General features: G+C 40.5%; 1 long non-coding RNA gene across 1 annotated transcript; it reads left to right on the top strand.

Annotated features, from left to right (window-relative positions):
* Nucleotides 1-39840: 39840 nt before the first annotated feature.
* Nucleotides 39841-56679, top strand: LOC308200786. Its single transcript, XR_013955812.1, has 3 exons — nt 39841-40408; nt 51023-51130; nt 51566-56679. It is a non-coding gene; the product is annotated as an uncharacterized lncRNA (long non-coding RNA).
* The last annotated feature ends 15410 nt before the right edge of the window (nt 56680-72089 follow it).

The raw sequence follows: 72089 nt of genomic DNA, 5'->3' as shown, positions 1-72089 counted from the left end.
GTGGTATATTAATCTCTGTCTCAAACATGCAGATAATTTGTGAAAAAAATCAGTTTGTGGCTGAGATCTTCCAAAGTCAATAAGATACAAAAAATATTGCTGAGAAGCACAATGAAAGACTACAGTACTATATCTGCTATATCTATTGCTTCATTATTTTCTATATCTATTGCTTCAAACTCTGTTTGTCTTGACAGCAATTACAGTAATCAAGTTTAAGTAATTTAAAGTTCCCGTCTTTTAGTAACTGCTTTTTTTTTTTTTTTTTTAATCAGCAGATGAATTAAATCATACAGAGTATTTTGCCTAGGCTTTCACTATAAACAGGTGTTTTGAACTAAAATTAAAATATGTATTGACAACAAAAGAAATAGACTTCTGGGAAAGATGTTTATTCCCTATATATGAAGGAAAGCTGTGGAAACATCCATTGCTAGATGTTGCCACAGCACTACAGAAAGAGGCATACAGCATCATTTTGATCTGGGCAGGAGATGGCCTTCATGACTGATTGGATTTTTAATTTCTTACTTCTATCACTCCTTTCTCGACTGCCTATTAGAAGAATCCTTTCAAATATTTCTCCTGGAAAAAAATATCGCCAAGACAAATCAGCCTTGTGAAGAGTAATGGCTAGCCTAATCAGATTCTCCTTTGTGTTTCTTACAAGGGCCACAGGTTCCCAAGGATTATATGGCAACAGCAGAATAGCAGAACAATGGGCAAGTTTAAGATCAGATGCTTCCTCTATTGTTTCCAAAGCAAACAGTTCCAGGAAGCATGCTGTTCCCTGCATTAGAGCTCTGTGGAAAGACCTTATTACACTAAGTATACTACAGGAGATACAGAAGCAGATCAATATGTGGCTAAGTGTTTTAGTCTTACTTTTATTATGTTTGACAGCGATGACAACATTGTATGTATGTCCCATATAAGATGACTAATGTGTGTACATGTGTGAACCCCTGGCACAAACAAGTTTTCCCATAAACTTTTAGGGAACAGCAAATTCCCTGAGAGCAGATCAGGATACGGATTGAATCTTAAAAAAATAAAATAATAATAATAAAAAAAAGAATCAAACAAAACCCAAAGTACTTTCAAGTCTTATGGGAAGCTGCAATGGCACCAATGTCTGAAAACATCTTTCACAAGTGTTTTCAATCCAGAATGATTTCCAGGAAATACTTGTCTTGAGTTGTGCTACAAAATGTGTCATCAGGATGTTTCTGTGTTCCTGACCCAAAGTAGGGTGAAGAACACTGCAAGGCAACGTGAAAAACTAAGGAAATTAGACAAGAACTTTTTATGCGAGTAGATCATTTTCCCATGGGAGAAGATTCCCTCCAACACACCAGAAGTGAACCAACCAAACATAAGCCATTTTTCTGTAGATAGCTCAGTCTCTGTAGTAGGCCAGCAGCCAGATGAGGGGTTTTAAAGAAGAGTTATGGTAGTTATAAAGAGGGAAAAAATTTGCAAACACTGATAATAATACTCCTACACAGGAAGGTTTGAGCCAGTCACACTACTCCCCCCCTTTTCCAGTGAGATTCAGAGTTACATAGGAACAGGAGACTGTTTTGGCTGGGATTAGATAGCACAGATGGTACCAAAATGTGTAACACCTACCACAAGTTCTTTAGTTTCATATCATCTGCACAACAGTTCTTCTTGGCCTTTTAACAGTTCATTGAATGGAGGGAGAAGAGAAAAAGACATGGGACAATTGCTGGAAATGTGCAGCAAGTGCTGTTTTATTTTAACTTTTGGGGAATCCATATAGGAGCATGTAGATTAGTTCATATAAAATCTTGCATATATCTTCTGTGAGATGGTGTGAAACTTCTCTTGGCTCTTCTCTTTCAAGAATCCCCAAAACTTGGCAAGTAAATCTTACAACACATTTGAGAATTACATTCAGTAATCATTTTGCAGATACATACAACGAGCTACAGGAATTTTAACCAGTATTCCCAGAACCACCAGAAGAGTTTGTAGCATAGGTGGCTCTTATCTCCATGGAGCTTCTTAGGAATCCCATGGACTTTGTTTTTCTACCCTGACATATATAGCACCAGCCTTTGGTTTTCCTCTCTGACTTTGTAGGTCTTCTACATGATCTACAATAAAAAGCTCTCTTCCTGTCCTAATTTTTCAAATGCATGCTATTGCAGCAATTTATCTACGGCTTCTGATTCCAGGAATATTTTACTGCCGATTCTGGTGTCCTGCTTTATTCAATCTCTCTAGTTGTTACCTACCCCTACAAAAGATTCTCATTTTCTGTGATTTTAATAGGTTTTCCAGGGGTCCAGAAGAAAGAGAATAGAAAATATAACTCTTTCTTAGAGAAAGAAATACAAAAATTTCTAAACACAGGCACTGAGGTGCCAGTGTGATGGGCATACCAGAAATAATGAGACTTTCAGGTTGAGATTTTCTAGGTTGCCTATTTAATTGCAGTACGTACTCAACACTCCTAGATAGTTTTGAAAGATTCACTGTAATGTTATTTGATTTAACAATTAGGCTGAAAGCATGGAGCGTTCCCTGAGAACTAACTAGGAAGAGCTGATGGCCTAAATCCTCTGTCTTTTGAATACTGAAGCACACAATTTAAAAGCATTTGAGATTTTTTCCCTAACTAATGAGAGACCTTTAGCTATGCAGAGTAAAGGAAGGAACTGGGTCTCCAGATTAAATGGAGAACTCTCTGCCTTAGGACTTCTAAGATGGCTAATGCTCAGGGAAGGATTCCTCTCACCACATTTGCAGTGAGCTCCCTGTTGAGATACACAATGAGCAACACAAATGTCATTGCATTGACTTCAGTGTAGCTCACTGCAGAAGGACGTGGGCTGCTGGCTTGTTCTCATGCATACTTCTGAAGAACTTACATTTAGGATAACGATGAAACTTTAGTCAGAGGATTCAGTTTGAAAATGTACCTGTGCAAAAGAAATTCACAATTTTAAATGTGTCAGGAACGGAAAGCAGAACAGGGAGGCAGATGCAAGGTGTAATTCAAAGTCATTATACCACTTGCTGTAAATATTGTTTTCATAAAGCCAGCCTACTCATATTCTCAGATAACCCATCCTATTATTCTGGCAGCTACAGGACTCCTGAATCACACCTACTTGAACCTGAGGGATTAGAGGTTTTGCTCTTTAAATAGCATAGGTGCTGGGCTGGCCACATTTTTCAGACCTCTTTGGAGAAGCAGAATTGATTTTTTTTCCCCCCCTAAACAAAAAAATCATTCAAGGCCCAAAATAGACATAAGCGAGCCTCCTCCTTTTGTAATTGTGTTTTTGAAAATCAGACACGTAAAATCTTTTGTAGCTGTGGGCTTGAAACCTCTTTTGTGGAAACACTGGCGCACTGTAATTGGTTGAGTACTGCTATCCAGCCTGAGAGGGTGACCTTTCACACTCTGCCCTAAAAGAACACTATAGAAAGAGAGGTGGCGTAATCTGGGTTAAAGGCTTCTTACTAACATGTTGAGAGCTTGTTTCACACACACACAAACAGTTGCACGAAAGCCCCAGCCTGATGATAACTTAGCACTTTAGCATGGTGCTCTTGAGACAGCCCTCTTCTGAGAGAATAAAGAAGGGCCCCTTAGTTGAAATGCAGGACTGGAGCTCTTCATAACCACCGGGCAACTGTTACGAGGGAAAAAGAAACTTAAAAGAGACTGAGAACAAAAGGGGCTATCCTTGTTACAAGGCTATGGTTCTAGACCTGAAAAACTCCTCTCCCCTAATCTTTTTATTATTTTTCTCTGTATAGCCCCAGGTTTTGACAGTGAAATCTCTTGTCTTTCTGGGCAAGCATATTCAGTGCCCTTTAAAAAAATTCCTGTGGATCTGCTTTTTTTCATGAGCTCTTCAGGCATGGAGAAAGAGGAAGAAAGAAGGTGAACATTCCTTATTTGGTTAAGAAATGAAAAGAAGGATGGGATATTTCTAAAGCTGGGGAATTAGAGCCAAGATGTAGCTTAAACAGTATAAGGACTAAAAACTACCGTGCCATTATATTTAGCACATAGGAACAGGTGAAGATGTGCTTGCTTAGGTGGTGTGCAAACTTAAGACTTTTACATTTGAGTTCAGAAGGACTGAAGCCAACTATTCCAAGTCACCAGTGCAGGCAAAGGTCCTGGGTGCCTCCCGTGCAGTGAGATCCCTCAGCTTGCAGAGGCCCCCTGGGGCCAGCCACGTACTGCGGGCTAGTGGGTAATGGGGACACTTCTAGCACCTCAGTGGTCCCCTTGCCTCTCCTTCTTTTAATGCTTTCTTCATCACTGATGAATATTTGTAACAGTTTATATGTAATTAGAGACATACAGGGAAGGGCATTTAACCCTGTAAATTTGTCAAGTTTTATTATGATACCTGAGGTTATTATTGCCCCTGTTGTTTTGCTGTTTGCTTGCCGACAGTTTCCCAATTATACGCCTTCCTGTGGCACAACTATCTATTGCAGCTTATGTCTTTACCTTTTATTTTTCCATCTTTTTCCTCTTCTAGGTTTTCTGTTCCTTATGTCCTGGCTTTCTTTCTTACAAATTCCCACATATTCAGCACAGTCACTCTATTGTTCCAAATTATTCCTGTATTAATATTGTGTATATAGATTATGTCAATAAATTGTTACACACTCTCAGTGATATCAGTTAGAGAAAATAAAGGATATTTAGAAACTACTTTACTGCAGCTTCCTATCTAGTTATATCCCATATGATTTGCACAAGATAAAATGAGATAATAAATTTCTATATTTATCACAATATTATATTCTCTCATAAAGGATTTTCTTCTGATTAACAGTTAATAGGACCAGGGAGCACCAAAGCTGAAAGTCTAGTTTGACTATGGAACTTATGGACTATAATAATCCTCCTTAAGTTCCTGATGTTGCATGTTAGGAAGAGCAAAGTGCCTGAGCTCTTATTTTCTTTAACATTTCTGTTTTTTTTTTTTTTTTGTTCCCTGCAGCAGAATTAAGCTCTTTCAGCTGTGTCTACTTTTTTGATGCTGGTGACTCATGTCTCCAGTCTTCTTAATTTCCATTTTGATACTTTTTACTTAAAAATCTTTCAGAACCAGCAACTAAATTTACAACTGTCTCCTTCAGAGAGGAGCCACAGAGCTATAGTGAAGATTGCAACCACCAAATCATTTTACTTTATCTTGGAAGGCCCCAGTAGTTGTAATCCAGGCTGGTGGACCTGCTTGGAAGAGGACCAACAGGAGAACTGACTTCTCAGAGTCACAAAGTCTGATTCTAAACAAGGCAAATTCAACGGTGCTGAAGTTGAGTTTCTTGTGAGTTAAAACTTGACCTTTTTGCCTTTGGAGACTGAGGTTCAAGTTCCATTAATTTCCAGGCAAGAATATGTTTGATGAGTTCATCACAGCCTGTGGTGGGGATATTTTGTCCCAGCATGAAATTGCTGCACAATGCACTGTGATTGGCAGCTGCTTCCTGAGGACGGCCCATGGCTGGGGCAGGGAAGGTTGCAGCTGCTAGTGATGAAGAGCCATTGGCAGTCAGCGATGAGAACGTGCCCACAATGTCCCTGTGAACCACACGGAGCACTGGCTAGCCTTCCCCATCCTTCACTTTAGGGAGCACCCAATTCTTTGCCTCACACCTACATTTAGGGAAATAAATTTCTTCACTCCTGACAGATAAACTGTCTCACTTATAGGAGCAATTTAGTATCTGAAATGTATTTATAGATACTTCCAAACAAAATGTTTGACGGAGAGATGCACAGAGAAATGCAATCATTAAATATAAAAGAAGAAAAGGAAAGGGGAACTGCAAATTTCATTTCTAAACCCTTCCACCAGGAAAGGTTACAGAATTTAAGGAAATGAGCTGCAGCTGACATGCCTGACAAATAACTCTCATGGAATCTATAACGTGAGTTTATTTGTGCCATCTTTTACAGGAAGGGCTGTGCGTGAGTTCTGTAGCATTGCCACCGGGGTTGCTGAAACACCCGGCTGGTGATCAACATTTTGGATGCTCATGAATAACCGGAATATGAGCACCTTAAGCACAAATTCAACAAAGGTTTTTTCAAGTTCATCATCACATATGAGATTGCATCATTCATAGTGGCATTTATAGCCATCAGTACTATACAACCCATGGTAACAGATGACATTGCATGCTGAAAGAGGCCGTGAAAGGTCTTTCATACTGTTTCCTGCTCCTAATGACAGCTTTTACTGCCAGTTAGGACAGAATCCAAACACATGAAGTCATGATAGCTGTAGGTGTTGATTTGGATATGAAAAGTATAACCTAGCTTATGCAGCAGTGATTAACAGAGAATTTTTTTTCAATACGTGGACTGTTTGCACAATACTGGAGAAAACTACAAGTAAAGGGACAGAGAGAATGGGCATGAGATAGGATATTGCCCTGTTATCAACAATTTGATGTGCAGAAGTGTTTTGTGTTGAAGATGTGTTTAGACACCCACACACATAATCGTTTGGACATCATGCCCTTAGAGTCGATCCCAATTTACCATAGGAAAGTGTACATGTCTGTGGGACCTACAAATAATTTTCTAGGCTGGATGAAAGTGACATTTATCTCTTTTCCTATATGTGCTTTTGTTTGTGTGTCTATATTTCACATGTGTAATTTCACGTTTAGCCAAAACTTCCATGCCTATGGAAAACTCATCTATATTTTATACTTTTTGTTCATGAATTCATTCAGGAGTTTTATAAATAGTGATAATTTGAAAAAATAATACATCTGAAAGGCAGTAGCACTTTACCTATGAATGACCCTTTTCTCTTTTTATTTTCCCTTTTTTGGGTATGCTTTCCCAAACACTTTTACCAAACCATGGGCATTAACAGTACAAAAGTGAACATATACATATCCATGATATATGGTTACATCTTTTCCAGCCTGTTGCTAACTGGAGGCCTTTAACAGAGCTGAAACATGATCTCTGCAGGGCAAACCTCTTGGTCAGTGCTGGCTGGGTCCTGCATCGCCTGCGGGTCTGCTGCTCCCCAGCCCAGCCTGGTGTTGATGGCTCGTGGCTGGGCGGTCTCACATTCCTGCTCGGAGTATAATGAGTGTGTGTGTGCGTGCACGCGCGCGTGTGCAATAAGTAATATAGGGTAATCCCCTTCTGATGACAGAAGCTTCAAGTGGTTACAAGCAGCAGAGCTGCTTTCAGCTGCCTGAGGTAACTGTCTATAAGGTGCAAGGTAAAGAAATAATTAATTACCCTTACTGGGTAAAATGGGGGAAATGATATATGATAGTATGCTTTTATTGCAAGTGCTTCGATTCAACGAGAGGCAGGGTTTTTGCTGAAAGAAGTGTCAAGAAGTGGAAAGTTTTTCTGCCGTCAAAGGTTGAATTTAAGTAATTATCCAGGGCAATTTTACCCATATCAGATGTTCACAACTACAATGCATAAGGGGGAGGGAAGGAAGTGAAATATGGAAACAGAAAAAAAAACACAACAAAAAACAACAAACCATCCCCTAAATTGTGAACATGCACTCTTGCTGAGTAACCACATTCATAACGGAGTGGGAGTGATTTGCTCTGACAACACAAGACAGCTAATTTTGCTGAATTAACAGCACTACTATAAGTGGGTGGAAGGGAAGAGAAAAACATTGATTCGTTATGGACATTCTTGGGATTATTAATTACCAGGTATATAGAAGATGTGTGGTCTACAGTACAACAAAAAGTTTGGTTGTATGTTTCTGGTTTGTTGCTTAAACAACTAAATGTCTAGAACAAAACTCTTAAAGAACAGGAAACATATTTTAGAATTAAAGCAGGCTTACACTTGTCAGTTAAAGGAAACAAGCTAGAAGATCAATCTGGATTCCTTCTTCACTCTGAAGAAGTGGGCATTTCACTAAGGGTCTTTAAATTAATGTAAACTTTTTTTATTTCTCACTTTTCAAAAGACACGAGTCCGAGATCATTCTCCATTGCAAAGATTAATATTTTCAATGCAAACTTGGGAATATACCTGGAGAGCCCAGAGCTTCCAGCTGTTGTTTATGCTAATAGTTAGAAAATCCCAGTGCCATTCTTTTAAAAAAAATTAATAATAATAAAAAAGCCCTATTGAGTTAATTTTGTGGAATTATATTAATAAGCACAATTTGCACCGTGCACATTTACTTTGTGGTTTGTGGTGAGTTTGTAGAGGTTTTGTGAGCAAACCCAAATGTGGTGACAGCAAAACCTTTCCAAAGCACAGGCTTTTATGCTCTAAGCACAGAATTTCCTTTTGTGGTCGTGTGTGACGTGGTTTTTGGATAATAAATATCTGTAATAAGGTTTCCTTAGGTTCGCTCAAAGGGCCTATGCCTCTGTTTTTAATGGCCGCATTTGGAGGAGTTTCGGTTCCATATTTTTTTTTAAGAATTTGAGCACTTCTAACAGACAGCATTTAATTCCCCAGAGGCTGGTCCAGAGACACATTGCTCACTTACCACCTCTGACCACGGGTATTAACAATATACCTCTGTATTACCTTGGCTGGCCGTGGGGACACAGCCTGAGCTAACGGAGGCACCTGAGCAAGGTGGCTGGAGGGGAGCTCGCTTCAGGTGGTGCAATGGACCATTGCACGTGCGGCGAAGCAATGGTGAGCTTGCAAGGGAGGAGATGGTGGAGAGCAGTGCAGTGGGAGCACAGCTGCTGCTGTTCAGGCACTCTGTACCAGTAGCATGTGGACAGCAGAGGTTTTTCCAACTTCATACTTCATAATTTCATCCTCCTCAAATCTAAGCTGGGGAGAGAAGAGATATCCCCCCTATGACAGTCTGGATCGTCTAAACTGATCCTATTTTTGTGGTGGAAGGGAGGGAAGAGGAAGGAACCGCATATACTATAGAAACTCGTTTCTATTCCTACATAATAAAAAAGCAGATGAAATACTGATTTAAAAAAAAAATAAATTAAGCTGAAAGAGGAACCAACATGTTGCCAAATTTAAACCTACCGAAAAACCCCAACAAAAAGCCCAACAACCGAAAAAACATGCCTTTTGTAAGGCGCTCTTTGTAGCAAATCAGTAAAAGTTGATTCCTGTAATGAATTAAAATATTCCAAAAGCTTAAAGCTTCTATCGCAGTTGACCTTTAAGGCATGTAGCAGCAAAGAAGTTAATACACTTTGCACATGTTGCAGAGCAACAGGTGGTAGAAAAACCCATGCGGGCTCCTTGCATTCCTTACTTTTCAAACTGGTGGCCCCTGGTATTCTGGGATTTACACTACCTCCCCCAGGCTCTGACTGACAAGCTAATCGGTGTGCTGGGAAGCCCTAAGCTATTGATTCCACTGTAACAGAACACCTCCCAGTCAATGAAACTGCAATGAAATGCTTCAACAACGAAGAAAGGGAGGCATTAGGCTGTTGAGCAACTGGAAGAAATTTGCTTGTAGGTAGTGCGGCAGAAATGAAAAGGCTCTCGGGGGCACAAGCTTGAAAAGCCAGGTTATTAAAAAAGCCACAAAGCTGGAGTCTGGCTGAGTGGAGAAAAATAGTTATGGCTCAGTTAGGCGTATCTAAAAGGAGGAGGGAGGGGAACGCAGCTTTCAAAATTGCGTTAATCCCCCATGTACTTAATTTCTTTTCTTTTATGGCAGCTTGTAGTATAGCAACAAGTATTCAAGCAGTTAATAATTTTAAACAGTTTAGCTTTCCGTAGGCAATATATCTTTAGCCTTAATTAAAATTTTATTTTAGTAAGGGGAAAATATTAAAATGACATTCTGATCATCCTCTAAGATGGAAAATATATGATAATATGAATATTTTATTAGACAAACTATTATTAAACAGCTGGTGCAAAATCTTAGCCACTGATTAGGTGGGGTTGTTGGAAATGCAGGTCACTATTTCTTAATAATGGCCCTACAGCCTCCTGTCGGAATAACGACCACTGACAAGAGAACTGCAAACACAAAAGAATCCAAATATCTCTTACCATAATCCTAATATCTCCAGAACAGAATTACATACCTACTGTGCCAGTCCTCTGGAAGGTTCCCATTTGGGGTTAAAAAGCATCATTTTTATTCTTTTGGATTCTCTTATGTGGTAAAGCCTGTTTCATTTTTTCTTTTACCACCTGATAAGGAGCTCGCCTTGACGAGCTGCCAGAATGTCCCTGCCAGCACAAAATACCCCTGTGTGCTCTCTGGATACAGCTCAGGTGCTGTGTCCATCCCAGCCTGGATGAAGAGATGTGCCCTTTGCTGTGGGATAACTGAAGGGGTGAGCATCAGAGGGTAGAGCATCTTGGCCATTTTAATTTGGGTGGGAGTCGGGGCAAGCTGTCAGAGCAAAGAGTTAAGGCTGGAATTTGTATCTGCCGTTAATTCAGGAGCCTGGGTTTGCTGACCTTCAGGCAACATCCAAGTCCTATCTGTTTACTCAGTCTTTTCCTGAGTAAGCTGTCAGGTTTTCTTTTGGAAAGTCCTCTCCCCCCGCGTGGGATGATGAGTACAATAAAAAATGTGTAGGCCTTGATTGCACATGAGGCAAAGCTGTTATGTGCTTAGGCAGCTGGATTAATTTTTCAATGCCAATAAAATGGCTGACATTGTACATAAACCCCGGCAAAAGTGGCCTTTTTTGAAATTTCCCACCCCATCAATTATCGCCTGCTATAAGTTCAGGAATTCTGCCTTGAACAAACAACAGAGATGGCTTTTCTGCACATTTCTTTTTTTTTTCTTTTGTGTTTGTTTGTTGATGGTGGTGGTGCCACCTATGTGAGTCTATGTATGCATATAAATGTATATAGGGGCTGTCTTGCTGTAATGGAGTGCTCTGTGTATAGAGGAGACAGGGGAGCTGAATGCTAAATGTTAGATGCTAAATGTTAAATGCTCAACTTGCTTAGCTTCTTCGCCCATCTCTCACGCTTATGCAGCCCTGCTTGGTCACCTTTGCTCGCAGGAACCATGTGTGACAGAGCACTGAGCAACCTCATGGCTCCTGTGATGGGCAATGTCCATCTGGCTACACTGTCGTGGAAACAAGGAGAGCATCTGCAGGTTAAAATTGGAGTCAAGGTATTAGGAGAAAACCTTAAAAACTTAAAATCACAGAAACCCAACTCCTACCTGTACTGAAGCCAATCAGAATATGGATTTTGATTTCAGTTTGACCAGAATGGGAAAAAAACGCTTCTTTTATTAAATATATTGTATTATGAAGAGTGGGATATACACAAATCATGGATTGTTCCTAATGCTGACCCATATCTGCTTGCCTTAATTCTGTTCTCATCCTTGGATGAAATTCCTCTGAGTTTGATGGACACTCACCAAAAACTTGGATTTGTGTCAGCAGTGTTAATTAATCTGAGTCCAGAAATATGCAACTCAACACAGAGGAGCCCTGTTTTACTTTTGTACAGCCTGGCCTAAACTCTCATATACTTTCCCATCATTGAAATGAAATGCTCTGGCCATGAAATGCATATAAGCAATATACAGCTCAACTGAATAGCAGGCCAACAGCTGTAGACCTAACTAATAAATTCTCTGAATACCGTGTTATCAATGTTTGGGATGTTCCTTTTGCCCCAGATATTTTCTACTTTTTTTTTTTTAATCATTCATTTGTTTTGATCTGATAGCTGCTTATATTTTAGAGACTTCTGTCATTATCTGATGACGTGAAAAAAACACTGAAGAACATAGTGTGTCTGTTTCTAATGTGAGAATTTAGTAATTTTTACAGCACTTTTACTTTATGCTCAGAACATTACCTATTAGAAAAAGCAATTCTAAACTCTTTTATTTCACCAATTAGAAATGAGTGTTTTACAAGAAGCTTCCAGTTTAAATATTTCAGTATCATTTTTTCCTTTAAGGGTCTGTAAATCTTGTTTTTCTTGATGTCCAAGAAATTGAAACATTAAAAGCTTCGAGTCCTTTTCCAATCTATAAACTCTGTGCTGGTGTAGGCTCTAAAACTGAACAAAAGATATCTCTCAGGTCTAGATCATGCCAGTTGCTGATATGGAGTCTATTTTCTTTCTGTTACTTTGCTTTCCTATGAGCATATTTTACAGATTATCATTAACAGGAGAACAGGAGGATGGAGGCTTGGAGATAGGGACTTCTTTTCTACTATTCACAAAGAGAAATTAAAAAAATAAATAAATCTCCAAGGTGATCGAAGTCAGGAAGTTTATAAATAACCAAGGATGGCTGGAACACCTTGGAGAAGATAATCAGCTCTGTTTACTCCAGATGATTGTTAATAACCCTGTAATTATTGACTATTATTAGTGAAAATGTAAAAACAATTAATAGTTGCTTAAAAAAAAAAAACAGAGGAGGTAAAAACCTCTGAGATGTAATGCAAATGGGCTTCAATCAATGGGCTTTTAAGCTTCCTCTAGGCTTTAGATTAATAGCAAAGTCACTGCTGGCATGGCTTATAGCGGCTGTTAATGCAACACATGCCTATCATTTGCTGTTGACAGGCATTAATAAAAAACTAATCTGAGGAAATTATGAAAAACCTACATATTATACAATCTGGTTTATGTTTTGGCATGTGGCAATCATTGGTCTAATACAAAGGAAACCATCGTGTATAAACTTTACTGCCATTGTTTCCACGGTAAGGGCAATTACATGTTTTTTCTTTCTTTCTTTCTTTCCTTTTTTTTTTTTTTTTTTTTTCCCAAATATGTTTGATCCTTTAATTGCCTCAAGACTCAGACAGGTTTACTTTGTGGTACCATGGGTGTTACTTGAAAGTTTTCTCGTACAGAAGGAAGAATATCAAACAGCAGTTACTGACTCCAGGTCAGCAATAGGGAAGTTCCACTCCAATACATCTCTTCTCTAGCTGACTGCTCTTTCTCCTAAACACTGTCTGCTTTGGCATGTTTCCAGTTCCCTTAACCTGAAATCTTCTTAGAAACCTTTTTTTTTTTTTCTTTTTCCTTTTTTTTTCTTTCTTCCTTGATTCCTTCCTTGATTCCTTCCTTCTTTCCTTCTTTCTTTCTTCCCCAGCTATGTAACCTCCTTCTCTTAAAGGAATAGAACTTTATCAGCAGCAGAATCAAGAAGAACCTACCACTACTAGGCTTTCTCTTTTCTCCGGCTTTCTCTTTTCTGTGTGAGTTGCTTCACTGTTGATGATAATCCACACTGTGCAGTGAGACCTTCTGAGTTTATCTGGAGCCGCTGGGAATTCACTGGATTTCTCTGCCTCCCAATAGGGATATTAAAACTTATTTACTAGTTTCATCCCATACACCAGAAAACATGTGTTATCTCTTAAAATACCATAAAATTCAGTTATATTTGTGATATAGGTGTATTGTGAAAGGTGTGATAAATTATTTCTTGCTTGCTTGTTTTCTCTCTTTCTCTTCCTCTTCTTCTCTCTGTCTCTTTCACAGGATTTTTTTTTTTTTTTAAATTTGTAAGCTCCCTTAGAAATTCATATTGTACTGATAAGTTTTTGTCCTTGCTTGTAGTATTGTGCTGCTAAACTTTAAAATATCCAAAATATGAATGCATAAAGGAACTGAAAAAAAAAAAAAGACACAGAAGACAATCAATAGTATAAGGGTGAGAAAAGGGGTGAAACGATTCTATAGATAGCCAGGCTGGAATGTGAGCACTAAGAGAAGTCTTTGGATAAATTCAACACAGATTTGGCCTGCAGCTCTTAGCTGGCAATTCCAGTAGAAAAGCAGACCTCTACCCTGTGGTAAAGAGGTACAGAATAATGCCTCTTTGAATTAGTTTCAAAATGTTGCTGTGATGCAGACGAATGGCTTCTAGATGCCGAAGTGCAGTGCACCAACATAATAGCATATTGTTAAGTCACACTGCCATTAAAGTATATAGTTATTAATCAAATTAAGTCAAAACACAAAGTGAGTACAAATTAGTATCAGATGACATGTCTCACTGTGAGCAGTGAAGAAGGAATGGGGGGAACCTGCCATTTTAAAAGAAAACAATCTTTCATAAAACTAAAACAGAAGGTGAGGGAATATCCTACTACACAGTAACTGGCAGCTGGTATGTGCTATATGGACAGTATTTGTCTTTAAATTCACATGACAGTCCTCGAGTGCTTCAATGTAATTGGTGTCTCAGAAGCCTGGGCTAAACTCTGAACAGTGTTTGTTTTTGGAGATGTGGAAAATGTTTACCAAGAAACACAAAAGTACTTGAAACTTAAGGGGGTTAATATTTTGATACTTTTTCTGTCTTTATACACATCTTGTCAGTGTAATTTTTTACTTCCAAAAGAAATGTTAATTCTCATTGAATGTTGATTTGGGGTTGGGGGGATTTAAATTTTCTTTTCATTAAATTCTGTAGGAATCCCCTACATCACACACCATTTGTGGGTTGTGAAACTGGTCCAAATATTGTGACTTGTGCATGTTTGTCTAGATAACCTTTCACAATAAGAAATGATTCACCAGTTCATCACACATGAACACATGGTCACTCATCATGATATGGATATGTGTGTTCCTAAGTACCACAATATTAGCTTCAGCTCTTTAAATTCTTCCAGGTATGGCTAAACTTGATGAGTAGTTTATTGAAAACAGTGATACTTATAGTGCCTAAAGGTAATGTAATCACCTTCAGTGCCATTGAAATATTAGGATTCCGCATTATGATGTGCATCCTTGCAGTAAATTTAGTTTCTTTATGGATCATCAGAAATGTATAAAATGGAAGCAGAGACTTTTGCATGGGAGGAAAAGAGGCATTTTCCCTCTCCGCTTTGAAGCTAGTGTGCCTGCTCAGGCATTAGATGCATGGCCAGCATAGGATAATCTATCTTAAAAATGATTCTGAATTTTGTTTACAGATAGATTTGCATTTTTTGTAAGTGTTGGTTTGATTTGGAACAAGACTGGTAGTTGGCTTTGTGAGTTACCTGTCAACATTCAAGTGTGTTTACTTCATTAATGTTTTCTGAGCGTGAAAGTTTGTTTCACTTCTGCTCTTGCATCCTGAGCCTATGGTTTCCTCATCACCGTGACACTGCCAAGCGTGGTGCTAACAGACTACTGCAGAAGAGAATGTCATCACATGGGATTACAACCTTAAACAAAAGTCACAGCAGCAAGGCAGTCAATCTCAGGTGAATTGCTTAAACAGTGCATGTTTGTATTAGCTCAAATGTTAATATAGGCTGCTTTCTGCCATTATACATTTGTTATGGGTGACAACACCTGGAGAATATGTCTTTCAAAACTGGACAAAGAGCAAACATTGCTCTCACTCAGTTCCTCACTAATAAATGCACTGAGATGTCACATAGTTTGTTATTAGTCTTCTTGTAAGGTGTTACTCTACTAGATGTAGGAGAGACCTACAGAAACTGAAAATAGGGATAGAGGAGAAATTCCTGGAGGGTTATTTGTAGATGATGATAACAACTATTCGACTGACTTGAGTAGAATTGGTAGAGTCACTAATTGATAGCAAATCATCTCCTTTCTTAATCATGGCCTTTTGGTGATAACATGTTTATAGGGTGTCTCAAGGGTATATGCATGTGAAGCATGATGAATAGAAACAAAGAAAGAGGATGTAATTTCAGGGAGGTTTGGCTTGAAATCTTGGAAAAGTAGAATCCTAACAGGCAAGGTTCTAGTAATCTTTGACCACATGCTTTATGCTCTTGAAAGGTCAGGTCATCATTTGTTTATGCTATACCTAAAATACAGTATGATGAGCAGGTCTATAAAGAGGTTTCAAGGGTGTTACGTAGTATGACAGCAAGGATTTGGGAATCTGAAGAAACAAAAGGTTTAAGGCTTGTACCAGATTAATACAGGTCTCAGCATGTAGAGGCTGTTTTAAAACAGACTAAAACCAGCATGTGTACTTCAATCCTCACTCAATAGGAATGGGCTTAAGAAACACCTTAAATTATTTGCTCATTTGAAGCCTGAATGGGATGGGAATATAGCTATTATTATAGGGTGTTAAAAACAAAACACCCCTCATATAATTGGGCACAGCTTCCCTGAAGCAAGTAGAGTTGCACCTGTTTGAACCAGGGCTTCCTCTGGTCTGCTGAAGGTGAGCTTGAGGCCCACCAACACCTTTCAGATGAATCTACCATAAGTCAACAGCTGATGATAACAACCTTCAACCCCAACAGTAAACAATCCTCATTCCAGAAGTGTTTGGAACCACACGGGAAACTGGGAAATAAACCTGTTCTGAGAAAGTATGGACTTTCCATAAATAGCTGAGTTTAACTCTGAATGTTCACTCCATCAGTGAGTAAAGTAATGCAGCCATCTCTTTCTGGTCTATCTATAGAGATAAAGGGGAGATATGGGAAGCTTATACAAATTAAGGAAGATGCATATATGGCCACATATTAAGGTGGTAATATATTCAAGGAGCTTCTTCCTGACTGTGTCTAGATTAAGAAATTCTGATGATGAAACTTGAAAACAGTTATCGAGATACAATCAGCTTTACACATTAAATATTCCAACCCCAAAAAGGAAACAAAACAGAATCAAAGCTTCTAATCAGTTTATGATCCAGAGATTTTGCCAGCCAAACTTATTGGAAGAAGTAATGTAAACAGAAAGATGCAAGCAAAGTCAGTTAAGTGGAATTTAAGCTGTCAAGCTACAGTGTAGAACTCCATTACCATATCTCCTAGTGTTTTTTTTTTTTTAATAGTATTCTCTGAAAAGCACTAGATGTAATAAAGTCAATTTAAAATTTGTTCTACCAATCTTTTGCATCTGTAATTTTCCCATTAAATGTAAATGCCCATGAGGCATGCTATTTGCATTACATTGCATTTGCAGTCTTTAAAACAAACTATAAATCCCCTCCTTGTTTCATGTGATTGATGCTGTGTGTATAAATACCACCATAAACCTCAAAGGGGGCTAACAGTGACAGTAAATTAAAGTTTTCAAGTCTGGCAGCATCTCAGCACTTCAGCCCTTGATCTTAAGCAGCGTTGTTAACCCCCGCCTCATTGCCCTCCTGAACTCACCTTTTTTTTTTTTCTTTTTTTTTTTTTTCTCCTTTCCCCTTTTTCCCTGTTCTGTCCCTGCTCTGATTTCCTTGGGAAACACCTTCCCACCTTCCCATCCATACAAGCTGGACCAAGTCAGGAATATGCTGTTAATTAAAAGGGGGCTGCAGCTGTTTGCCAGATAGGATGGGGCTTTAACTTAGCTGCACTGGCATATCTGAGTTCTCAGGGTATCTCAGCTTTGTAAGCAGTAGTCAGCCACAGCTCCTATGATTATCCAGAACCAGTCCAATGATTAAATGACGTTTGGGGTATTTTTTCTTTTTTTTTTTTTTTTCTGTCTGTCTGTTTGTCTGTCTCTTTTTTTTTTTTTATTTTTCTGATGAGCTTTTATTGATTCACTTTCAAGACATATGCAGAAGAAAATAAATTAAGAATTGAAAGAAACATCCTCCAACGTTGAGGAAATGCATAACTGTGTCATTATTCAATCTTCTGGTTAATAGATAATCCCAGCCTGATTTATCAAGTCTTATAAAATTTACCTTGGTTTGATCCTGTTGAATCTCAGATCTAGGTAATAAAAGCTTCTCCTGTTATATCTATCACTGCTTAAGTAGAAGAAGACACTATTTATGCCCAAAGTATCTAGAAGATCATTGTGGTCCAAACACAGCCTCTTCATATGCTAAAGTGTAACGCAGGCAATAGGATAATGCTAGCTTACCCCCACTAAAAATCTAGTTCTCTATTCTTCATGTCAGAATCAAGCACCAATAGCTCAGCACTCCATCCTGTAGTCAGGATTTGGTGATTTTTTGTTTGTTTTTGTTTTCTTAGAAAGGAAAAAAATATTTAAGAGATAATACTGCAGCTACCATACAACATGCACTTTTATCTGTGGGGCAGAGGGAATTCTTTCCTGGTCTGGAATATGTTTGGAGATATGATTTTTAGAGATAATTTTCAAAGGTGGAAAGTAGAAGAAAGAAAAAGAAAAATAAAAGGTGAAATTTGAATGGAGATGAGGCTAATTAATTAATTCAGGCTACTAATCTCCACCTGAGATCCTCTGAGAATCTGGGAGCGGATGGAGTGTCCCAGGTGTATGCTGCTTGGGATTTGCACAGGCCTCAGGGGGAGGGAAGTCTGTAGCATCTTTCCTATTGCTTTTTCCTCCCACCCTGCATACTCAAGGAACTCTTCTGCCTGGGAAGGAGATTTCCATCCTCCCTGAGGCTTTGCAAGTTTCTCTCTTCTGTAAGTCTCTCTATGCTATAACCTTTAGAAGTTAGTGATGTCCAAAGTCCTATAAGGCTTCTTTAAGACATGGAGAGCATTACAATCTGAATGCTTTTTGTGCAGTGTTTCTGAAGGGTGTCAGTTTTCAGTAAAAATGAAGAATGTGCGTGATCCTTTTTTTGCATAAAATGGCTGGGATACACAGAAACACAAAAGGAATGAAAATAAACTGGAAGTGTTATTGAAAAAATGGAGTCCTGAAATAAAATAAGCAATGCCATTAAGTCTGAATTCCTTTAAAATAAATTTAACAACTACTGAGGGTGTAAGGCATTAGCATTTTTTCCTGAGGACTAGGATGTTATGTTTGTCTTTGCTGAACATTGATAATTGCATTCAACAATCTGCAACAAACCATGCAGAATGACGACTCAACAGGTAAATGCTGATGGCTGTTCACCTTCCCTTCCTGTAAAAAGGTTTCCTCTGAGTTTTATCCTGAAAAGTCTGAAGTAGCCAAGGGAAACCACAGTATTTCATTTCTTTTGACAAAGAGGTTCAGAGGTGCCCAGATCACGTACAGCCAAGCCCAGGTTTGTTTGTGTTTTTGACTGATATTGGGTAACATTTCCCTGAGCCTTGCCAAGTTTGGGCTTTATAGGAAGCTGTATCACCTGGCTGTCACAGCTTGGTATTCAGTTCCGTGTCTTCTCATTACTGTCTCAGGGCTGATGATTAACTCTTTCGGTTTCTCCATGCTTTTGCTGTGAATACATGTTGGCAGTCCCATCAGCTATGGGTGGAAGGACTCTGCATGCCTAACAGAAAGCGTGTAACACTCTGGAACATCTGTTAGGCATTTTTCAGGAAATCCTTAAAAAGAATGCTGATACTGGAGGACTTCTGTGAAGGGGTCTTCTTTTAAAAAAGTTAAACTGCTGCTCAAATAATGCACTGTTTAAAAAACTGACAGCTTTCATTCAGAAGCATCCCTCCCTTCACCCAGTATTACCTGCCCTGTGCCCCCTCTGTATTTTCTGCCGTATAACATTCGAGTTACTTGAACACCCTTTCTTCCAAAGTTGTTATAGCAGTTTGACTGCAGTCAGCTGTGTGATGCTCTCAGTCTGGGGACACAGTCCCTAATCTTATGAAGAAGCTGCTGAATGGATCTTTTAAACATCCCTTGGTTTAGCTATTAGAGGGATTTCACTCAAAAGCAGAAGCTCAATGTGTGTCTTGCAGGTCAGTGAAATAACTCAGGACATTCCTTCTCTTAGCCATGAATCTCTTGAGAGCTAAGTTTACTGCAATCAGATTCAAATTTACAAAGTAAAATGAATAAAACCCAATTTTGATAGTACTAATATATATACACACACGCATCTATATATTTTAAATACACTTAAATTTCATTAGCAATGATTGTTTAGAGAAACATCATTACATTCCTGGGCTTGGGAGCCTTCTCCAGGGTTGTGAACAATCAAAGATTTATTTGAGCTTTCTGCACACTGGGAAATGAAGACACAGAATCTCATTATCATGTCTATTAAAAGGCAGAATCTGGGGTACATCTAAGAAAAGATGTATTACTTTTTAAACTGCACTGCAAACTGTGAAGTACTACAGGGACTTGAACTATTTAAAAATACTCTGGGCTTATGAGTAAGAAAAAATAGGGTCTCTTTCCCAAACAGTGTAAAAATATCACACCATTAAGTTCTGCTGTTATTACAGTCTTGGAAATATGATTGTATCTACTTTTCCTTCAAGCTGGTTGATCCCTGAGTTTGATGTTGGGGTCGAGGGACCATGGAGGGCTACCAGAGTGAGTTACATAGGGGACAATGCAGTGGGGGGTATGAACAATGACCAGTTAAATTCTAGTTAACCCCAATTATAAACCTTCACCTTTGTTAATTAGATTAATTCATCAGCAGGCACTATGCTTACAGTGTATTGGAGGCATGCAATCTAACATTTTCAACATTTATTAAAAGTTAAAATCTTTTATGTCATCAGTCTGTTGCACACAAATGGCCATGCAATGTATTACTGTAGAGGTAAAATCAGGTTAAGTTTACCTATAAATTAGAAGGTAACATTTATTATAAGGATCCTTCTTAGAAGTGAAAAATTTGCCTTGCAAGCACTTTCTGTAGTTATTAAAGATCTCCAAGCTATGAATCTCAGAGCTTAATTAAAAGTAGCAGAGACATGTCCAATGAAGGAAAGAAAAGGGCTGAACATCAATATAGGCAATTTTCTAGCATTTTCTGCATCTTGTTCCTCCCTTGATCAGGGCCTGGAATTTTGCGTGCAATGGTGCAACATCTTAACATGCTGACCTCTGGAGACCTGAGTCCAGTTGAGGTCTGCTTAGGGCCCCAGGTGATGGTAAATGGGTTTCCTTCCAGAGCCCAAATGTTGGTTACCTCTTCTGCTGCCCCAGTGGTCACAGCTCCATGTGGACTTCCCATCAGAGAAGCAAAGGTTATTTTACTGCAGGTGTGGAAAGCAAAGGGCAAACTTGAAGAGCACCTGCTCAGTCTGTGCAGGCTTGAGAAATCCTTTTCATGAACACCAGAACAGCTCACCATTTTCCATGCAAGCAAAAATCATACAAATAGTTTGTACAAAGAGAAACAAGTTTTGCCCTCTGTCCCACATGTGCAATAAATTTACACTAATCCCACTGAATTCAAGGGATGGTGGTGTGTGTAGGGGGTAATTCCAATTTATATTTGTGAGAAAGCTGTGTTTTGTCCATGGAATGCTTTCAGCAGAATGACTCGAAGCAATTTACATGTGTTCGTAAGCTCTACAAGAGACCTATGAAGCAGGTGAATATTGTATATATAAAATATATTTTTATACCTCCAATTTACAATTGTGTAAACTGAAGCAGGAGAGCCCAAGCCCAGTTCTTGACAATGCCATGGTTTAATTTCACATTTGAGTGTAGTGACAGTATTCAAAGGGGCCTACAAGAAAAATATTTATCAAAACCAGAATATTTCTGAACGTTTAAAAATATTTCTTTAAAAAGCGGCCACAAACAGGCAACCTGAACAAAAAGAACATTATTTCACTCCCCAGCAATGTAGAAAGACTCTCCTATGCCTGCAAAACAGGAGCTTCTCTTAACCGCTGTTCCTTTGTAATCGTGTGTGTCATGATTTGATGAAGCATTTTGGGGGAAGATCTTTTCTTGGCTAACCACATGGGTAAAATAATGCAGAAATCTTTCTGAGATTCGTTCAAGAAGCCACATTTTGGCTTTGGAACTGTGTTTTAAATGTAAAATGTTTGGAGATCTGTCTCTGAAAATGTGTGTTTATTTAAAAGATTGCTGCAGTAGATTTCTGGCATTATATTTCTCTACATTAAAACATGTTATGGGGCTGGGAGGTCTGGACTGAAGAGAAACTTAGGGGAGAGCATGCCATGTTCACAACATTGAAGAGGTAGGGAGCAGCTGAGATGCTATAAACGCAGTAAGAACTTTTTCTTTCTTAAAATCTCTACCGAAGGTAAATAGGAAATGGGTTTAATCTTAATTAAGAACTATGGGATTGTGGCTGTTGCAGTCATGCTGTATCAAGTACCCAGGACACTGCCACCTTTTCCATAGGCTAAGCAGTGATGCTGTCATGTTAGACTCTCCTTGAAAACCAAATTGTGAGGCGAGCAAACAAAAATTCCAGATTATGGAAATTAATTAAAGTGCACAATGCTGCCTTTCTCACTGTTCTGACTCAACCAACTAGGGATTAGATTATTCAAGAGCAGCAGATCAATTAGGATTGTTTTCTGTATAAATCCACGGTGAAATATAGTTACCTATTGAAAAGTGAAAGAAATCATACCCAAGTACAATGGATGGATCAAAGCACAACACTGCACGTTGACAAAATAAATTATGAAAACAATAATCATGTTTATCCAATCTCTTTGTGCAAAACTGTTATTTTGATTCCAGTGCCAGCTGTCTGAAACTTTAATTTAAGTGCTAGCTTGAGGCAAGACATTTGGGATACTAGTTTAGAGTGTTTTATAGCCTAAGCAATATGTTTTACTAACCTCAAATACTATGATGATGATTTTAATGGTAACTATAATATGTTCAAGGGGGTTCCAGGCTGATCTTTGATTTTACCAGAATGCTTGTGTGCTTAATGAACCCCGATATTTTTTTGACTTCATTAGCTGCCAGCTCCCCAGGAACCACAGGAGGTTTCTCTGCGGGAGATGAGTGCTTTAAGTTTAAATGGGAGACATACCAAGTAACTTACTGCACTACCTTTATTCTAGTGTCAAAGTAGTGTGTGTGTGATTGTCATCTGGGGAAGCAGTTAAAAAATATTCTGTCTACATTTCAGTAATACAAACAGGCTCATAGTCATTGTGCTTCAGTTTCTAACAGCCCAACACAGTTAACAACACTTGCAGGGTCCGCGGTCTCTGCAGTCGCTGTTTCTCATTGCTGGTGCTAGCACTAAATGCACGTGAGAAGGTTTGGTGTAAATAACGGTTTAAAAGGATTTTGTTATATTCAGTGGGTTTTCTGAACCCATTGAAGTGGATGGAAATATTTTCAGTGGTATGTTGTCTCTTTTCTAAAATGTTGGATAAAAAGCATGAATGTATACCTTTTAACCAAAGGGATTCCAAACAAGTGTTATAAAGATTTCTTCAGGCTAAAGATTTTTTTTTTTCCTCTGCTAGGTTTACTTGTTTTGATTGAAATATATCATCCTCTTCAATGAGTTTTTTGGCACTTTAATGCATAGCCTTACCCAGAAATTAATGGCTTATTGAAATAACAAATTTGAAACTTTTTTTTTTTTTTCCAAAGAATGAGAAGGATTTCATTTATTACTTGCTGGAATACTGTTTCAGTCATGCTTTACCATGGAAAATGACTATTTGCCCTAATGTCTACATTATAATATAGCACATAATATATATTTTTTTCTAACAGGTCATGTCACTTCATTGAACCAAAGACAATATTTCATTGAACATAATCATTCCTTTCCATTTTTTAAAACTTTAAAAATTGTGAAATGTGTATTCAGTTTGAAAAACTACATTCTTAAACCATTTTAAATACATACCAATTCTAAAGTAATAATTCATAAAGGGAAATTTGGGCCTAGGTTTCTTTGGTCAAATGAATTAACTAAAAGTGTAGTTTTCATGAAGCCTTTAAGTCCCAAATGAATCCTGGGTTCCCTTACAGCTTGTGGACTATTTGCAATATTCTGTGATGATTTCTGTGGCCTGTGACTTTCACTCTTCCTCTGATTTTCCTGATGGCTCCTCACAGCTCAGTTCAGCTCAGCTCTATGTGTGTTGTTTGATTCAACCAGCAATCATGTCTCTGCTCCTCGCTAGCTGCCTTTTCTCTGTTGAACTTATGTTCTCAATTGTCTTTTTAAGTTTTTACTTACCAGTTCTTATCTATTACTGCCTTTGAAACCAATTACCTACTTTGAATAATATTTTTCTTCCTTGTCCTTTATAAATTCAAGATTTGGTGGGTTATTTTCTTACTCATTGAATATTGTTTTTACTGTTGGACATCCTACCAGAAAGAAATTAAATTGCAAACTTTAAAATGCAGGTTGTATGACTGTTACAGAATAATCCTAAGTTATTTCTTGTAACTTTTTTTTTTTTTAAATTGATTCATTTCCCTTTTTTTCCATGAGCAATGAACCTGAAACACGCTCATATAGCCTGATGATTTCAATTTGGAGAAAGTTGGGAAGGTGTTTTTGTACTACTTTATTTATTTATTTTTACTGCTGGTGACAAAAAATATAGAACTGAATGAAAGGTTATTTCATCCAGGCCATTTGTTTTCTCTGATGCAGACTGAATGGTTCTAAGTCATCCTGGGCCCCACTAACTTTGACATCTGTCAGACAACTCGGGTAATTTTTAATCCATTAGCAAGACTTTCCATTACAACAAATCCTTTTCCTGCTCTAATTTATGTCAGAAATAATCATCCGGATCTTGTCAGTTTTCAGTATTAATGTGCTGAACCAGTTCTGATATTAGTAAACATTTTGTTTTCTTGTATGTGCAACAAAGCAATAGTTTATTCTGTTTCCATCTAAGGCTATCATATACAAAGTGCTTTTGAATATTTACTTTCAGTGTATTGGCATGGCTTTTAGAGCTGTAACTCCTGATTCAGGGTCTGTGATGAGGAATAAATCTATGAGTTCACAAGGAAAACACTGCAGTTCTGTCTAAAGTTTTTCCATTTCTAAAGCAAGGATGGTACATACATTGTAAAGACAACTGAGAAGTGTTTGCAGAACATGTACAGTATGCAGAGTGACATTCAAATAGAAAGTATCAAAATTCTTTCCTAAAGAGTGATTTTGATAAATTATATCAAATTCCAATACTCAGTAGATCATTCCTGGTCTAAGTTCCAAGCCCATACATGCAGTCCTATGTACTAACATATGATCTTTTTCTCAAATAGTTGAATATATACTTTAAGACAGAGGAAAGAAGTTTGGCATACAAGTAGCAGACAGATTGTAGAAGACGAGAATAAAGATAATAAGATCACACACTTATGCATATATCAGTGACAAGACAGCTTGGGAGTTCGAGGTTATCTGAAATGGAGGTGTGTATCTGTTTGTACACATGTACCATCGCCCAAAATATTGGCTGTCCCACCTGCTCTCTGACACATGAGAAACTAATATCCTGATCCTGAAGAATTAATGTAGTCTAATCTCCTTGTTGGGGAAAAATTGAATATTGTAAAGATTTAAAGGGGAAGAAAAGGTCATTGTAGTTTAATTCAAGGAAGGCACTCATGAAAAAGGGATGTGGAAGCAAAAATAAGGAGTGGTTTATTTCATGTTACTAGTAAGCTGACAAGACTAGCATAGAAATGCAGTGCTTGGAAAGACCTGATAAATGAGACCAAAAATTCCGTTTGGATGTGGTGCACAGGAGATTAAACTCAGGTGTGCTTACTGGCCCAGACAAGAAGTACATCTAATTCCCAGTGTGTAGTCTCCCAGACAAGTCAATGAGAGAAGGAGTGTTAGAAATGTGACCCATGCAAGGCAATCCTTGCATTGCCAGAGGCATTCAGCAGCATCAGGGTTTTTTGAGGCTCTGCCTGGACCACCATGCAGCATAGGGATGGATCTGCTCCCCAGGATATGGTCCAAACCTTTTTATAAGCTTTTGTATATTTCCTCAAATTCTTTTGTGAATGAGTTGTGTAGTTTAGCCATTTGTAAGGAAAAAAATCAAATGCAAACTAGCTCTCTGGGAGATTTTCTTCCTCATTGGTATCCACTTCAGCCTCTCAAGCAGGATCTTGCTGTTTCTTTTTCACATCCCATACCATTTAGCATAGTGTCACTGAGTTACGTAGGACTCAGAGATTATGGTTAGAGATGGCATACAATCTGGAAATGTGGAATTTCCGCATAGATGGAATCCATCAATTTGATTCTAATCCCTGCAGGAGACTAGGGAATTAATTTCTCTGTCTATATTGCCCTTTGAACAGATTTCTTGTAATATTTGGATTATTTTGAAATGCAACTGTATATTTCCCTTTGTATGGAAAAAGAAACAGATATGTCCCATCATAATGGAAATCAGATAAATTTTGAGGTGAAAAGGAACCAATGGGGTCTAGACTCAATGCTGCAAGTCCATGGCATTCAGTGGGCAGTAGTATTTGGCCTTAAACTGATGAGTATCATTGGAAGCTACAAAAGCAACAGCAACAGCAAATAAGCTGGAACGTTGTATTTATTCATTAGAAAAGCTCCATTTGTGAACCTCTAGGTAAACATAAGGGAAGTGTAATTTTAGAAGATACCTCTTACGGAAATTTGATTCAATACATATTAAATCTATGGGAGTCTCTGACACAGCAGGAACTAACTGAGATTCTGCAATATGCAAGAGAAGAAATTCCGTTGCATTTTTATCTAGTTTTCACTATGTGCTGAATAGGACTTTGAACATTATTTGAGTGCTGGTTGGTAAAGCCTTACAGTACAGACATTATTAATAATGCTTAAATCCACATACGGTATTTCCTATTGCATCTCAATTACTGGATTTAATTAGCATCCAGTAGCTGGGAAAGAACAGCAGTAACATTTGACATAAAGTAAGGTGCAGATGTACCAGGAAATCCACACGGTCCAGTTGTGATATGACATACAAGACCACCCTTGAGCATTAGAGTATTACATCCTGTATGGTACAGGTTTCTCGTTAGCCAATAAGATTCCTTCTTTTCATCCTATAGATTCAACAACTTTGCCTTTGCAATTTGTTTTATTGAACAATGAAAATAGATGAGTTGATTGTTGCAAAAAATCATATATCTTAATATGCATTTTATTCTTTTTTTGATATGTATTTCTGCTCAAAATCCGTAACAGATCATAAAGAACATATCTTAAATAAAAACAGCACATCTTAAAGGCACCCTGTGAGTGCAATTAGAAACATTTCCCATCATACAGCAAAGATAATGTTTCCTAAATGCTCTTAATTTCATACATCTGTTATGCTCTGTCATGATTTTTTTTTTCTCCTCCCAAGACAATTTTTGAAGGTTTCTGCCAATGTAATTCAATTTAAAGCTTTTAATGTCAGCTCAATGGGTCATGCCACATTCTCCACATTTGTATTAACTTCTCCTCTTAGGAAAGGCAGAAATATGATGAATATTCTTCATCAGTAGCCTATGTTCATGAGAAATAACTATTTTTTTCCCATTATTTGTTGACCATATTTTGCAGACATTGTTAATTTTTTTGTCTTTAACGTATATACAACCATGCAGACGTGCATATACATATCTATGCACAATCTTATATGGCATTTTCTTGGGCCACAAGTTTTCTGTGTTGCTTCTAAAACTCCAAAGTGTCTTCCTCAGTCACCTATTTTCAAAATGTCTGTAGTTTTTCTTGGAACATTTACTGAACAATTACCATACATTAATGTTTGACATTGTATTGAAACTATGTTCAAAGGAGCTGACTTCACATTACTTTTCATTTTTTAAGAGCTACCCGTTCTGCTTGCAGAGCAATCACCATGTTCTAGAGCAAGTTAGTGAGGGTGCACTCATATTTTTCCGAAAACCATAGTATTCTGAATATGACTGTATTCTCTTTTATTTCTAATAGAGTGTTACTGTGGAATTTGAGCTCATTTATTCTGTCTCAGCTGCTTAGCTGTGAAATCGCACTTTGACTGAATACTAGGAAAAACACCCAAAAGAGATTTCTGTGGTTAGAGTTGAAGGATGTAGGGGGCATGCATACACGAGAAAAAAATCAATATCTGTAAATAAATAAATATATTGCTATCACTTTGTATTTAGTTTGGCGGGTAGTGCATGAAACTCAAGATATCTTATGAAATGAGTATTACCTGTCCTGTGGGCTGACATATTTGAGCACACTACACTCTGATAGACAAGATTCTGACCATACACAAATTCAAAAAGTCTAAGGACATTCTGTGCCTGTGGAGAACAATTTTTGTGTGAAGAAGCTGTGGTTCAGGATTCACTGTTTCTAAGAAGCTGGGCTTCCTTAAAGTGGTTACTGGTGGCTAATGGGACAAGGGAAGTCCAGGACCACTCCACTGGAAGCTCTTGGCAATTGTTACCCACTGAAATCCCACAGACACGAGCAGCTCTTCTTTGCGAAGCCTCTGGATGAGGATGTCCATCTAACCAGAGTGAATGCTCACCATTACCACCACTCATATGACCAGGAGCCACCTGTCCCATTCATAGTAATGTGTTCTCCTATATCTTTTTCTCACATGACCACAGTGCCAATGGTGATAGCTGGTCAGAGTCTAGATTTATTTTCAGTAATTCCTTTAACCATTTTTTTTTTGTTATATTGGAACATGCTGTCTCATCCTTGTTTGAGTATTGCACTCAAAGGAGCTTCCCAAAATCAATACGGACATTTCCCACAACATTGCCAAGACTATGCACATCCCCTATTAGATCAGCTTTGCTAGAGATACGACCATCATACTCTTACAAATCTAAGCTCATCCTCAACAGTAGGTTCAGAGATCTCTCACCAACTGCTTATCAACTTCTCAGTTGGGTTTTATTTTCACTGGTGCTAAAAATAAGTTTTCAATTTTCATATTTCCACCATGAGCAAGGTACTGCAGCACTGGAGGCCTCTGGCAGTGGGAAAATGTGGAGGACAGAGTTAACAGTTTGCTTTCACCCCCAGTTTGAGTGGGAAGTCCCTGTTGCCTCACAAGCAGTTTGAAAAGTTGTGGAGGTATTTTGTTTATGCATTTTCAATTGAAAATCTCACACTGCCCTTTTCCCCAGAAGTGAATTACCTCCTAGGATTTGCAGGTGGGAGGCTGGAGACTCCGTTTGTCCCAAAGACATGAAAAAAATTCCAGGAGGACACCTCCCATGATGCCCACATGGAGCTGTGACGTGGCTCAGTGCCATGCAGGGTCTGTGCTGCGCCAGGGAGCAATGCAGGAAGCCTTGTCCAGAGGGACAGCTGGCCATAAATGTGTTTTTTGGGAGGCCAAATAAAAATAAAAAGCTCTAGGTTAATTAAAAAAAGCTAAATATTCTGAGTGGGCCATGCCAGCTTGCAATGAAATACACAGATGTTTATGTTCAAAATTCTTCTCTCTCCCCCAACATCAGTATGTTCTTCAGCCCACACTTGCTTTGATTTTATCATGATAAGAAAGTGATTTTCCAAAAGGGAATTCCAACACAGGTTTTGCTATAAAACTGCTTCACCAGCAGCCTTCCAGGTATGAGAAAACCGAAATGCATCAAAATCTGCTAGCAAAATAAACAGTGAACCTGTTTTCCCGAGGGAATTAGGGGCCAGGGAAATTAAACCAAGGGGGTTTTACACTCAAATGCTGGGGAAAAAATCTTGAAAACAGTGAATACCATCACCAAAGCCTGGCCTTACAGCCCAAGAGACACTCCTTTGCCTCATGACTGCACAGCAGCTCAAACACTGCTACAATTGATCAGGAAAGCAGCTTTAAAACCTCAGTCTAAGGCTTTTCTAATTATCTTAAAATAATCATTTAACCGCTTGAAATGAATACAGCCACAAAGCAAACCTTCCAGCCCGCTCACTGCACACTAACAGACACAGACTAATGACCCTAGAGACCAAACCAGCTCTTCTGATGCAGCATCAGCTGCTCTCCAAGACTAAAGTGACGTGTCCTCTGCTCTCCACGTGCTCCGCAGACCGGGAATGAAGCCACATCACTTCTAACGCAATCCCGAAAATGACACCTGTTCTGCACACACGCCACACAGGCACTTTGAGAGCCAGTCCCTCGCAGCTATACAATCAAAGATCAGTTTTCAATGAAATATTACTTACTTGAATCAATGTTGTCTTGATTCTTTGTGAAGGGTGCAGCAGGCATAAAATGCGATATTGATTTCTGAGATGTAGCCTGGTCTTCTCTTCATGGCCATTTCAAAAAATGCAAAGTATTTCTTTTCTTTCACACCAGAAATCACGTCACCTTTACAAACTGGAGGTCGAGGCCCTTTTATGTTACCTCATATTTATCTCCTGTCCTTTTTTTCTCATCCTGCTCTCTTCATCTTGCAGTTTTTCTTTCTCCTCCTTGAGTTTTTATTGCCTCTTCGGCTCTCCTCTTAGCTCCTGTTCTAATTTCTGCCTTTTCCCCTGCTCTCCTGAGTGCTTTTAGATTCTGATCTAATTTCTCATGTCTTCTCCCAGTGCTGCTCTCTCTCCTTTCTATCTTTCTGACCCTCACCTGTTCTCCTTTCTGCGTCTCTGACTCCAACTCTGCGGCTCCCCGTACGAGGCACTGGCTCTGGATTTTCCTTCTTGTCGTTTCCCACATTGCTCTTGGGCTGTTTTTAGCAGTCATTTCAATAAAGTTTTCCCTCTTGTACATATAAATACAACGCCCCAGCCTCGCATAATAATACATCTTTTTTCTAGGTTGCCTCCCATCTCCATGATTCACATGTGTGTCTTTTTAATGAAAACTGTAGAAACAACCAGGAACAAGGCTCCCTAAATTGATAATCTGTTACTGTCATCCTCCCATGATAGACAAGGGTTACTTTTTTTTTTTTTTTTTTTTCCTGAAGCCAGTGTGAATTTAAGTCTATCCCACTGGTTTGGTTTAATTAATTTAGGAGCTAAAGAGGGGTCCAGATCAGAAATCATAATCCTGAAACTGTCTCTCAGTACTCCACAGCATGCAATAGGTAAGAATTAATATATTTTCCAGTTATATTTCAGAGCAGTATTTTATATAGGAAAACTACAATTTCCTGAAATACACCGCTGGATAGGTCACTGAAATTAATATTTTAACTATGAAAAGTGCCACAGAGGCTTGAGCAACAGTTAAGGATATGTCTGATACTGCAGTACTGCTAAGGCCAACATTTCCTTGGTGCTCCGCATGGTCTCAGAGGAAGGTACATTTTATCCCAAATATCCAAATGATGTTACTAAGCAGCTCATCTGTTTTGCCAAGATTTGCAAACAGTTCTTGTGTAGTTTGTGAGATCTGAAAAGATCTTGGTACATAATGCCTACAAATATTCAGGCTGATGTGTTGACTGTCGTCCCACACCCTTTGGGCTGGTCGTATATATGGTAACAATTTGATACCATAATTGGATAAATTCAAAGCTTAGACTTAGGTCCGCATTACAAATACTTGTGGTTGCAAGCTTGAAATTCTCTTTCAATTACTTAGTGTTTTATTTACTTAAAACATACTCAGAAAATACCAGTAAACTTGTTCATTAAGGTCAACATAAAAAAAAAAAAGACTTGTATGCTGTGCTCTGTCAACAAGACTTTTTTTGATTAAAAAACAAGCAAACAAAAAAAGCAACATCTAATATAGTATTTTAAAAGTAAAAATAAATGTATATTTATTTACTTACATTTTCCCTAAATTAACATTAACTGATTGTCATTGTACTCATATTTAAGTTAAATTATTCTATCTATTTCTGTTTGTGTAATACTAATTTCAGAATGGTCCAAGGAGTTCTGACTTCTCGCTCTCTCTCTCTCTCTCACTATTTTATTTTCATGTCTCCCTCTAATAGCAAAAAGCAGTATTTTCTGCCAACTTACAGAAAAAAAACACCACACCATTATCTTTGTATTACTCAGACAGGGATAAGACTGTGGACATGAGTCTTCTGTGATGAGAAGAAGCCCTCTGGCATGCAGTAATCCGGGGTACCCCAGCTGGAGAGTCTGATCCAAAGCCTATTAAAAGTGCCATCCTGGGTCCGATTACTTTCAGCCTGGCTTTCATCCAGGAACATGCCCTTCTTCTGAACAGGAAATCAAATTTTGGAAACAAATAAGAAAAGGATGACAAATGACTGTAGCCTGTGCTAATTTCCATTTCATGGAAGTTCCATGGAAATCAATAGATCAGCTCCTAATCTCAGTAGCAAAACTTCAAATCTCATAGTTCTCCTGAATTTATCTGGTTTAACAGCTATGGGGCCTGATGAATTAGTTTATTTTTTTGTTTTACCAAATTACAGCAGTATTTATCCCGAATTAGTATATCCTGCAAGATAAAATGCAAAACCATGGCACAATGCACACACGTTTCTCTTGCAGAGCTGTTCGAAAAAATTTAAGAACTTTGAACACTTTAAAGCTATTAAATGGTCAGCTTTTGAGTTAAATATGTCTTTATACTGACACTGATCTCACAGGAATGCAACAGTCTGTACCATAAATCCCAGGCTAAACCTTCCTCTCTGTTGTTCCTTGATGTGCACGTCCAGTATACGATTTCCTGTGATAGGCTAGGTAACAACTCACCCAGCCCCATGTCACTAAACTGGAAGTTGTCTTCAGTAAGGTTTTGCTGAAAGCAATGTCACTTTCCAAAGAGTCTTCAATGGAAAATATTTTATTTCACTATAAATGCCTTGAAGGAAGAATTTAAATTCAGTAGAATCTAATATAACATGTCATTTTATATTCTAGCATTCCACTAGGCAGAGGTAACATAGTTCAGTGAAAGCACACTTTCTTCCCAACATGCTGCTGAGCTGAAACAGTGTGTGCATTTTATATATTTTCTCTTCTTTTTGGTCTTTAAAAGAATTTTTCAATTTATGAGCTTTAATTTTTCATAAATGTAACCACTTTTGCTTGGCAAATAGAGGGCTGAATGAAATTTGCTGCAAGTGCATTCCTAACTGAGTCAGAAGCAATTGAATAGCTCGGGAAAATAGTTTTTGGAGCTTTTGCTGCTTGGGCTAATTGCTGGGATTAGTCAAGATATATCAAGCCAAGATATATTGGTTTGATAGTAATGTGTATCTTAGACACCTGGAATTATTTCTATGCCTTGGTAGGTTACCTGAGAGATTTGAACCTAATACATACCTGTGAGCACCTTGAATTTAAGATAACATTGAAAATCAGTCCTGGTCTCAGGTACAAGTATACCCGAATCAGATGTTTCACATGTATTTAGTCAGAATAAAACCCCTGTATAAATACTTTATAGAGTGTTGTGTACAGTAATTAATAAATACAATTTTCTAAGAGCTTTCTGAACCTTGAATAAACATTACTTAAACAAACATATGCAAATTATTAATAGAAACTGTAATATCTCTCTATCTATTATTCTTATTTGGCCCTAACTATTTTGATATCAGAAGATTAGAAGAACAGAACTGGTTGGCCTTGCCAAATAGGAAAATTAAATACTCCAAAGAATAGAGGAAATAATTTTAAGACTGAAGCCCCACACGAATCAAGGAATAAAAAATCTTGGACTGCCCAAACCTTGTTGTTTAACTTCTAGTGGTGTAATCTGTTTCTCCCACTAGCTGTGAGATATCCTTGTGTGACTGCAGTGGTGTTTTATGTATGTGAACCAACCTTGCAATATAAGGTGACAAACAAAAAAGATGGAAAAATATATAAAATGGGGAAAAAAAAAAAAGTCTGCTTGCTACCTCAGGCTTTAAAACTCTTCTTACACACTTCGGCACGAAGTCTATTAAAGCAGAATATAGTGGAAATACAATATACAGCAATGAATGTCTCCAAACCAGCAATTTAGCGCTAAAGCTGAGGGCAGTTCTTATGCACCGACTTTTAATACCGAGACGATTTGTGGTCTCACAAAGTTCCTGCCTTGGGCAAGAATTGTGCTGTGCTCTAATAGGTCTAGTTTGTTGACTGTCAGAATAATGGAGAAATTGGTAGCAGAGGGCCTGAGCGCTGTAAACAGCTGAGATAATTAGAAGGTCTGTCAGGAGGAGAATAAGGCTAAAGTAGTTTACGTTCTGTCATAGGGCGGAAAGCATTCATTCAGAAGGCTGCTGGATAATGCGGGATGCATTGCCTTACATCCTAGCAAGCTTGGTTGCAGGTGGGGAAAGAGTGCTTCTTGTCAACTTGGCTTCCTTTGCTGGCTTTCCCACTGCATGCTTGCAAGATTTTATATTTATTATTAATAAAATAATACTTCCTGCAAACAGAATGCTGACTTGCATTTTTAACCCACGCTGTGGGGCTAATAGGGAGCTTGGGGTTGGGTGAGGCAGCAGAGGGAGGTTGAGGAAACCATGAGAGCTGAAGGAAGCCCCTTGTGCAATGCAGATGCTAAAAGTGCCGTCTCCTGAGGAAGTCATCCAGCTGATGGAGGATGCTCCCGTATCAGTGAAGCAAAATTCCACAAGTTGTGAACACCAGAAATCTGGTGCTTTAGCCGAGAAACTAGACAACAGGAAACCTAGCAATCTAGAAATCGATGCCACTCAGTCATTTCAAGGCAATGGCTTGTCTCAGGGTGAAGAAAACCAAAGCTTTCAGTGCTGAAGTGTGGTTTTGGTACTTAGTTTAGGGCCTGACTTTCGGGAAAATGAAGGTTAGCTGTCACCTGCATTGCAAATCCTGTTAAGGGTTTGGAAACTAGGTAGGCAAAAGGCAATTGCTTGAAATCCCTGGTATTTCAGAAATATGGAATTAGTGTGCATATTCAGGAATCAGTAAGGTTTGGAGTTATGTTAAGGTTAAGGTATGTTAATGCTTAATAACAAGCAAATATTAATAAGGTTTGACTTGTAGAGAAACAGGGTGGGAGAGGTGGACCAGGGACATGGCCAAGAGACCTTTGTCTTTCTCACTCTACCATTAACAGCAGTCACACATTAACTCAGCCTCCGCCTCAGTGAAGGAGGCGGCCTGCCTCATGAGCTGGGCTGGGGGATGTCTAGGTGTCAGATGATTTGAAGTTGTCTTTTACACATGCTGCCATTGCTTACACAGCACAGGGCCTACCTGTTGAAAACATTCTTGCATGCTGGTTTTACTTGATACGAGTCTCTCTGAGGGCTCCCCACATTTTCCTGGATCTGTGGAAAAGACACTCAGGCCAGGACTGGGTGTTTTGGACACCACAGAAGGGGTAGGCCAAAACCACCTCAGTGAAGAATCAAGGAGCCTACTTCCACTCAGATATTTACTGACACACTTCAATAAGGCAATATTTGTCAACATTTGGCCTTTCTTCCCCTCCAACACCAACATCCCTTCTGCCCTCCTGTGTTTTGGCCTAAGCGGCTGACCAGCCCTTTACCTCAGCTTCCACCCCTGCCTCCTTCTGTCCTTCTGAGCACCTGAATGGCTGTTGCTTTAATAATTCGGTTGTCTTCCTGACAGGACCAGAGGAGTCTTTTTTAAGCTCCTGCAACAGCAGGCAGCAGACAGTGCATGATTGCACTGGGACTTGAGAGCAAACTCCAGCTCGCTGTCAGTGGCTGTGTGCCAGACAGCTCAGCCTGCCGAGAGCAAAACCTTGCAAGCGGCTGAGCATTTAAAAGGGAGACTGTCAACATCCGTCTGAGCAGCAGCGAGCGGGGGGATCACCACAGAAAAAGGGAGAATGTCTGAAAATTGAGGTGTATGGGGACAGGTGGCGTAAAAGGGCTAATTATCTTCCTATTCCCCTCGCATTGCCTATTACAGACCACCAAAAATAGCATCTACTTAAGGACTTTTTTTCCCTTCTCCCTGTTAAGTTAAATGGACGTCCCACCTGTCATTGGGTGAAGTGGAATCACTCATGGAAGCTGGAGCTGGCCAGAAGCCACCTCCTGACAGCGAGAGGCAGGTCTGAACAACAAAGTTTGGATCAAGATCTGAACTTCTCTCACATCCAAATGTGCTTGGATCCAGGACGTTGGCTGACACCCATCTCTGCTACATCTATACCGTGATTATGTGTGAATGGCCCTATTGCTTCACACTGCACTCGGTGTAATCACTTCCATTTGGGCATCATTCTGCAAGAAAATCTGCTGTCATGATGGCCGATGTGCGATGCTGTGCTGGATGAAGATTCCTTCCTAACCCTTACAAGACATCAGTTTTCACCTGGAAACAGACTCGTTGAGCTTTACTGATGACAACTTCCATATTTACAGTTCTCATTATTAAGTCAATTTTAACTCCAGGTTTAAATGGGGGATCCTTTCCCAAATGGGTATCAAAATATGATCCACTTGACAGCCTGTGCGTACATGCAGTGGGCCTGATTCTGATTCTTCCTTCTTTCACATCTGCTTCATGCCTTTGCAACCCCATTGACTTCAGTGGAATTGTTTCTGATAGGGATTTGATGAATTCCATATTTTCCTGTGTATCACCCACAGATTATCTATAAAAACTGAGATTCATCAGCAGTGCAGTTTATACACAGATGTAAGTAATGTGAGGGGAAGTTTACTCTGGGGCCCCCTCTTTCCCAGTAGCCCTATTGCCTCTAATGCCTCTCTCGTTTTCTTACTTTCCCCAGTATCCCCCTTCTTCATATTTCTCCCTACTTTGGGTTCTGCCCAACCCTGATCAACTCTGATTTTGGGTGGCTCGTGAGAAACTACCTGAGGATGTATTTTCAAGAGTCACTATTTTTTAAGGAACACCAGTTTTTAAAGCTACCCAATGTATGCAAAAAACATAGTAACCAATATATATATTTTTTTCTGTTTGTTGTTTGAAAAGTAGTAGCAAAAGAAATTGGTTGGGTCAGCCTGAAGGGAAATTTCAGTTTTCTGGATGGAATTAAAACTGGAGGGGGAAAAAAAAAAAAAAAAGAAAAGAAAAGAAAAGAAAAGACCTGTTAGATGAAATGTTTCATTTACTTGTCAGGTATTCTTCTTTAAAACTTTTAAAATGTAATTAAGTTTGGCTAAATTTGTTCTAAAAATGTCATTCTGAAATAAAAAAATGAAATGATTTGTTTCAAGAACTTTAAAGTAAAACTCTGACTTTTTCATTCCATGCTTCCCAACAAGACATTCTCTGTTTAACATGTATTCCATGAATATGTTTCTCAGGAAAAATAATGCCTTTAAAATCTACTTTTGATTAACATGAGGAAAGAGGTGAATGAGATCCTGCTTACTTGAGGAATCATTTGCTCACCCTTAAGGTGTGAAAAGTGAACAGAGGTGAAGGCCAATAAAATCTGTAATAATTTTTGGCACTTAAGCTCTTTTTGGAAGTCACGTACACAGCTGTGATGAACTACAGATAATGTCACGTAGCTAACCCAAAGTCATATAGCAAATCACTGGCAGAACCAGCAGAACAAGTATACTGTGTTCAATTCCTTGCATTACATAACAACCACAAGAAAATTGTTTTATATAAAAATGTGTAGATAGTCCATAACCAAAACTATCATTTTCACTTCATATTGTGGTCTTTCCAATACTTCTTTTAAGTGAAGACTGCACGCAACAATCATGGTTGGATGCTCTCTGTTGAACTTGTACCAAAAATGTGGTCTCATTTCTTAAGAAAAGTATCTGCTAAGTTTTGACCTCACAAACACTTCAGCTACTGTCAGAAGAAAAATGTAATAAATAGTGCTATAGGAAGAAAACAAAATGATTATCCTGCAACCTAGTAAGCAATTACAAAGGGCAAATTGCTTGTACCCTCTGTAATTTTTTGCCATTAGGTAATTAACATCAGAAGTATTAACGATCATTTTAACAAATTACTATATAATTATAATGTGTTTCTTCATTTAGCTATACATACTGTACAAACCCTTCTAAGATTTGTGTATTAATTGAAAATGCATTATTTATTTGCTGAGCTGAGTAACAACCCACACTGGTAACTAAACCTATTAAAGAAATGCTGGGCTGATTGTAACTAGCTGTCAATCTATGGTTACCAGAGCAATTCTTAGTGGATGCGAGTGTCACTGGCCAAACTCAAATTAAGGATCAAATGAAAAACTGTAATAGGTCACAATACTCACTGGGATCGCAGACCTAGAAATGTCACATCTCTGACTCGTGTTAACTTCATCTGGAAAGAAAGCTAAGAGTGGAACAAAGGAGCTCATGAGTTTACAGGGCCAGCACATGCTGGTGGCAATGCTGCTTCTTAGATTAATTAATTTCATAACATTTCCATAATACAGTTTTACTTAGTGTACTTTTCATAATCTAATTTTAGTTGAATTGCTTTGCACAATCTGCTCAAAATGTGTTTACGATTCAGAATTGTTAGAGTCCCCTTTTCATTTTGTGCTTTGCTGCCTTTTTAAAATCTGCCTAAATTGGTGAAATAAATTAGGGGAATGCTGCCAAAAGCATCTTTTTGTACTATCCTAACATTCAAACTAATTCACTTGGGCCAGGTTTACAGCACTTCCCATGAATCCTCTCCTGGAGGTGTGTGGACAGGAGGGTGGATGGAAGAGTGAACTTCAGGGGGATGCTGCAGATTTTTCTGTGGGAAGAGAGTTTTGGATGGGGGGCTGGGAAGCTGATTCCAAATTACCCATTTCCAATTTGGGAACAGATATGGCCCATGTGACCTAAGCATCTTGTCAAGACAGCTTGAATTTGAAATTGTGAATATGCATGTGATGAGCTACAGACCCAAAATGATTCACACAATGATATGGCAGATCTTTCTGAATAGATTGAAATTCACCCTTGGGCAAAAGGCCGAGAGAAAGCTCTCAAACCTTGGCTCATGTGAGATATAAGAAGCTCCATGGCTTCTCTATAACCACCTTGGACAGGATCAGTTGTACATACAACATACACATTTGAAAAAATCCAAGATCCCCTTCTGACAATTCATGAAGAGGGAAATGGATTGGAATAAATTACTCATTACAGTGCTACTCAGCTTTGGCAACAAATCCACAGGTTAAGGGAGAAGGGGAGCTATCCTAGCTGTAATGGCGTGTTATGGCCATTTTCAGTTCTGTAGGTGTTAGCTTTCTGACTAGCTGATAATATGACGTTGATGATCTTGAAGGTCTTTTCCAGCCTAGAGGATTCTATGATTTTATAACATCCAGCCACTTAGTTCATTATTGAGGGCTTCCTGCAGGACTCTTCCTCTCAAGAACCCCTGTTCCTCACAGGACTCTGGATCCTAACTTTTTTTCCCTGCTGCTTTCATTTTCAGATGCTTGAATAGCTATGATGACACCTTACAAAGTTGCTATTGCATTCGTAATATTAGTATTAATCACACGTTCCTTGATACTGTAATTGAATAGTTTTTACGCAGATGATATTAACTGATAAAATATGGCATCCTCATGAGAAAACATTACCTTGAAATATTAGCGTTATAATATGTTAATTTCTATGGAGGATACGACCACAGATATATGAGGAGATGTAAATTTCCCAGCACTTCTGCTGACAATTTCCATGTCAACATAATTCTTAGGAATTCGTACTCACTATTTTGTGATGACTTATATGATGATGTATAACAACTTAAGGGGGTTTTAAAATGCAGTATTTTGACTAATGCAGTTTAGTAAATAGCATGCAGGACTGCTTCTTCCTTTCAATTCTGGGAAGGCTGACGCTAGCCCTTGGTACCATCAGGAAGTCAGTGACCTGAATGCCAAATGCCTAAGAGTGTGTTCAGGATGCTTTGGGCACATTGCAGCTGTGCATTAAGAGGAAGAGAAAAGGTTGTAGTGGGAGGCAGCAACATCCCTACCCAAGTATTACAAATTGAGGGCAGTACTGAAGAAAAAAAAAAAAAAAAAAAAGGAGAGGAAAAAAAATAGGTGGTTTAAAGGAAGTTCTGCACGTCTTGCAAAGCTGTTGGAAACCAAACTTCAGGTTGAAATTCATGACCAGGACAGCATTGTCCTGTCATTTTATCCCATCCGTAGACTGTTAATTCTGATCTTTTGATTTTTTTATGCTGTGGGGTGGAGGCATCCCAGACAAAATTTGGGTCTGGTTGTGTGTGTGTTAGCACGCACTGAAATGAACTGTGTCAGGGCCCACACTAACCCTTATCTCTGGAGGCAAAACCCAAGCTCCACAGCATACTGCCCCATGTCTTGCTGTTAGTGCTTGTGAATAGTTTGCACCAACACAACCCTGCTGGCCTTGCTGGCTTCTGACTTATGCTGGTGCTCTTAGTGTTTCCCTTGGGAAAACAACCTGGAATAAGGAGACAAAACCAGAGCCTGGGATAAGCAAGGGGCATCCTGAAGACAGAGAAGATGGCAGCAATTGGAGTTCTGCATCCAGAAGCAGACAACTAACCAGGCCGTCTCTCCTGGGCTAATCTGAATTAATTGGTGCTATTGGTGCCTTTGATACCCAAATGCAGACCCCCGGGGGTGGGAGTTCTCATGAAACAAGTGGCCACTTGGGAGAGCCGTCCCAGGCCCAATCATGTCATGGGCTCATTTGTCTCCCACAGTAATTCACTACTCACTTCAGTCACTTTAAATGTAAAACAGCTGCTGCTGCTTAGCCCTCTTTTAAGGTACCCACCAGCAGCTTTAAACCAATCCTGAATGGGGCCCATCCCATAATAGTCTCCCACACAGTGGTCATTTGGAAACAATTAACCCTTGATTCAAGATCCTCTTAAAGAATCCTTTTCCAAGCTCTACTCTTTTCCATTGCAGCCTGTTGTGTTGTTGCCTCTCCCCTTGGATGGGAACAGCTTTATCCTTCAGGAGCAACATCCATGTATGTATACGGAACTGTGGCGGGGGGGTGCATAGAGCTGCCAGGTTTATTGTATGGATTTTGCTCCCCTTAGCCATCCTCACCAAAGAAGCTTGAAGCTACCAAATCAGAACAGAGTGGTGCTTTGTCCAAAAAAAAAAAAAATATTTCCTTTTTCCCTTCTCCCCCTGCAGTACCTGGGGGTCTCATTCACTTCACACATGTTTGGCACTGCTGCTACCCCTTGCCTCGCTTGGTCTCCAGTGATATGATGAACTTGAGATTAATCTGTTTTAAAGAGAAGCATCTGGCTTTGAGCTAATAAAATATCAATTTGTAACAGGGAGGAAAAGGCTCAGCGAGAGGTCTCCATGCTCGGGGCTTTGAGACCCAATCTGACTTGGGAGTTCAATGCCACTTGTGAATTTTAGGCTGTTCTCTGAGCAATTCAAAAACTTTTTTTTTTTTCTATGCACCGGTCTTGAATTTCTCCAAAGTGCTGCGGTTTCGGATGAGTGGCTTTTTCCCCTGATGGGGTATCACCCTGTTCCAAATCCTGTGGGGCATCCCCCCCGCCTTCCCCTTCCCATCGTGGCTCTGTGGCCAGATGTGGTGACCCCTTGCTGGGATGTTAAACTGGCAACACCCTTGATCCAGGCAGACAGACACTCAATAGCCAACTTCTGGAAAACCTCCCCCTGCACTGGACAGCTCTGACACAAACCAGCTGAAGACATTGCAATGCCAGAAAGTGTTACAGCTGGACCGCCTGACAGATTGGCAGCACGCACGCTGATTTGGGGACCGTATTTGGGGGCCTGCAAAGTGCTCACTGTCCAGGCACTGAGCCACTAATCACAGTTTACATTAGGCAATCAGATACTTTTCCACTACTGAATGATCTGCTCTTCCCAACCCCCCCTTTTTTTTCACCTTATGGGACCCTGTGCGTGTATATACAGTACCTACCCTCTGTGCTTCACATCTGCACTGTGTTTTAAGCTGTATTTAATACACAGCTACTTGCCTTGGCTCCGGCAGTGACAAGGTGCCCGAATTGCTTCTGCCCTCTTTCCTACTCCCCAGCCTGATGTCTGCCTGTTTCTGTGCTGAACCACTTGGTTAACTTAAGCTGGGGTGGGGGGATCTACTTATGGACAAACCCCTGGGCAAAAAGAAAGGCTGGATGTGTTATGGCACTCTATGGGAGTGGGGTTTCTGTCAGCCTATAGAATCTGATGAGTGGTTTTAAATAAAATTCCAGAGATCAGATCTTCACTGAAAACAATAGATTTCTAGAATAATTTGTCTAGCATGCTGCCCTTAATCACTTTTACAAAGGAGTGTTTCATTAGGAATGAATCTATGTCAGCCCCATATGTCAGCTCTGATTTCTGTGTTGGCCCAGACATGATGCTGTAGATCTATGTTCGTGTAAGATAAGTTTGCCGTGGCTGGCTGTCTAATGAATATGGCCTCATTTACAATAAGGAGGGCTCAGGCCTGGCTACAACCCAGAGTTTCTATTCCAAAGAAATGCTGACATTTTGGAAAACCTGGGTCTCTGTTAGAATGAGTAGCTGAAATTTTGATATTTTCCAAGCCAAAAAAGGTGCTCTGAAAAATGTGTGCTGTATTAAAACATTAAATAACAGTTAGGTGCCAATTTAAGAAAAATATATAAACACAGAACATGAAAATTCAAATTTTAATATAAACATTGCACTGAAATTAACAGAAATGTTTTGATGTTGGCGAAATGAGATATCATAACTTCTTCTCACCAATGTTTTTCTGCCATAGCTGATCTATTCCTATGAAAACGTTTTGATTTTAATGAATCTGTATGTTTTCCACCGCATAATTATTTTGTCAAAAAAGGAAAAACAAATCACACCATGTAAGACGGCCCCAGACTTGTCCTGCCAAACAGAGTGTTGGGCAATTGGCCTAACTGATCTCTACCTTCACTTGTGCAGGGTCAGCCCCTGAGGTTCAAGCAGAGTAGGAAGAATATTTTCAAGTTTTAACAAATGTGAAACCGCACATCTTGGGGTTAACATTGCAGTCTTTACTTTTCCTCCCAGTCCTTGCAACCAAATAGATCTTTGCCAATTATGGCTTGATTTCCCCATCTGAAAAGTGGGAATACCGCTGTTTGCTCACTTTCTTAAGGTCTGTGCCTAGGTAAAGCACTCATAAGCACCAATTAACCGTATTACCCAATTCCTGCGTGTAAACTCAGGGCTGATGTGAAGAAATGAGCACACACAGTGTTGTGCAGATAGAAAACGGGGGGTTATTTTCAGCCCAGATTGCAGTTTCACGGTTCCTGGGGCAGAGCTGAAGCTTGCAAGACTGTTTATTTTCTTCCCTGGAGAACCCGGAATGCGACAATCAACAAACCACCCCCATGACAAAATGTGAGAGGAAAAGGACATTTATTAGGTAAATATAGTGTAAAAGTCCAGCAAGGCACTGCATGCATGCACACACACTGAGGGTCTGAGTGAGCATGGAGGGGACTTGGGAAAGGTATTATACATTCAGGCATCTTCAAAGTACTGCTAATAAAATTAAGTGTTGAAACATAAATGTTTTAATTTTAGTGCAAATGCTCCAAGCAATAGCCCATTCTGCACCTTTCCTTCCCACCCCCAGCCTAGACTAATCCATTTAGAGACAAATTTACATTTTATTTCTCCAAACCCTGTTAGCATTAATAGAAAGGTCAGCACTGAAAAGGCAGCTTCAGAAGTGCCAGTGCGCTGTGCTCTGTGGCCAGACGAGGGCACGTGGGTCTCTCACCCACTGAGTCTGACAAGAATTTGTAATTTAAGAGGAAAGTCCTCTTCTCCAGACATCCCCATGGCTTACGGAGATGATCAGGCCACCCTCTGGACACTAAGTGGGGCTTCTTGATATCAGACGGGAAGAGGAGGAAGAAATCTCTTGGTGAAAAGCCACTGATGCTGTTGAAAAAACTGTGGACAATATTCAGTGGCTTTTAAAGAAAGACAAAACAAAACAAACCATTCTGTTTGGGAATGATTTGGCTCCAACAGTGCCTTGAGTGTCCCTTTTTGATAGATTAGTTGGGCTGCAAGTAAGAGTTTCAGCACCTCTTGGCCCATCGCTGGCTTCTGGTGGAGTCAGAAATCTCCTTCAGGAGTATCCCCGCTGCTGAGTGATGATTGCAGAGCCGTGAAGAGAAAATTCTTCTGGTTTCAGAAGTGCAAAATGTTTGTATGAGAACTGTATGAACTTGATGTGGTTTGTGGTTTGGTTCCAACTGAGAACCCTGCCTTGGGAAAAGCTTAATAACCCGGAGTAATCCCATTGAATGTACTGGGCCTTCTTATGTGTATAAAATTACTTACGTGCTAATTTTTCAGAGGATCAGAGCCAAGGATCTTGACCATGCATGCTGGACATCTAATTGACTCACGGCTTTGTGTCTAAATCATGTGAATTTCATCTCAAGTTTCAAACAGATGTTTGGTCTGAAATGCAGAGTCTTAAAAAGGAATGAAGTCAGCTTCATCTCCTGGATCAAGATCCTGTGAAATTCCTATTTCTGTATAATCACAAAGCAGACGCCAGGGGAAAGCTGAATGCTCCAAATTAACGTCACTCCTCCAGGCAAACTGCATCATGCGTTGCATTGATTTTTTTTTCCCTTATACATTGTAGGGTCCTACTACTTCTACTGCCGTTAGTATTACTATAATCCAAATCTAAAAAGCCAAAAAAATCTCAAAAAATAACAATTAAGACCCAAAGAAGCTCTCAAGCTACTTTGGACTCAGCTGTCTAATTCAAGGATAAACTGATAGAGCAGGTGGACATGCCAAATGTCATTAAGTTTGCCAGAGCCCAGCCCCGAGGAACACAAAGGTGAGAAGTATATTCCCCAACAAATGACCCCTGACCGGGAGCTCCCTGCTACCAGTCCCCCTCGCTTTTAAATTAAACCAGTAAGCCTACTTGAGTGTCTAGCTTGAGTGTTTCATTTGATTCCACTCCAGGGGAAACACAGCCTCTCAATTAAGCATTTAGAGTTTCACATGTGAAACCGAGGCACAGAGGCTCCTGGAGCTCACATGGAGAACTGAGGCAGGAGATCTGAGTTCAGCTGCTGCCTCCCCTATATGGCATGGTTGAACTGTTTCACCCTGTGCCTCTGTTTCCTTCTCTTATAAGCTTACATGCCTGAAAATCACTTTCAAAAAATTCCATGTAGAAATACGTGTGTTGTGTGTCTCGTTTGTACATTTCCCCAGTGTTTCTGTATCTTCTTGTGTTCTCAGGATTGTATTAATGATCTTCACTTGACTCCCTTTTCAATGTGCTCAAAGAGAAACCCATAAATAAAGAATCGATAGGAAAGCCCAGATGTTTCTCCATAGGTGAGGGCTGAAGGAATGCCATAGCTTTCATACCGTCACATAGGCAGACATTTGGAAGATTAGGGACTGCTGAATGCATCACTGGGGATCAGCACAAAGTTATTTGCAGTTGTTTCTGTAATTGCGTTGCTCAGGGAGAAAATTCACAGTATGTCTTGCTGCCTGCCCGCCTCCTGAACATGCACCCTGCCACCTGTGTGCAGTGCTGGGGTAGTGTTAATGCCCTGTGCTGTGCTAGAAGCCATATAAATTAATTGACTGGCTAAACACCTGCTCTCTGTGTTTGTTTCCTTTTTTTTTTTCCTTTTTTTCTTGCATTTCTCTAACTAGACTAGCATTTCCTTCCTTCTTTCCCCAAAAATTGGGTAAGTTGACACCAAACAAAGAGCTTTGTTTTCTCAGCATATCAAGGGGTGCAATTCCTTGAATGTCAATGGCTGGGGTTTGCATTAGTGGTAGATAAATCTCATAAACCATTGGGTAGGAGTCCTTAATTTGATTAGGGAGACAGGTCCTTTGGTGCTGAGCCAACATGATCAGAACTTCCTCAGTTTTTAAAATGTTTAAAATTTTGGACAGGAAATCTCAAGAAATATAGATTTTCTTTGGAGATCCCAGCTAGTTGCTATTTTCCTTTGGGCAGGCCACAGGAAGGCAGCTGTCTTATAGATGTTTTTGCTCCTTGTTTTGTCTAAAGTTAATTGAGCCCAAGTCCCCAGTAGTGAGGTACCTGACCGTTTGTTTTATTGACCGAATCTGCACAGTATGGGCCAAGACTTCTGCTCGTGTAGGTCTGTTCAGCTCTACAGAAGCCAATGGGGCCACAATAAACATAGAAACTCTGGGTTGTGAATGTGTCCCCTAACACTCACTACAGCTCTCAAAGTATGGCCCAAAACTAGGAACGAGCTGTTTTTTAGGCACCGTTTTATTAGCTGGTTGTTAAAATCTTGCTTGGGAATTCGGAGGGGAGATCCTCGTGTTCTTAAGGTCAGGACGTATGGAAGTGTCTAGAGGACTTCTTTCTGATAGAGGCATGGGTTGCTCTTTGTTGTAACTGAAGCACATAGATGTTGCTTTACATCTAATTTAGATCAGATGGGGAGGGGGAAGGAGCAGCCCTCAGCAGTTAATTCCAGACAAGGTGATTTTTGATTCACTAAACCCAAACATATATATTTTAGTTTAATAGTGACCTACCCTTTGTAAACATGTGCACAGAAGACTGTGGGTTCCCCCTGATGACATCTGAGTGGGGATAATGTGGCAGTAGAGAAATAAATAAAACCAGACACCCAGCAGTGAGGAAGACATCAAATTAAAACTCCTTAAAGAAATGTCTCACTTCCCATTTGCTAAATCACTCATTCTGTAAATGTCTTTGCTGTTGGTGCTACCACATATAATGTGATCAATAGCATTATTCTCTAGTGTTCCCCCAATTGACTGGTTGAAGAAGATGCTGGCTAGGAGAGAAAGGGGGTGGGATGTGGAGCGAGGGGGCTGGGAGGAGGAAACTGTACTTGATCCTTATGGAAGTCAGTTAAAATTAATTGGAAAAAGCTTTTAAAGACCTAAGATGAAGACCAAATGTATCTCAGACCTGCGGCCTCATCCCCGACACTGAATGCGAAGGTCATTGCAAAGCTGTAGATTTATGCGGAAGGCTTGGGTGATGGAAAATGAGACAAAAGCATTTGGATTTTATTATTCCATTTACTCTGACCCTGGGCCATAAAGGGTTTGGAGAGCCTGTTTTATGTATTCAGCTGGTTGCCACACTGACAAGCATTTGGAGCCACTTAAATAAACCACCCCAACCCACAGCTGCAACAACACCATATCAAATACAGGTTAGAGTTGAAATGTAGAGCCAGCAGCACAGCGTCTCCAGCAGGTGCATGCAGAGTGTTTTTTAACCCCCTTGGTTTTGGAATAGTTCCCTTATTTATCTATTGGCTTTGATTTAAAGACCATTTAATCACTGATATAGATTCCACGTTAAAGTGCATGCACACACAGTCATAGACACATGTACTGGCCGAGCAAGCCACTTTCTTCTGATCCTCCTGTTTCCTGATTTTTCTAGGGACTAGTACGAAGATTGAAAACCTCATGTTCTGGGCCAAAGATGGGCAATTCTTTCCTGCTGGCCCCTTCCCCAGGCTGCTCTATACACCCTCTGAATCCCTCACATTCCTGGCAGGCACTACTGCTTCGAAGCAATGAAAGAGGGGAAAGAGTAATGTATTGAGGAGGGGGAGCGGGAGTAAGAGTTTTGCTTAGAAAGAGGGGAAAATAGAGCATGTGTTTGGACTGATGACAGCAAAACTAGGTATCCAGGCGTGCTGGGAAAAGGGAAAAAGGCAGACAGTCAACCACACATCCACTCGCTCAGAAATCAGTGGGAAACCTAATATCAAATTTCTTAATGTGTCTTGCGTGCTGTATGTGTAATGTGCTGGGTTGTGTGGACATGTTGAGACTCTGCAACGGGCTATAGGATGTATATGAAGGTGGAGAGTTAAGCTTAAGTAATCCACAGACATTCAGATTTTCTAAAAGGTCTCTTTCACCCTGTCTGCCCCTCTTTTGTTCCAATTTTCCATTAATTTTGTGTGATTGCTCAAACTCTTGCTTTCAAATAGCAATATCACCACTGCGGATGCAAGTTCTGGTGAAAACTGCTACGTTTGCTCACACAAGCCAAGCTGCTCATTTATTAGATTTAAGGAAAGCAATTCACCTTTAAATAGGGATCACAACTATTCAGGGCAAAGCATTTAATAGCCAAGAGAGTTTAAAAAAATGGCAAAAGAGTATGTCAAATACATTTGAGTAACAAAGCAATTCCAGTCTCCTCTCAATATCCCACTAGCTCGAGAAGGAGGCTAATTTATGTGCTGTGAATTTTGCGCTCAGCCCTCTTCCTAGAGGCTATTCTTTCAGAAGAGAGTTGAAACACGTGATGGCTGAGATGAAATGTTGGAAGAGATTGCATTGCACTAGTCTGTATTTTCTAATCCTGGCTAGATAAGCAGGGAACAATTGCTTGTAGGACTTTTATTTCCAAAATTCACTTTTTCTATAGTTTATTTTCCTTCATAGCACATTTCCATGGGGATCAAACTGAATTCTTTTAACCAGCACCTCTAGTCATGCAGTGTTAAGAATATTACAACAAAAGCTGGAGTGGCCAGCACATCTTGCAATTTTTTAATTTATTCTTATTTTGTGTTACTCATATTTAATTTTGAGTGCTAGGCACTGCCTAATCTACATAATAATCTAGAATAAAATAGAGCCTGATAATGTTCAACAAAATTCAAGGGCTCTTTTCCATTTAAGCGCCTCTCATGAGAGTGAAAGGACAATAATATAATTTCTCACTTTCATAAAGAAATAGAATGCAGTCAGACCCATCTTAGCCTCGAAGATACTTTTGCATGACAGACAGCTGTCCTTAGCAGTAGGTGCAGCCCCAAACTGGAAATCCCAGCCCATATGCTCTCCTGCACTTGGATCGCTAGGCTGAAACTGCTTGGTTAAATCAACAGGGATACTTAAGAGCCTGAAACCTGCCTTTATTTTTGGTGCTAGTGACATGGACGCAAAAGGTGAGGATGTTCTTACATGGCCCTCAGCTACCTGTATCACAGCTGTCCACGCCCAAGGTAGTCACCCTTCAATGAACAGCAGCGGGGCACTAGGGCTCATCCTGAAGCAGTCAAAGCAGATGAATTGTGCGCGAGAAATGCCCTTGCTCTCCACAGACTACAGTGGAGTACAAGCATGGTGAGAGCAGATGCAGAAATCTACCCTAAAGACAAGTGAAGTTACACGAGGCAAATCCCAGGCATGGTCACCTTTATCAGCTCTCTGCCACGGCAAAGTCCTTGTCTCTCCTGCTCTCTGCCTAGAGCAGGCAAGTTTTGTCTCTTGATTTCTGAAATGCTCTCATTTAATTAATGTCACTGGGCTCAGCTTAGAACTATGTGAGTGAAATATAATTGTGTGGGCTAAGAAAAGAGTTGAAGGAGATGAACTGAAGGTCTATCCTGGCCTTACATGCAAAGAAACTGAATCTGAGCCAAATGTTGTGCGTAGCTGTTAGCCGTAACATAATCTGAATGAACTCTTGATCCAAACCATTCGAAGGAGTCCGAAACCCAGGGCTCATCTTTTTATTCAGTCATTATTGATGTAGTCTCAATATTCCTACATCTGGAAATGAATTGAAAACAATTCTTATTTACTTACACATGATAATTAATCTTCCTGGACTGGGAGGAACTGATACATTAAGTGTTTCACTGGGGAGAGTCCTTTGTGCTTTACAGATATTTAAGATTAGACCTGGGTGGAAACTGGAGTTTTTTATATAGTATTTTTTTTTCCAAATGTTTGCTGCAAAATCATCTGACAAACAAAAATATATAATCTTGAGCAAAAACTGCTCCAAACTAAATCATTGTTGGATTGGAGCCTTTCTCACTGAAATATTGAAAACTTTCTATTTAAATCAAGTAGCTGCTGCATAAGACTGTGTAAATCCAACCTTCAGTAAGATAATGTTGTGTACATTTATGTAATGCTAGCAATAGTTAGGACAATTTGCCAAGGTTAATAACTATATAGGCAGAGCTGTGATACCAGCTGCTAGAGAAAGAGAACTGGAAAACTTCACTTCTTCTTTGGTTGTTAAAACTTGAAATATTCCATAAGACCCTTGCATGGTCCAAAGTAAAGAACGATTAGGTCAGGCAAAATGATAACCAAATGTGGCTGGTTTCTAGCATCCACGATAGTTCCTTTCTGTCTAGCCTAATCCCCTTTCAACTACACTAATAGGAAATTGTTGGTATGTAACAAAACTGGCAAACCCATACTGTGTGCCTTCAGCCAAATATTGCTGAGTTTTAAGTGTGATACCCATAATGGTCACAGAAACAAGTGAGAAAGACAGGAAGAACAAGCCAAGTCCAGCAATTGCCACACCGTTGCATGGAAAACTGGGGTCATTTGGCTCATAGAACTGCTGTTTGTCCGCTGTTACATGAGTCATGAAGCAAGGCAGCACAAGAACATCATACTGGTCTGTTTTATACAAAAGAGAAAGAAAGAAACATATAATAACCACATGTATAGTGATTCCTGCTGATCAGTGACTTTCCCTGAAATTGGGACAGTTGCATTTTAATTGACTTTTTCCCCTACAGCACTGCATTGGGAAATCAACTCTGATATACTTGTAGCAAGGTGGAAAACAGTTGAACTCTTGTCAGATTTCTGTGGAGATCAGATGGTATTTATTTGCTGTCGTGCTCTCTTGGGCTAGATTCAAACTCAGGTTCTACAGATTACAGGGAAAATCTTTGGAGCCTCAGATGGATTTTATGCTGACTAAATTTAGAAATATTAGCAATTAAACCTGAAGCCAGGTTCCTTTTTCTTGGCATTCCTATGAAATGTTGCATTAAAGAGAGAACAGGGTGAAAATAAGAGCTGGTGGACTAAGGAGAAGGATAAAAGATTCATGAATATTTCTGCTAATAAAAAGTGCTGAGCTTGGCCTATTTGATTCATGGGGTTATATTATGCATTATTTTTGAGTATTCAGATGACCTCCAGGAATTTGTAAAGCTTTCATAAAAGTAGAGAATACATTGATATTTTAACTGAAAGTATGCTTTTAAAGAGCACCTATCATGTTCAGACACAACTTAATTCCAATTCTAGAGAAAATATTGTTCTGTGCAGTACTAAAAACATAGGCTGTATTAATGGAGTAGATACATTTCTTTGTTCTTTCCTAAGAGAAAGTGCATCCACTTCATTTGTTTTGATGATGTTCGCTATTTATTGTCCATCATTTATTAAAAAAAAAAATATATTAGTTGTAGGCATCCAAGCAGAAGGCAGAAGCAATACCACAGAGCTGGGTAGGCAGCCACATCACTGACTCAACCAATAACCACAGCCAAAATGGTTTTGAATGCTCCATCACCTGCATATTATTTCTGCCAAATTTTCATGAGTATTTCTGAATAACAAAAGCATTAGTAGAAAATCAGACTCTGTTTTCAAGCTGTTGTGCAGTGAAAATAAAAAGGGAAAAAAATCATCACAAATATTACTGGAAAAAAAAAAAAAGAATGCAAGGAAGGGGAAATCCCGGCCCAGTTGCATGTCATGCAACTTCATGAAATACTTTTACTGTTTTCAGGTCCTCTGGCAAATGCAGGCTCTGAACAAAACCCAGCCCTGTCAAGCAAACTGCTTCCTAACTGCAAGCATGGCGACCATTCCTGCAAACAAAGGGAGAAGAAAATATGTAAATTTAAACAAATTCACAGTTCTTTTTCTTCAGAAAAAAAAAGCTTTCATGTTATTTGAAATAGCCAGACTGCTAGAGTAATGTTCTTACATATAAATGGAAATCCTTTTTGATATTTACACTACTGATTTCTGCACTTTCTTTAATCTCTGCTTTCAAATTAATAGACAATAACATCAGATTCCTTCCTTGGCTCACTCAGCACTTGTGCATATTTACCCAAGTGTCTAGAGTGGAGATTGTACACATATCTCTAATCCACCTGCCTATGTTAGTTAAAAGCCCAGATAAAATCAGCAGCACTTAAATCTTAACCTTTTAAGTCTGAAATGTTTTTAAAGTCTGGGCTCATGGCAACTCCACTGGAGAAGGGGGGAGAGGTGGAAGTTGAATGTAAAACATTTCACAGCTTGAACTATTGTTTCTTTCCAGGGCAAACTGAGCTCAGGAGTCCCACAAGAGTGTTACTCTGAGAACATTAGTGGTGCTGACCAGCTCGTAAAGCTCGCCGTCGTGTTGAGTGCTCCTAGCCTCTGAGAGTCAACTTCATTTTCCATCCCGGCAATATACTGCTCCTGAAAACCTTAGCAAGCAAAAGAGAAGCAGAGGGAGAGCGAGCTGTGATATCTGGCGCTCTCCATCCCTGTTTTTGCCTTTTGTTTCAGTGTTTGGCTCCGGACCCTGTAGAGGCCACTGAGTGATTTAACACCTGGATGGCCCCAGGACAGCATTGCTGCTCTAACAGCATGTTGTGCTCCCTTCTTCCTTAAACAGTGTCAAGTCTCTTGTTGGCTTCCCATAGGAGCCGGGCCTGGGCGAACAGATGCACCTATTCCTTGGAGAATGAATAGTTTGTTTATGTAGAAGAGATGAATGGGGCAGTAAGGCCGGCTAGGTCAGTTATTTAGCATGAAAAAAGCCATCAGGATCGCCCTGCGGTACTGCTCAAGGAAGTGTGGAGCATACAAAGGTGTACACACATCCTCCAAGCCAGCCCTCCTTGGGGAGCACTTTAATTAGGAAGGAGGGCAAATGACCGGGGAGGCCGTGTGTGGAGGCATGGGGACAGGCGGTGACAGGGCCTCACGGCTGCCCAAGCAGAGCACCACGATCTGTGGGTGTCCACTGGGCATTGTCTCCACCCGTGACATTTCTCCCCAGACCCCCTGCTCAGCACCCAAGCATTAAGGTTTATTTTTTTATTGCTTTTTCTTGTTTTCTCCCAAGCTGATACTGGGGGAAAGGGCTAGCTGGGAACAAGGATGGGGAAAGTATGTGTGCATCTTTCTTTTTGCGCGTCTCTTTTTCTCTCAATCTACCCTCAACAAGGGTGCCTATAGAATATAGCATAATGCTGTATTGTTTGGTTAGGGATTTAATTTCACTCCATCACAGGCTACCATCGGAGCCCCTGTCATTGCAATTTGTCACACTTTTTTGTGCGCTATATCTCACTGAAGTCACATCTTCTCCTCAGCCTGTTGCATAATCTCCTGGTCTGGAACAAAGCTCTCCAACATAATGAAAGAGGTGAAATCAGGAAAGGGAAAGTCAACGGTGACCGTTATCACTATAGAACTCGCTCCCACTGGCTCTGCAGGTTCAGTCACACCATGCAAAGCAGAGTAAGAAGGACATGCTGTGTTTTTTTTTTTTTTTTTTTTTTTTAAGCCCGTTTATTGAACCTACAGGCAGCACCATTGGCTGCTGAGATATGTAATCCTATTCCCTCCCGCAGACCACCAGCCATAAAGAGGCTGCGGGATGTCCCACTGGCCCACCAGGGAGTTGAGAGCCTCCAAAATAGATATCACAGGGAAAGAAGTGGAGAAATCAGTTTGCTTTAAAGGAAAGGATTGACTCGTGTCTCAGCCTAAACCCACAATAACGTTGTGCTTAGAAAAAATACCCTAAACAGTCAGAAAGAAGATAGAATAGGTGCACTTTAAAGGAAAAATGAACATCTGCCAAAATAAGCAGGATTTTGTTTTCTATAGGAGAGTGGTCAAGGACTCTGTTATGTATTCAAGGCTGAATTTCAAGATGTAAGCTGACTGTTTAGAGCTCCGGGGGGATCATATGGTGGTTCATGAAGCTGCCCATGTGCTCGGGACTCCACACCTTGCTGCGCTGATCCAGCCAGGACTTCAGGGTCTGCCTTGCATTGCTCCTGGGGCACTACAACAATGTCTTAATGTTCTCGCTTGATGAAAAAATTAGAAACTTTGATTTATTTGTGATTCACTTACCATGACATCAACATAAAGAGCATGTTGATGCTGTAAAGGCAATGATAGTAGAGAAATCATCTTCATAAATTCCTATGTGGACTTTTCACATCCTGTGGAAGGGTAGGGAGTGGCCTGAGACAGATAGCTAATTCACAGGACAATAGTATTTTTGTTCTTCATTCACATTGTCGCAACTCTGCCTGCTCAGAACTTGTGAAAAAATCTGTCCGCTCTTCCTCCGGGGCTGATTTATCGATGTGGGCTCCCAGGTTTGAACTATCTGGGAAAACACTTTACCAGGCTCACAAGCAAAACACACGGATTTGTGCTTGCAGCTTACCAGATCTGGCAGCAGAATTCTTTAGAAAACGTGTTTGGAGGGTTTCTTAAGAAATGTAAATAGTGTCCTCTATAAGGAATTTCAATTTCTCCAAGAGGAACAAAAGAAAAGAAAAATCTGAAGCCCTAAATGTTTGTGGCCTTGGATGAACTCTTATATTCTAATTTCTGCTAAAGGCTATTTTTTTTTCAATAGAAAAACCGCATTTCATCTGAAAGTTTGCACTAAAAAGTCCCCAATTTTTGATCAGTTGTGAACACCACCCTTTCACATTAAATAAAGAGAAAGTATAAGGTATTCACAAGACATGTATCAATTTGACATCAGTGTAACATTTCTTAAGTGGCTCATTCAGGAGTGAAGTCCATGACTAACAGGCAAATGGCAGTGAGATACAAGGAAAGATGGTTTTACAAAGGAGAGCAATAAGAAAGGAAAATGTTACACTGTTTGCACCGTGTGTTTTATAAGGAAGATCAGGATAACAATGAGTCACTATGGAAAGGATTTATTGGGCTACGGAGCTAAAAGTCTGTAAAGATTAAAATTCTGATGGGGTTTGGATGTGGAATTGTTTCTGAGTTTAGTTTTTATCCAGCACACTGTCCAAGTTATTAATCCCCTTGTGTTTTCTAAGCTGGGTAACTCGTCGATATGCTCTCTGGGCCAATTTCAGGCATGCCGGCCCACAGGCTGGTGTAATATTTCTTCAGGCGAATCACTGGGTGGTCTTGTCTTGTCTTGTGAAGAGTGAGAAGCAGATAGCAGGAGACTTTCAAGATTGCTGTTGCAGGCATCAGTCTCTGAGTGGAAAATAATCCACCTGGAAGGATGCTGCTTTTTCAGAGAGGGGCGGCCAGCGCTGCGATCAGGAGATAAGTTACGCTCGGAGATGTTTGCAGTGAAGGTGCAATTTGTCAGTGAGAGGCAGGGCTGGCGATTCAGCTCTCTGGTGTCTGTTAGCATCTGCCACTCGCATCCACTTGCAGCTTCTCTGGAATCGCTGAGCACTGGAAAGCGGCACACTTCACTGCCGCGCGAGAGCAGGTGACTGGCATCAGCCCTCAGTTAACCCTCCTGACAAAGCCCAGAGACGTGTTGACTAGCTGCAGAAGGTGTCTAGTGTCCAGCTTTCCTCGGTGATGGCCGTATGATCGTTTGCAGCGTAGGACGCAAAGGGAGCCCAAGTGGGACAACCCCACGTGAAAATACAGTAGGCAGGGAAGCGTGTTGCGATAGTCTCGGCTCCACAGCTGCTATCTACCATGTTTTCCTCACATCGCCGATGCTGAGATGCTCTTAGAGGAAGGAGATATGGCTTGAAAGGGAAGCAAAGAGTCCAGTTGGGACAGTTTGTTCCTACAGGCAGCATTTACCTCCTGTGAATGCTGTCAGAGAAGGCAAGATGCCAGTGGACAATAACGTCTGCAGGGAGGAGCAGGGACCTGGGGCTTTGCATGTGGCTGTGTGGAAGCCAGCAGAGTCCCTCCGTGCTAATCCCTTGGTGTCTCTGAACTGCTGAGGAGGCCGATTGCAGGTCTTTCCCTGAGTACAAGTGCTTCAGGTCAGATTCACTGTAGCTGGAGGTTTTTGCAAGTATGTTTCCCCCTGGTGTGTTGTATGCCAGGAGACAATATCTTGTTTCCTGGAGAAGAACTTGATATTATCACTAAGAAATAGATTTAACAGAGGAATCTGGTGAATTTGTCACCGCCCTGCACAGTTCCTCTGGTTTTGCTTTTGTTACAGCAGCTTACATAGGGTAAGGAAATAGGGTGGAACTAGGATCCTTTCTGTTTTGTTGTTGTTAAAAACCTTTTTGCAAAGAAAGGGATCAGAATGTTCACAGCTCAAGCTTGACTTGGATAAGGCAGCCTTGTGTCTGAATTTATCCAAATTATCCGTACTACTGTCAGGACAATGAGTCATGAGATTTACAACACTTCTATTTCTTGTCCCAGCTGGAACTACCGCTAGAACATTTTTGTGTGCTGGTCCGGCATTCTCAGCTCTGGTCCCATCTGGAGTGAGTAAGATGCACCTGAGTGGGAAACACTTAGCTGAACATTTCAAAACAATGAGGCACAACATTAGAGACTGAGATCTAAAGGTTCATGTTATCAGGCCTAGGCTTGAGAACAATTTTGTGTTTGCTCCAATAAAGGCAGGTGCTGGACTACCAGGATAGAGGCACCAGAGATGTATCTGCTGCCTTAAGGCTCAAAGGACAGAGGAAACTTCATTAAGTTTTGTATGAGAATGAGCACATGCCTAAACACCTTTATTGCTTATCCTTGTTTTTGGTGTGGCTTGTACAAAAATTGTATGGATCTTCAGCAAAAAATTTGCTGAGCAAGTGAAAATATCTTGAATGGAGTTTTGTTTAAAGGACACCCTTCATGAAACAGAGTGAGGAAAACTACTGCCAGTCAGTGTATCTTTGCAATGCTGTAATCTGTTGCTATTTCTAGATGTTTTATGTAATGATGAGGATTTACGCGAGATTTTTCTCAGGAGCTCGGCTGGGTCCTAATGGCACTAAATTCCTATCATTGGGTTTCAGGACACAGACTCCCACTCTGCAAGCTGATGTGACCAAGGCAAATCACATCTGATCAAGTTTTCTGTAGTTCTTCAGCAAGTTCTTACAAGTGCTTAAGCAGGTTAAGTGCCCAAATCCCACTACTTTAGTTTTGAAAAGCTGGCCTTTAGTCTCTCTAGTACATATGTTCATAGATATTTATGATCCCAACTACCTCTCACAATTTCCCCCTCTGTGCCCTCAGCAAAAGATGGAGAATAGCACTACCTTATCTGCCAGAGATATTGGGGGGATAAGTACATTAAAGATTCCTCAGAAGTCACTTGGGCTGTTTCATCTCACAGGTGTATTTACATGGCTTGATTCTCTTCCCATGAACTCATTTGAAATAAATAGAAATGCAGTGGTAATATAGCTGGTGTCACCAAAGAATTACTCTTATAATGTCATATCCTGCTCAGAGGCTGCATGGGTGCAGAACCCAAGTGTCCTTCTTTGGAGAGGGCTTGTTTCAGTTAAACAAGGGTTGAGGTACGTATAAGATGGAAGCCTTCCTTCCTACTCTCTCGCCGTGGCTGTGGGGGCGAAATGAAGCTTTTGCAGAAGCATTTCTAGTTCTATATAGCCACCAGCTGAAATATCAGAATTAATCTGGTATTCATTCCTATTACCTACCCCTTTATTTCTGAGGCAAAATGAGCGCAAACACTTTGGTTCAGAAAGATAGGAATTTACACTCCAGCAAATAGCTGAGCATTAATGACATTCAGCCTATATGGAAGCATATATCTTATAGGAAACTGCATTGGTTATGCTTGAGAAATCTTTCTAGGACAGTCATTGCCCTGAGACTTATGCATCTGCATAAAGTCTACTACATTAGAAACTGAACAGAATGGCCCGTCTCTCCCACGGTCTTAAGTTAGCACTTTTCCTTTTGTCTGGGGCACCCTTTTCTAAACTTGAAATCCAATTGGCCAACAATCAAAGCCAATTAGCACGTGAGGAAAATAAACCGCAGACCCCACTTCTATGTATTTCATGGGCTGTTAGAAAGCCTAGTTAGCTCAAGGCATTAGCATAGTTCAGGATCGGTCGAGGCACACAGCACAGACTAGTTGGCTTAAAGTATTAGAGGACTGCGATAGCGGGCTGGCTGAGCAGCAGTGTTATTCTGGGCTCACAGCTGCCAAACATTCTTGACAGGAGATGAGGCAGATGTCCAAGGACAATCAAAGAGAGAAGAAAGTTTAAGCCAACGTTTGCCTATCTCATATTCTCTACTTGATCCTCTCCTCAAAGACAAGGCACAGCTGTTGCACTTCAAGGTCTATCTGGCTGAACCCAGCAGCTCCTCCTTTTCCCCCTCCTGGCCTGCCTGAGCTTTCTGTGTGTTGGACTTTGGCAACCTACCAGACCTCATTAACTCCTAACAGGACGATTCGTGACGCTAAATGGGTCTTATTTAATCTTTTTGCATGTGTGTGAGTATCTGAGGACAATTCTGCTGCATACTAATTGCATGAAAATGTGGCAGATTATAGTTATGTGAGCATTGCCCACCAGTCTACAAGGGATCACCCCGGGCCACAAGAACAAGCACTGTAACATTAACAAGGTGATTTTTCACAGCTGCGATGGCAAAGGTGATACAAAAACAGCAGACAAAAGTGTTTCACAGACAAAGGCATCAAGAGGCTCGGTCATTTTGCTCTCACTGATGAATAAAAATACAAGAACTGTTGTGATAATGAACATGGTGAATGATGGCAGGTGTATTAATAAGAACAGAAGTGCCATATCTATAGCTCCCAGCCCATCACAACAATTTATCCCACTCAGAGCCTGCTCTCTGCAACCCTCTTTTCTGGCTGATATTTGGATTTGGGCACAGACTGAGCGGTAGGCCAGATTTTGTGATGCTCGCGCCAACTCCTTCTGCTTTCCTTTTTCTGAGTCCCACAGCAACTCCTCTCACAAAACAAGCATGGGGCAAGTGTCTACCATGTGGCCATATGAGATGGGGATGCCTCCAACTTAATCCCATAATAGCCAGGTGATAAAGAAAGGACCAGGCTGAATAGCTTTCAAATGCCTCCTACTTAAGGAAATATATTGCACTCTAGGACCCCCCAAACTGAATGTCACCGACCTGCAGGAACAGGCTGGGACACGGGAAACTTGGGCTCTGTCACTCCTTAGCCTTCAGCAAATCATTTACTTTCTCATGGTTTATCCTGGGCCACTGCATGGGAATAATAACGTTTAGCTGTGTTTCGAAAGCTCTGTGAGACTGTCAGAGGAAAGGAATTGGCTAACTTCAAAGTAGTGCTATTATTAACCGCATACAGAGCTGTGGAAAAGATGTAACTGGCCAGTTTAATTCAAGTAGCCAGCTGAGTTTCCTGGGCCAAAAATATGGGGAGTTTGTTTTATATTTTCCAAATGAGAAACAAAGCATGTTTCTCAAAGAAAGATACCTTCGTGCTTTAAGTTTTTTGAATTTTTTACATATGGAGAATTTTTACACAGGCAGAGTAGCAACCATGTGCAAATAGCAGCTGAGATTTGGGCATGTGTTATTTTGTTCCCCGAAGTACGTCTGCAATGAGTCTGAATGAGCAATCCTACAACAACAAATGTTTCTAAGTCTATAATGGAGCAATTCTCCCTCTCCCTCAAATGCAGTAAAGAATCTCAATTCTGGACATCCAGCAGTTGCAGAAAACATGTGTTACTTACCTATTATTCATTTTACTTAGCATTATTCTGCCCTTTACACATTGATTTGTTTCATTCATCCTTTATAGTTTGTTTTCAGCATTAGGAACTGTACCTGCAGGCATGCAGCAGACGCACTGAGGCCACCACATGCTGGAAGCTTAGAAGTGCTGTTGTGATACATCCCAGCAATATAATAACTCCTCACCATGAGCTGCAGGCACATGACTGCAATGGTTGAATCATGGTGGCTGGAGGAGCTACCACCCATCAGCTGAGCCACGGCAGCCGTGCGCACTTTCTTACAGCACCACCTCTTGTGAGTTAACACGTTTGTTTCGACCATGAAAGCAGTTCCCACGCCTCATCTGGCAGGCAGTAACTGGTTAAACTGTGGTAAATGGATCACTTTCAATTGTGTGACTATATCCATAACATAATCTGGGATTTCAAAGGAGCCTTGGGCAATCAGCATCTCCCACCGCTTTATAGTGGGCTTTGCATGTCTCCATCCCTTAGGATTTTGGTTATAATTCCTAGAATAAAATAATGTCAAAAACTATTTTGACTGTCCCCTAAATGTAATAAAAATCTATCCCTGAAGAGTCATCAGTGCCCGGTCTCTGTGTGCCAAATTTAATTTTCTGTGTTGGGAGGAGGGGAATGAAAACAAACAACCCCTTAAACAATGACATTGGGATCTGAATGTGCTGTGCCTCCCAAGCCATCCAAAATCAAACACAAAAGGATGCAAAGCATTCCCAAATGCCTTCCCTTCACTTCTCTTCTCACAGCAACTCTGATGGACTAAAGCCTTTGGCTGAGAACAAGCTCATGACCGCAGCAGCGATTCAGCCGCTCTTTCTCTCTCCAGCAGCCCCTTTCTGTCTGCCTCCGACCTCTGTGCTTGCAGCAGTTTGAATTTTTGGTGGCTGGATGTCTTCAAGAGAGCAGCTTCTGCCTCTCTAACATGGAGCTAGTGGGTTATCTTGAGCTCATCATGAACTCAATGGACAAATAGGAGGGAGCCTGTGTGAAGAAAGCCCGTTTGTCACTTTTTGGGTGCCAGGGAGTGCTGCAGTTTGCCATGATACAGCAGAGAGGATGTCGGATATTGGTGCAACCCACCCATGAAGCATCTGGTGCTTCTGCATGCTCAGGGTCCCAGGAAAAAAAAAAAGCATTGGGCAATACCATGAATCCAGGGCTCGATGGAAGTGATGTGCATGCAACCCTGGCAAACAGGCTGGAGGAACTGGGGTGCGACATTTGTGCTCGACTTTCAGCTGGCCAAGGGAAGGCGAGCTTCACAGCTACTGCCACGCTCTGCTCAAGGCGAGGGGGGATTTGGCAACTGAAGCCCCATCCTCTCACCTTCATTAAAAACCCCATTCATTATACGTGATTTAGTGCTATGAGACACATTAGAAAGCAGGCTCTAACTAGCACTTGAAAAGTTACTTTGGTCTATGCTGAAGATATTTAGGTACCTAAGCTGCTTCGGGTAGATTTTTCAAAAATGCCAGGATGATTCATTCCTATTAATTTCAATAAGAGGCAGTTAAATGGTGCATTTATTTGTCAGTGCCTAACTGCTTAAAAATTGGATGGTGCTGATTGCAAAGATTTAGGAGCCCTGGCTCCTCACTGGAGCCAAAATCCTGCAAAACGACCATCATTTTTGCTATCCAAAACTCCCTGCGTTTTTGGGGTCATTTCCTGTGTCTATCCAGGTCTGTGCTCTCTTACTGCTGTTTCCACTTTAAAGGCGGCTGTATTTCAGTGCCTGGGGAGGGATTGGCTGCACACATATGGCCAGACCACACTTAAGGCCTTTAAAATGTATAAGAAAGGGTGAAGCTGAAGTCACCCTGCAGCTTGACGCCCACCATCCCTGAACACAGCTGTGAATCCCCATTAGTCTTTGCAGTATAAGGGTCATGCGAAGGCGTGCTGGTTTTGGTGACGTGCAGTTTGAAGAAGTAAACATGAAATACTGCCCCTTTTTACACTCCAACCGAGTTTCTGGAGTTACCCGAATTGCTATATATTGTTATATATTGTTATATATTTCCTGGTGCTTCTGGGGCTGTGATTTCAAGGCACAAGCAGACATCTAGCATGCAGGGACGGCACTGGAAAAGGCAGAGCTCTGCATGCTTCGCGTGGCAAAACGGAAAGGATGGAAAGCAATCTCGGCTGAAAAGCAGAGGTTTTGGGCTACGGCTGTCTCTCTAGAGAGCGTCCCAGGGCTGGCAGCCAGCAGCCGGGTGGCAGGCTGTCTCAGGTGTCTCTCTGCTTTGCAGAGACCGCAGGGGAAGGCAGCCAAGGGTGGATCAGACCTGCATTCGGTTGCACGGAGTCGCTCAAGCAGAGCAAAACACAAGGCAAATCTTTCTTCCAGGTCCCAGCTGAGTTTGCCCTGACACTACCCCACCTTGTCAGAGGGAGGGAAGGGTCTGGTTACTACGAGCACTTTTTGTTCATTAAACTTGAGCTGCAAGAACTAATTTGCCTTTTGGGCAAGCTCTCTGAATACAAAGCTGCGCCTTGTCCTGTCGGGCACAGGCAGTGCTACCAGCGCTTCAGCATTGGAGGCTGCAGTGGCATGGCCTCAGCTGGCAGGCAAAGCTAGGCCTTGCTTTGCCCGGCCTGGTGCAGGAGCTTTGATTTGACATGTGGCAGCACATTTGTATTGCTATCACCTCCCTCACCTACTGCTGCTGGCACTGAGGTCGCAGTGAAGCACCTCATGTTTTATTGGGAAAATCCTGCTGCTGCTTTTAAAGGGTAGGCCTCTGGGTGAGCCTTCCTCACAGAGCCCCTCCGCCATTGCTTTCACTTACCACGAGGGTCCAACCCTAATCCCTTTAACCAGCGAGGCTGACCTCAGGCAGCCCAAGCCTGTGAAACCCAGATGGCAACAGCTCCGGGGACAAAATATCTCCCTGCCCCGTGGAGAAAGAGCAAAGGGAAGTTTACAAAAGGCCCATATGTGGCTGAGCCATTTTAAGCAGCTCAGGTACAGACACACCTCTTCCTTATCCAGAAACCTCCTCGGGGAAGGAAAGAAAGACATATGTTTGGCCTCTGCAGCAAGCTCTTATCTTGGCAGGAAAAAGCTATTGATGTTCATGTTTCACATTTCTGGCGCCCAAAACAGGTTCTGATGTTTAAAACGAGGCAGCGGTGGAACCTGTTTTAAATATGTAACAGTCTCGGAAAGGAGCAGTCTAATCACTTCATTATCCAACACAGAAGAAAATGGTTTGAAACCCAAACTTGGGAGACGGGGGCTTGGAGGAACCTTCTACAACAAGACATTGCCAGCATTAACCCTGGTATTTATTGCTCATTTTAACTATGGTGCACAGCAAGCATTTTCTCAGCCTTGCATTGCAAGAATATATAATTCATATGCTTAATATTTAGCCTCAGCTCTCCTTGCATATGTTACAGTGCTGGAGACTGTTTGTGTGTTTGCTATATATCAGTTGACACCTCTGTAAAATCTTTATATTGAATGCCTTTGGCAACTATATGCCAAATAATAGCATTACCATTTGTAATTTTCTTAGCTGCAGCTTTCCTGTAAGCTTTGCTCTATGCATTACAAGTAGGAAGGATTTAAAGAGCTTTATTGGTTCTCAAGTCTTCCTAATGACCTTTCCTTGCTTTTGTAAGTCAAAATAACTTTTTTTTTTTTTTTTCTGTTCTCCTTGTGCATTTTCAAGTAAAACTGCAAGAGCTCCTAAGCAAATAAGTAAGAGAGTCAGATAATCACTGTCTCTGCCCCCGCAGAAACTCTTTCTTCCTCCTCCTCCTCCTCTCTCGCTTCCCGCCTGGAGTCCTCTGGTGTCACCCTCAGATTTTGTTGACTCTTGTCTTGCAGATGCTTTTCTTCCCTTGCTCTCATCTTCATCTCTGCTTATTATACTAGCTATGCTGGCAAAAGAAATAGAAGAGCCCCTGGTGAAAGATCGGGGCCGAGCTGTGCTAAGCACTGTACAAATAACATAAAGGCTGTCCTTGCTTCGGGACTCGCGGTGTAGGATTTAGACAAGATGCCACTGGGGAATAAATCAATAAATGGGAAGGAGAGAGTGTTTAAGAAGGAGATATGTTTATACCTGTTAATGATTATGTGGAGTTTCAATAGCCCCGTTATTTGCTTCTTTTATAAATTCTGTTGGTATTCACCTAAAACCTCTCAATACTTTCCTGAATCATAGTCTTTTGTTTTGCCTGTCCTGGGCATCATCTTGTCCAGGTTGGGCTCCGAACTTTTCCCAATCAGGACTGCATGTTATTCTTGTTTAGTTAGCACCAGGTACATTTACAGGGTTGTATATTTGCTTAATAAAAATAAATAACCAGCAGAAGTTCCAAGCTCAGAATTACTTCAGACACAGCATTTTCCTTATTGCTTTGTCTTGTGGAAAACAAAGTACATTTTATCCTACGTTTATCATGTAGCTTATGTGGTACTTTTCATTTTGATGTATGGCACACTTTCTAATGTGTCTCCCCTCATGTCTCTTTATTACTAAAGTGTTCCGGTGGAAAAGTATATTACAAACAAATAAATAACTTTCAACTACTGTCACTAGACTAGCAAGTGAGCCACAGGCACAGGCTAGTTGGGTCCATTCATTACAAAGCCTTATTCAGGACTTTCTATCTTTTTGTTTTGTTTTGTTTTGTTTTAATGAATGGCTCTCATAGCTTCATCCTAGCAAATTTTGCTCTCTGGCTCTTGTTCTCATATATCCCTCCAAAAGGATATTTGAGCTGGTTCAATCTCAGAAGGAAAAGCAAAACTCAGTTTCTTTCCTCCCCAGAATGAAAAGTTGGAACAGGGAGGGGAGGAGAAAGGAGAAAGAGCAGAGAGGCAGCAGATGGGATCTGAGCTCTTGGGTTAATTCTCTGCTAGTTTTTGGGAGAGGGATGGGAACAGTGATGACTGCTGCTGCAATGGGCCACCGTTTTCATCCCATGATAGCTGCCAGCCCAGCCACCAGCATCTCCCTGGGTCACGGCAGCAGCAAGAGTGGCTTCCCAGGGCGCTGAAGGCCAAACAGCCAGCAGTCATGGTTGAGGCTGGTACCCTCACCCAGGCTTGGTCTGCACCTAGCTGCTGCTGCAGAAGTCCAGACTCAACCTAGGTTTTGAAAACAGATAAGAAACAAGAGTTTGGAAATGGATGCTCTATTAGAGAGTGGCTTGATGGTTGTGGGGAGCTGGACAGAGAACTGTGACTAGCCTGAGCTGACCACTGATAGCCACTAGTGAGGAGACCAATGAGGACGAGTTTAAATGCATGAAGCTTTCTTTGTCCAGTTAGGAAAGAGTGAAAGGCAAAAATATAGCTTTCAAATAGCAATGTGGAAAGCACCTGCAAGCCTTCATTAGTCCCACAAACCTGTTGTTGGTAATGTAATAAAGGAGCGTGGGCAGGAGGGTGCAGGCTGCCAGCACTGCAGCAAACACAAGCAAGCTCTGTGTTCAATAAGGGACGGGTCCCTCCCCACCCCCTGCCCTCCTCCATCACCTTGCCTTTCTAAAGCATCGAGTGCGCCCAGGGTTATTTTACGTGGGCTGGGTTGTACATGCAAAACTTTGTGACAAGCCCATTAAAAGTGTGTTAAATTACAATGCTCCTGTTTAGGCTCTCTCACCGAGACATGGACGCTAATTTATGGCAGCTGCTGGATGATAAACCTAGAGATGGAAGGAAGAACCCACACAAAGGGAAATGGAGAGAATAGCATGGTAATTCCTTCAGGCAGGCCTGAAGCCTGGGAATATTCCTTTGTTTGTTTTGAAGCACTTTCTATGAAAATACAGTTATAAAAGAATTCTTTTAGCTATATTCTTGCTGCTCCCTGCCCCAGCCCGATTGTGTGAAAAAGCAACTTTGCCATAAACAGATTTTACTATATCAGAGTCAAATTTTACTACATCATTATAGGAGTGTTCCACTGGGTAATATGACTGGCCGCCCTATCAGAGGACTAGTGCTAATGCTGTAGTGAAAACATGCCATCACACTTCCCCAATAAAAACTTTTATTGTATCCCAGTGCACATTAAAAACAACACTAACTGCATTAATACATTGTAATTTACTTTTGTGTTATGGAGCAAATGACAAACCTAGTGCTAATGAGGTCATATTTTCCATTACCCCAATGCAAACTCTTGGTTAATCCAGTCCTTGGAGATTTCCATTTGGGACTCAGACACACTGGTGTGCGCACATGCACGCATAGACACACAGACACATACAGTGTGCGTTTGCTGGTAAGGGATGCTTCCATTGTCACTTTGCCAAATGCGGTGCTCTAATGTGATTTTATTTTAAACTGCTGCTTTCGAAACAAACTTTTTTTTTTATTATTTATTGCTGTGACATTTGTGTTTAGTTCACAAAGCCTTTCTTAACCAAAAAAATATACACACATTCCCATCACCAGTGTTGTCTCTTACTTGTGAAGCCTCTTTCACACTGTGGTGAACAGAAATGCAATTCTTCTGTGCTGCAGAAGATGAGGCTGAACGGATTCTTTAGGGATTGCTTATATTTCAAGTGCAATTATTTAAGAAGCTGTAAGCTTTCCATTTTATTTTGTCATGAGCTGAATGTTAGAAGAAAACTCATTTCTCAGGAGATATGGATGATTCTTTATTTCTAAACTTCCTGTGGTGTTTTCTTAATGATGCTATTAAATGATTAAGCTTTGCTTTTATAAATTAAATCACCAAAATGAAATCATTAAGGCTCTCTCAGTTTTATTAAGCATAGTTATTTGCCATCATGTGTAAATTCACTTAAGTAATCATCTACACTATCTCCTTTAAAATTGTGTTGGCAGCACCACAGGGAGGTCGGTTCAGAGCGGTGGCTGGCGATACCTGTCTCTCCTCATTTCAGCAGGCTTAAAATAGGCTAATGAGAGCAAGGGATGTGTTTGTACCAGCCAGGCAAACCAAAGCCTCCGCACAGGACAGATCGCACAGCCTTGCCCTGCCGTTTAACGCTGGGACTTTCTGCAGCCAGGGCTGTGCACAGGAGCAGCCTCTTCCAGCCCAGGCGGCACAACTGGGAGCTCCGCTGGCTTGCATTAGTTAGCAAATGGCTTTGTCTTTATTTTCCTTCCAGCCCTGTCTCTTTCTCTCCGTATCTCTCCTCTGCTCTCTGCTATTTGTTCTTGCCACATTTGAGTCTCCAATCTGCTGATGAATTAGGCTGCTGCTCAGGGAGAAAATTGATCTTCACTCTTACAGAAGTTGCAAGACAAGTTATGCTTAGTTCAGGCTGTGGTATTTTGCTGGGCCTCTCTATGATAAGGAATAGATGGTACTAGGTATATGGACGTGAACTGCAGCTGTGGAACCTAAAGCAGAGCCTCTTGTTGATATTTATGTTTAAAGCCATCCCCTTTAGCTCTTAAAACCATTATACATTTTTACTAATGTCTTATCAATAATGTTTTTTTTTTTTTTTGAAAGACGGGGAGAAAGGGTAGTTTTTTAGTGACTCCGAAACTAGTTTCAGATTAGCGAAAAACAGTGTACTTGTGTTATCTCAGATTGTAACCTCTGCGTGTTGTAAAGCTGGAAGTAGTGAGGCAGCCTCGTGTGATAATGCAGGTATTTTACATACTTGTTCAGATACGTGTCTGAGGTGGGAATTATCCCTAGCAAAGCACCTGAGGGAGGTGTGCTTTGCCCTGCTGCAATGGGTTAACTAAGTTGTCCTCTCCGAGCTGTGAAGGGCCGGATTCCTGCCCTGGCTTCACATCGAGCAGGTTTTGCTGATGGCTGTCACTTCTCCTGACACTGGAGACGATGGAGATAACGGGGAGGCTCAGTAATTGAGTTTGGCATGTGGTCAGGAGCTGCACAGTTGCAGGGACAACATGCCTCTAGAGCAATCAAACCCCTCAGCCATAGGCAAAGTCTCCTGTGTTCTCTCTCTCTTAATTTTCTTCCATTCTTCCTTTCTTATAAACTGAAACTACAAAGTATAAAAACAGGGAATAATCAATAGTAGCTTATTTTTTACTCCTGTCGCAAGCACTGTTTACTGCTGTTTGGTTTCAAACTTCAACTAGTAAATATTCCCAAACTCAGCTCTGAGTCTTGTCACTTTACCAGCTTGCTGGCAAATAAATGAATAAATGAATACTTCCTATTACCAATTTATATTTTCAGAAAACTATGAGTAACCATGATCCCCTGGAATCATTCCTGAGCTGATTGCATCCATTTGCTTAGATTTTGAATGGCAGAAGGCTTGACAAAAAATAAAAAAAGGAATTTCATAATAAAAATTCATTCTGAAAAAATATGTTTCAAACCTATGGAGTACAGCTTTTTGTATCCTCAGATTACTTGCTGTGGCTTTCTTATTCAAGAAAATAGTTTGGCAAACAAGATTACTTAGCATTGAGAAACCTGATTATTTTTGTTAAAAATGCTGAATTATTTTATTATTTCTGATAAAGAAATTTTGGGTGAAATGCAATTGTAATGTGCATCATCAGCCTAAGCGTCTTCAGCTGAAGACTCCTGCCTGTTTTTATTCTGAAAAGTGCTTATTTACTTAGACTTCTCAGGAACATAAACATCCAGAAGCAGAGAAATAATTCTCAGATGATGGTAATGTTAATGAAAAACAATTTGCATTATATATACACACATGTATGTATATATATTTATTTGGTACTTATATGCTGTTAACATATATCTGCTAAAACTTTAAAATACTCTTGAAATATATGAAGTGCTTTTAAATTTGATCTGGAAGCATATTAAAACAAATGAAAGTCAGCAGTAAATCTGGGACAATATTATTGAAAACCTGATGCAGATATCTATGTTGTTTGCAGAGAGGCCTTTTTGTCAGACTTAGAATAGTTTTGGCTGAATTTTCAATGAAAGAGTTTAAACTGTAGGAACAATAAATTTTTTGACTTGACAGAAAACATTGTTATATAGACAAATAACTGGCATGCCAGTAAATAAATGGAGTGTATTTTCCAAGCATCAATAGATGCCTGGGCAAAAGCCATTTTAACAGGAACAGATTTTTTTGTGTGTACAGTGGCTCCTGTGTAGTGTTTGGAAAATGTACCCATATGTCTACTCACAAATAATGTTCACCTGTAACGAAATGCACACCAGGTTTATGGATGCTATTGAGTATTCCCAGTCCTACCACTATGAATAATGATGCTTACATGCCCTCAAACATGAAAAATGCTCATCTGAATGCACTGAAGTAGCCTGACATACAGATTGTTGACATTATTTTTTAAAGAAGTATTCACAGTTGGAGGCAGCAGCATTATCCTTGCCATGCGCCAGTGGAAAAAGGGTTTGGGAACTTAGCTGAAAACCAGTTATTGATGTTAGCTAATCCGGGGAGTTTGCTCCAAAGTATTCAGCGGAGAGCAGCAAGGCTGAAGATTTGGATTCCCCAGGGAGGGCAATCATTCACTGCTTGTGAGCCAGAGACTGCAGGGCCTTAGGCAAATAACTTTGCTGCCTGTTGCCTCTTTTTCCCCATTTGTAATAGCTGACTAGGTATAATTATGTATCTGTTGCTTTAGAAGATAAATTAGTTCATATTTGCAAAGCAGGGGGAAGAAAAAAAAGTGGGTTACCTCTGGTCTTTTCATCCTTTTTCCTAACTGCCCACTGGAATTGTTTCCCTTTGCCAGAAGAATAAGAAAAGCAAGCCAATGTTTATTCCTGCCATGCAGTGCTCTGCTCCTGAGCATTAAAACGCCATTGACCTTTTCAGCCAGGCTGAGTGGGGCAGGCCAGTGACACGGGAAAGATGGGGGGCCAGTTCTGCGATGGCTACAACAGGTAGCGATTTGGCTTGATGAGCCCGCACCCAAATTTCGTCTGCAGATTTGAGCCCTGAATCGCATGTTGCTAGGCGGATACTATTTTCAAACGTTTAAGGCAAGCTTTTGAGTGTAATGTGCACTTCTCTCCTTCAACATTTAAAGACTGCAGCAGTGGGAGAGGCATGCGGCATATCTGTAAAAGCCTGAAAGCTGATGAAATCTCAGTTAGATCTGTTATCTCCCAATGCTTTAAAGGTCTTCAGCTGGGAGATTAAAGAACAAGGTTACTGTGACAATTTGTTTACACGCAGGGAGAGATTAAGATCTCGTTGAAAAGGAATAAAAATAACATCATCTTGAGCTGTCACAGCATGAGACCCATTGTAATCAACACTGGTCTGATTTCAGGGATAATTTAAGACCAATTTATTATCTTAATTAAAAAAAAGAAGAAGAGAGAATTCAGTGTTTCAGATGCCAGTTGGGCTGCTGTATCTACACTTTACACAGTTAGAAACTTTAGAGGTGTTCTGAAAGCAAAGCCAAAATCAGATGATACAAACATTTGAGTCTGGCTTAATAAACTTCAGCTTAATTACACAACTAACCACAGAAAAAAACAACCCCAAAATTCCCAAACCCACTCAGAGAATGAGCACAGAAAGCATTGTTTCTAAAGTCCTTTTTAACCCTATATCTCAAGCAGGTGAAAATGCAATAAATACATATGCTTTGATTACAGTTCATGCATAAAATTAAATTGTTTATTTGCAATAACAATAAGATCATGCTGAATATTCCTCATATTTGCCATTGTTGAAATTTAAACTCCCTGAGCTTCTGGTATCTAAATAAGAGCGCAAGCAATTTAGAGTTCAGAGAAAGGCTTGCTGTGTTTCACAGGCATTTGATATCAAGCACTACTCAAAAAAGAGACTATTTCTACCTTTTAATTCATATAAGACAGAGGAATCTATAGATCTTCAAATAAAATGGAGTTTAAAAAAAAAAGTAAAAAAAAAATAATCAATTTGCCTGGCCAGTTTTTGTGGTGCTTTTGCACTTGTTTTTACCAAACATTGAAATGGCTATTTCCATCTTGCATGCTTGCAAAATGCATTTTTAAATGTGTTTCTCATGATCATTCACCCTTGGAAGCTGATGATCCAAGTTTCTGTATGCTCATCCAGCTGGTGGAAGAATATCAGGTGACTCATACGACAGTGTTTTTGGCACAAATACCAAATTTTAAAAGCAACTGGGGGAAAAAAAGGAAATTCACCACTAGTGCATCTTTTAAATAGAATTTGAAACAAATCTGGCAAACTGTAAGAGTGTTTTCAGACATCTCCCTCAGAGAAAAAGGTGGGATGGGGCAGATGAATTACTCACTGCAATTTGCCTAGTTCTACTGTCTCCTCAGGTCTAATTCACTGGACCACCCTTGGAGATTTTGTGTTCAACTTTGAACCATTCCAAACCTCTGAAACAGAGTCAAACGTGGGTTTTGAAAGCTGAATCCACCAGCACCACTGCCAGAAGAAGGGTTAGTCAGTGAACTCTCCCCTATACATAAAATGAGAAGGACCTGAGGTGGTTCTGGGTGGGAATCTGCTGGACCCCAGTGCTCCAAGGCAGGCAGACAGACCCAGCTTCTTCCAAAGACTTTATAGCATCCTCATGGAAACTACTCCAGTGTTTCACTGCCCATAGCTTTAAGAGGTTTCAGCTAGGGAATCATTTGGATGCCTAACCACAGGTCTCTACTGTCATTTTAAATGTCTTGTTGCATCTTGCCAGGCCTACAACCCCATCACAAGGATGCAAATCTTGCATAGGTCCCTTATATCTGCCAGCCTGTCTTGGATACTCTTGGCACTAACCATTTAGGTATAGGCACCTGAGCTTTTCCCCTGATCTGAATCCTTGCCCTAAAGTAAACTCTTTCCTTTCTAGTATAGCCAGTACGGCTGTGGAGGGTAGATTATTTTCTTCTTTCATCTTTTGCATTTCTGAAGACCCTCAGTTGAAACAATTGTGTTCTTTCACAGGGCAGATTCCCTGGAGCTCTGATCTTTCTGCTCGCCCTCCAAACCTGGCCCCACTCAGCTCTGCATGGGCTGGAGGTCATTCAGGAGTCCTGCAGGCAATACCCCCGCTCACACATGCTAATATGATGTTTGCCTTTTCCACAACATCATCACAGCGTTCCCTCCTCTTTGACTTGAGATCTGCTCGTCTCTTCATGTCCTTGTTGAAGAATCACCACCTTGCCCGGCTTTTCCTGTCTCCATGTAGCTTGCTCCTGCCCAGACTTGGACCCAAACTTGCCCTCAGGGAGTGGTACCTTATTTTTTTCGAGACCATTTTTTCCCATTTATCAAGATCTCTTTGAATTGCTCTCCTTCCTTTCAGTGAGCTGGTGACCCTCCCCAGCTCAATGTGCTCTGGACATTGAATGCCCATATTCTTTATTTCGCTGGCTTTAACAATCCCGTTGAACAGGGCCGGTCCCAGGACAAACCCCAGGGGAGCTCACTCAGCATCACTTTCCATTTTGACTGCTGATAACTTACCTCGGCAATCCTCACAGTCCAGATACGCATGGTCCTTTTATTCGCTTGCCCCACTCAGAGAGATCTCCCCTGGAGGTTTGGGGGGTGGTGCAGAGGCACAGATTTCAAAGCAATATGTCATTTTACCCCAGAAGAGGATCTGACTGTTTATTTCCCCTCGCCCATTGAACTCCTTTGTCCTGTTGCCCCGCGTATAAAGGCAATATGAATAACCCTGGGCCATGTGAGGCTGTGGAGGGGGAGGTTACCGTGACTCACACTACCATGCTTTTTTGTTCCCCCTTTGGTGCTGTATTGCCTAGTGCGTGTCCTCACTCCTGGCTCTCACCACAAAAGGCAGCAACAATCAACCAAACCTCCGAATGAGTAATCTGCTCACAAAGAGCCTTTTGAGTGCACAAAGTAGTTGCAGGGAGGAAACGTCCCACTGGGGAACCAGGTGGACAGCAAACATTCGCTTTCCATTACAAATGAGTTCAAGGGAAATGGAGTCACCCCAGCATGGGATGCCAAATCCGTGTCCAAAGCTACTTCCCACCATCCAAGCCAAACATGCTTCCCTTTCTCTCCCTCCCCATCTCCCCTCCTTGTTTACAAACACGTTTACAAGTACTTGATAGGTGACCTTATTTACTTAGTAACCTGTGGATTCATTTATCTTGAAATTAGCAGGTAATGAACTGG

This window comes from Anser brachyrhynchus, assembly GCF_964034855.1.
Source record: "Anser brachyrhynchus genome assembly, chromosome: 11".
In the NCBI taxonomy this organism is placed as follows: Eukaryota; Metazoa; Chordata; class Aves; order Anseriformes; family Anatidae; genus Anser; species Anser brachyrhynchus.
Note: the sequence above shows the minus strand (reverse complement) of the source record. Positions and strands in the feature narration are given on the sequence as shown.